Below are 65,225 nucleotides of genomic sequence, written 5' to 3' on the forward strand. Positions count from 1 at the left end.
ACTTCACATTTCATCATCTCCTTTTCTACCTTTGCTACGCCCTTCTCCGACAGCAAAAATGCTGGCTTTCAGTATCTTTAGTGTTTACGTATTTCATCCTCTCTATATAACCAATCTCCCATTGCCTAGGTTGCCTTAACCTCCCACATGGACATCACCCCCTCTAACCCCCCTTGATCTCTGACACTCCGATTCAGACCAATCCTCTACGTGGATGGAATGTTTCAGCACCAATTCTCTGACAGCCGGGTGTCCTACAATTCAATTCTGACATTACTACCCAGAGTTAGCACATACCCCATGAGTTAAGGCCTCAATTCCACAAGACTGCACCCACTTCAGACGTTAACAGCAGGTCTTGGATATCCCCAAACCACCCGCAACTCTGCCTGCCCAACTATAAATTTAGGGGTTTCTATGGAGCCCCCCCTTTGATAATTCACTAGAACAACTCACAGAGCTCACTTAAAGCGCTATAGTTACAATTACAATTTTATTATAAAGGATACAACTCAGGGATAGCCAAGTGGAAGAGACCCATAGGGCAACGTCTGGGAGGGAGGGGTGCTGGAGCTTCTGTTCCTGTGGAGTTGGAGTGTGCCACCCACCCAGTACATCAATATGCTCGCCAACCAGGAAGCTCTCTGAGCCTCTTCAAGTTTTTGTTGAAGTTGCATTATATACAGTGCATAATTGGGTAAATTAATGAATTAATGGCCATAGTGAGTGAACTCAGTCTTCAGCTTCTCTCCCCTCCCTTGGAGGTCAGGGGGTGGGGCAGAAAGTTTCAACCCTTTAATCACATGGTTGTTTTTTTTCTGGCAATAAGCCCCCATCGTGAAGCCATCTAGCCCACCATGTGAATCTCAGATTTTCACTGAGACTGGAAAAAGACAAAGATGGCAAACACAACAGTTATTTAATATTGTACTAGAAGTCCTTGCAGAGCGCTAAGTAATAAGACCAACAGTACTTGGCAAGCATGTGAAGCAACCAGCACTGCTGGGTGTAAAATGGCACAGTTTCTTCGGAAAATATTTTGATATTATCTGCTTAAGTTGAACATCCACAAATCCAAATGACTCAAATTCCACTCTTAGTTATGGACGCAACAGAAATGCATGTTCATATATATACCAAGAGGATAAAAATGGGCCTTGCAGCATTCTTCATAACCCCAAACTGAAAATAACCCAAACATCTAACAGTGGTAGAAAGGTAAAGTTGTGGTATATTCACAGAAAGTAATGTTTTTTGTAGAGCACACAGAACACAGTAAGAATTCAAATGAGCACAATAAATCCAATCAACAAGATAAGGAAAGAATGGAAAAGAGAGGCAGGAATAAGCACCTATGAAGAACTAAGTGGAAATGCTAGTATAAGAAATATAAATTTTAAAATGAATTCAATAGATAACTCAATTAAAAAAACAGTTAAAGATGAAGTTGAGCAACTCCCAGAAGGTTATCAGGAATGGAAAAAAAGGAGAGAATGAGACAGGTATTGAGGGTAGAAACAAAACCTTCTCTTAGAAATAAAGAAGTAACCAGAGGAGGAAAATATTTAAAGAAACGACACTATTTATCTTCCAGGATTTGGAAAATACTAAAATACCTATACATCTCTGCTAAAGCAAACTCCTTTGAAATCATAGTGGGACTTCCCTGGTGGTCCAGTGGTTAAGACTCCACGCTCCCAGTGCAGGGGGCCTGGGTTCAATCCCTGGTCAGGGAACTAGATCCTGCATGCATGCTGCAACTAAGAGCCCGCAGGCTGCAACCAAGACCTGGCGCAGCCAAATAAATAAAAACTAAAAAAAAAAAGAAAATCGTAGTACTAAGACTTTAAGAAATGGAATGTCCTAGGGTCCCCAAATCAGAGGAAACTGAGTTGAAACTGTAGTAGCCTTGTGATAGATGGGACTGCCAGTTTCAAAGGCACTGGCTTTTGAAAGCCCAAAGGTGACAAGAGATCAGGATTTAGGTCCACAGAGATCGGAACTAAGAATTCCACACAAAGCTGGGTTGGAACCGCTGAAGAGCTACACCTTCAGTGAAAGAACAAGCCAGAAAAAAACTCCATTCACCAACCCAGGCAAAGATATTTGTCTGTCCCAGACTGGGCACGAGGTGGGCAAACAGCCTCCCTTTAAGATTTAGAACAATGACCTTGTTCTCACACTGGTCTAAAGTTCAAATTTACACTTGCTGGTCTAGGAAACCAGAGTTTGAGAAATTAATATGAAAATAGTGCCTAGCCATTGATACTCTTGGAACAATCTAACAAAAGCAAACATAAAACTGATCTGGGAGGACCCTTTTTCAACGTAGGCAGGTGGCACAGGATTCCAAAGATAAGGCCCTACTGGAGATGCGCTTATACTCTAACATTTATAAAACTCTGGAGAAATCCAATAAACAGCAGTACTCAACTTCAAAACTTCAGATAATAGACTATAAGACTGGTATATTTAAAATAATTAAACAAGTTATCTTTGCATCTTTGCTCTAAGCCTTTACAAACTATAACTATAAATTTATAAGATCAGGGGAGACAAAGACTCTTTTTGTTTATTTTCCAAACAGATGTAAAACCCCTGTTTAGGAACCTCCATGAAGATTATAGGTTTAAATTTCCTGATTCAATTATGAGTGGGAAGCATCATGCAGTTTATATCAAAGCTATTTTTTTAAAAAAAGACAAGACACTGAAGGTCTGGATTAACTCTAAATTTACCAGTTTAGGTAACCTTGTGAAATTATGTAAACAGCCAATGGCTTTTAATAAAACAGCAGTAACAAGCAGATTTAATCAGGAAGTCATCTGACAACAACAAATCAATGTGTGCTTCTAAAAATGAATTATTATAAACTAAATAGAGAATTTTCCCCATGGAAATATAAAACTGAATTTTTGGAACCTTAACACTTATTTCTACACGTAATTTATGTAATTCTCTAAACACATTTAAATTATCCAAAGATGGCGGTTAATTGTACTACTTTTAATTTTGTGGTAAGATTAAGTGTAATAAGTCTTAATAGTATTATGTATTCTGTCAATGGTTATTTTTTAATGTGTTCAATTCTCCTCCCTTTTAAAAACGGATTAACTCGGACTTCCCTGGTGGCGCAGTGGTTGAGAGTCCGCCTGCCGATGCAGGGGACACGGGTTCGTGCCCCGGTCCGGGAAGATCCCACATGCCACAGAGCAGCTGGGCCCGTGAGCCATGGCCGCTGAGCCTGCGCGTCCGGAGCCTGTGCTCCACAACGGGAGAGGCCACAACAGTGAGAGGCCCACTTACCGCAAAACAAGCAAACAAACAAACGGATTAATTCAATAACATATCAAATAACAGCAACTGATTTATGAGCTGAAAATAGTGACAAGCTCAACTCCAAAGCTTATGCCTTAAACAAGATTCAACATCTTTTATTTACATATTTATGACATACATTAATGGGTCTTATACAATTAACTAGATCTAATAACAATGGTGACAAAGGAACATAAAGACACAATTCCAAATTTTTGTCAGGTTGAAATACATTTTCACTAACTGAAAGATAATGGTAAACAAGCAGCCATTATAAAGTTACAGACTGTATGTTAATCCACTTAAAATTGAAAGTCAGCCACACAGCTATCAAAACAATGGGAAATTTGCAAAAGCAAATATTACATATACAGGTACAATGCATGCATGGCATCACATTTATTCTTCATCTTTTAAGCCACTTTTAAAGTAAACTGGAGTACGCATCTTAATAATATATGTACATCAAGGCACATTCTTTTCTTGTGCTTTAGGAATGACTTACATGTGATCTGCTTGTATCTTAATTTTACAACTTATATTAGCTTCTAATACTTAGAAGTTTAATTTTAACAATTACAGCTTGAGTGGTAGTTTCCCAGGAGAGAAATGTGGCATCTCCCCGTGGCTATTTTGAAAAACGAGAAAACTGGATAGCTTAAAGAGGTGGGAATTTAAAAATCAAACACACAAGTTAATTTAACTTTCAGGCAACTTTTAAAAAGAATTTAATTTTAACAATTTGGTGGGCCATAATCAATTTCTTTAAGTAGTATACTGTAATGAGGGCTGAAGAATTTTCAATATTCTGAAATTACTTAACAATTACATGGTATCCACAGGACCGCTGTAGATGTCTATATTGCTATCCTACTTCTAAACTGCAGTTCAACAAAATTGAACAATTAAACATGATACAAAAGCTGCAAACATACCAAACCTAGTTTTAACTTTTTTCCCATTTATCATCTTATGTAATCAAGGAGAAATTTCCCATCAACAGTTTAATAACAATGTTCTTTGCTCATGGTCAATTTACTTGCCTTGAAGGATAGTAGAGTAAGGCTTTAATAGGCATTTCATGCATTTTAATGGCATTTAAAAAAATCAGCTATTCATTTAGGGGTTCCCCATATAGATTAAGTACACTGTGCAAACTTGATTACAACATGTAACTCATTAAGTGCTTTAAAATAAAGAATCCCTGACTTTATAAGGGGTTAAAATAAATAGTAAGTCAAGAATCACAGATCTGAAGCATTTTTAAAAATGTAATATACTTAAGCATCGCACTAAAACGTTTTATATTAGAATTTTTAAACCATAAACAAGGCAAATGAAATCACAGAACCTCTATATTTTGAGAATAAAAGAGAAGAAAAGCCAACTAGTACAGCCTTTTAAACTCAAAGTATATAATAATGTCAAAATGCAAATGAAACTGTACGGTTTTTAATTTATTTAGTACAGTTCTTTATAAACATTAATTCATAAAAAGTATACCATGATAATCCACTGCCATCAAACAGATTTGTTTTCAATTTCTTTACAGTAAATGGACTTTTCTACAGAACCCATTAGCCAGACAAACCGTTTAGAAATGTTAAAACACCACCAAAACAGCCCAGAGCCTTGACGTACAAACTCTAGGCAGACAGCCACATAGTACTGTAAACAAATGTTCTGTGAGTTCAGTTTATGTGAGATGTCCCTTCTGTTCATCTCCATTACTACATTCACTCTGTTTCTGAAATATGGGCCACCTCTACTTCAACAGTTTGAATAGCTTCTGCAACTTCAGACAGCTTCTGTCCTTGCTGTTGTGCTAACACATAGTTAACCACTTGCATAATACTTTGGTCAGAAAGTGTAGATACTGACGGACATTCTTCAGTAGCTGCAACAGCTTCGAGAGCTTCCATAGTTTCTCCTGTCACTACCACAGTTTCAAGTTCTTGAGGACCGCTGTTTTCTTGTTCCTGCATATCTGCTGTTAAGATGCTAACAGCATGCTCCACTTGAGTTCCTTGGTTATGAAACTGAAGGGTATCTTTTTCCAGCATAATTTTGCAAGGCACATAATCTCTGTGGAATTTAGTCATATGTTTACGGAGTGTTCGAGCATCTATGTAGGCTTCACTACATACCGGACAGACATAGGGCCGTTCACCTGTATGTGTTCTGACGTGGCGTTTTAGAGATCGGGCATCAGCCCAAGCTACTCCACATGTTAAGCACTCAAATGGCTTAACTCCTGTTAAAAAAAAAAGAAGAGAGGTGTATGTGTGGTGAGGTCCAAGTACCAAAATATATTACAGCTGCCTGATAAATAATGCTTTTTCTTTTAAGTACAGTAGCCCATAAATGTTTCTATCTTGACTATGGCGGTCTTTTATTTAGAACCAAATGGTTTCTCTTAGGATAAAGCAGATTCTGGATATAATCTCTCTGAAGATGTTCCTATTGATAGAAGTTGCTGAGAGACAATCCTGAGGTTCTGTGAATAGCCTCTTTTAGCCTTCACAGCAATCCTATAATCCTAGGATAAAAAACCAGAAACTTCAAGTAGTCCGTTCCAGCATAAAAATATTGATATACAATATTAAGCTCACTAAAACAGGAATCTATCTATCTCCACAACAATTAGGTAGTCAGGTTCAGGATCACCTCTATCACTTGAATAAATCTTCCACAACATGGGATTAATCTCTTATTAAGGAAAGCGAGATAATAGGCAAGAGGAATGGTAAAAGGAGAATCACTACTGGACTGGCTTTTATTCTACTGAAAGTTTATATATATATATATATAAAACTATATGAAGTATAGTTACCTCCATGGTTGTTCATGTGTCTCCTATACTCTCTCAGCTGAGTGAATTTTCTTCCACATTGTTCACACACCCGTTCCAGGTTTTGCTTTGCTCTTCCTTTTTTTCCATGGGTAGCTTTCTTTACATGCCTTCTGAACAATGCCTTTTCATAAAATTCTTTGCCACATATATTACACCTAAAATAAAGGAAAACCCCAAATTATTTTTTCCAAAGCACCAGAATCCATAATAATTAATCCAAGTACATTTATATCTCAAGTTTAGATCCTCCTCAGATTTACCCACCTGTAAGGCTCAGTGACAGAGTGAGACTTCACATGGGAATACCAATCTTTCTTCCAACTATAGCACTTATCACAAAATTGGCACTGGAATGGCTTCACACCAAGATGTTTGTTCATGTGCTGGCGAAGATCTCTAGCTTCAAAGAAACTTTTCTCACATCTGCAATAACAAAGTTCATTCACCCAACTGGATCATCTTATTCTTTTAAAAGAAGTTTCCAAGAACTCAGTATATTCTCGGGTTTCTAAAACTCCACAAGATGATCCCAATTTAAAACAAAAACAATTCTTACTATTCCAATCTTGCATCAAGGCTACAGGATCTTAAGTTCTTTTAGCTGCAGAGTACTAGGAACATTTTAGAAAGAATCCTGCACAGCTCCCAAGGGTTATCATAGGTGTTATTATTTTCTGTCTCCTCCTCAACCCCATCTGGTCTCCCCTTTTTACATCCCTTTTCACCCTCTCCCAGTCTCTGTCCATCTATTGGAAGTAGGCTGAACTCTCGACCATAAGGATGGAGCAACTGACCTAGGCCTAGGTCAATCAGAGCACAGCATTCCCTTAGCTATAGTGATCGATTCACAGAAAACCAAATGCCTTAACCAGATCCAATGGTAGCGAACCTCAGGGCTTTTATAGGAACTACGAGAAAAGCAGCTTGACAATCTGGGAGTTGAGAGGATGTAAGGCTGAAATCATTGCCACTGCCTTGTCCATACGGAGTCTCAGAGGCATCAAGTGCTAATGAATCTGAAACCAGTTTACATTAAACCATTCAGACTCCTAGATTCGACTTTCATTCAAGTCAGTTTATTTTATTTTTAAATCTTTAAAAATAAATTTATTTGTTTTTATTATTGCCTGTGTGGGTCTTTGCTGCTGTGCGCGGGCTTTCTCTTTGTTGAGGTGGGACTACTACTTTTTTGTGGTGCGCAGGCTTCTCATTGTGGTGGCTTTTTTTGTTGTGGAGCATGGGCTCTAGGCACACGGGCTTCAGTAGTTGTGGCACGTGGGCTGAGTAGTTGTGGCACACAGGCTTAGTTGCTCCGCGGCATGTGGGATCTTCCCGGACCAGGGCTCAAACCCATGTCCCCCGCATTGGCAAGTGGGTTCTCAACCACTAAGCCAGGGAAGCCCTCAAGTCAGTTTAAACTGGGTTTTCTTATACTTGCAACTAAAAATGTATGAATAATAAACTATCTTTGTTTTAAAATAAGACTGATTATAGAGTGACATCAGCATATAGGGCAGAGTAGGTAACTCCAAAAGCCCATCCCTACATGAAAGCAGTAAACAAATGGGCAAAAACTGTCAGAATCAATTTTATTGGACCTCTGGAAACTAATTAAAAGTTTACAGTGACCAGGTAAATATTTAATCAAGAAAGCAGTTGCTGAATCTTGGTAAGAGAGCTCTGTGGCATTTCAACTCACCCTGGCCCCATCTCCGGGCTCCTCAGCTCAGCAGACAGACTGCACTCCTGCTACGGGTCCCTAGTACCAGAGGAACTCATTCTCACAGAGCTGTAGTTGTTCTGAGCTATCTGATGACTCCTTGAGGTTACCCCTCCAAGGGTCTGCTTGTATTTACCCTAACTCTTCCAGGGCTGAGGACTCGGGGAGGGGTGGGGAGTAGAGAGGAGCAGATGGCTGGAAACAGAGGCAAATGTATTAGCCACAGCTGCTGGGGCAAGGAACAGCAGTTCGGTGCAAACAATATCCAAACCAAAAGCCTGTGAGGAAAAGGCTGGAGACCGAGATGTTTTGGGGAATGAGAGCTTTGAAAAACTCTCACATATTCCCAGGAATCTAGAAGTCCAAATATCTGCCCAGTGCTGGGCACATGCTCAGAAAAGACCTGAAAAGGCTCTATACTCTCACCAATGGCTGACTCTGCACAAACAGAAAGAGAAGACCGAGGCAGAACTGTAAACTGCCTGGCCTGAGTATTGAAGGCATTCTGGAATTAGTGGTGATGCTCACACAACACCGTGAATGTACTGAGAGCCACTAAACTGAACACTTTAAAATGATGAATGTTATGTTCTAGGACGTTTTACTTCAATTATAAAAAAGATTTCAGCAGGCTTTGGAAAATGAAAAGAGGGAAAAAGGAACCTGAAGAAAGGAGAAATGAGCAGAGGGCCCAGTACTTCTGAGGAACTGCCTAGGAAGAATCTCTGGCTGGCACCAAGGGACCCTTCTTTCCTACAGTCCCTACTGTAGGAAAGAACTGGTTGCACATTTGAACAACTTCTTTAAATCATTTAAAATGAGTGATTTGTATGGTATGAAATTTGTGTCTAAATAAAACTGTTACATAAATAAATAGGAACATCTAGAAAAAACAAACTGATAAAATCAAGAGTAAACAAATAACGGTTTAATATTATCTTCAAGTATTCTCCTTTTTCAGTTTTACTGAGGTGTAACTGACAAATAAAATTGTAAGATATTTAAAGTGTATAATGTGATGACTCAGTACAGGTATACACTGTGAAAGGAATCCTCCCACTTGTTAACACACCCATCACCTCAGATATATATACGTGTGTGTATAATTACATATGAATATTCAAGTTCCTACTCTCTTAGCAAAATTCAATCATATTATACAGTGTTATCAACTACAGTCACCTCAAATATTTTCTTTTGAAACAACTTTCAAATAAACTGAGTAAGAACACAAGGAAATTAATTGAATGGTTCACATATTAAATACTTACTGAGTACAATGATAGCCTCGAACTTCAGGCTTTGGTTGGTGTTTCTTTAGGTGCTTGCTGAGCCCAGAGCCCCTGTGAAAAGACTTTCCACAAACTGAGCAAAGGTACTTGGACTCTCCTATAAAAAATAAAAACCATGTCACAAATCCAGCAATCAGGTGCTCTTCCAACAGAATGCTTTACGTTGTATTTCAGAAGTTATTTTATCAAGTGGGCACGGAAGCTGTAACATTTGGCATCCACCTTCTAAGAATAACAAACTATGTCAAAATCCCTATTTTCTCTCAACCAGAGTACTAGAGAGGCTACTACTACTACCCACAGAATGTGATAGGCTTGCATGATCATCTGGATTATAACAGTGTAGAGTTGTATACAAGTTCTAGAGCAGATTACCTACCCTTCATCAGCCATTTTCCACACAACTGCTTTAAACACCTGAAAATAAGTATACGTGGACTAAAAGTTCTAATAAAATTATAAGCCACATACCATGCTGACAGTTACATCTGTCTACTGCTTAACTTTTTAAAAGCAAGACCATTTCTTTAGGTGCCTGGATTTAATACTCAGTACACATTTTTCTGCACTGACTGAAACAAAATTTTTACACAAATAAGATAGCTCTAAAACTAGATTATAAGAACAACTTTTAAACTTTACTCTAAAAAGAAAACACAAAAAAACAAAAAAAACCTTTACTCTCATTAATAAAAAACTGCACACATACAGTCATCTTACAGCATAATCAATATACTAGTAAATTAATAGTATATAACATGTAACTATGTCAATATAAGTTTCTCATTACCTGTGTGAATACTCATATGTTCCTGAAGACTCCGTTTGGTAACAAATGACTTAACGCACAGTTCACACTGGAACTGCTTTTGTGATTGATGGAGACTCTGGTGTAATTTTAGACCGTGCTTGTAGATGAAAGTCTTTCCACAGACCTAAGAGAGCACAGGTGTTTAAACCAGTAAAACAGAAAAAGAGATAAGGGCTGTTTCTGAAGAATGAGGACACAGAATCTACTATGCTATTTTAAATTAAAAACTTAAATTATAAACAAAATGACAAAGTTAAAGTTGATACAAGGGCCAAGGATTTTAGCTGGTTGATCATCTTCTGATTCAGTAGTTAACCAATATTGCTATTTTTCTTACACCCATGAGATCACTAGAAGAACTCAAAACAGTACCCAAAAAAACCTCATACTGTCCTTTGTGAGACTGGTAAACAATATATCTTATATTAAAAGAGACATGGGAGCTTAATCAAGAACAATATACTCAACTCCTGCTATACCAACTAGAACAGTGCTTCTTAAACTCTCTATGATGAAGAACCAGTTTTTTTCTTTCCCCAATCTATTAGGGAGAGATTTTTGTTAAACACAATGAAAATGTCACAGTATCAAATTGCCATGACAGTTTCTACATGCCTACTCTCCATCTTTGCACTTATCTTTTATGGACCACACATTTTGAGTAGTGCTACACCAGAAGACCAGAGGCCCAATTAACACTTAGTTTTTAAATATATGAATAAAATGATGCTTAGGACTTGGCTTCAAAATAACTGAAGGGAGAGGGAAGTAAGGGAGTGAGAGACAGTACATATAAAATACAACTGACCATAGATAACCAACAAGGACCTACTGTATAGCACAGGGAACTACACTCGATATCCTGTAACCACCTATAATGGAAAAGAATCTAAAAAAGAATGAATGGATGAATGAATAAATAAATAACTGAATCACTTTGCTGAACACCTGAAACTAACACAACATTGTAAATCAACTATATTTCTATAAAAATTTTTTAAAAATCCCACAATTGACCATGTGTTGATAACTATTAAAGCTGGGTGAAGAGTACATGAGGGTTTATTCTACTCTCTTACGTTCTTTTTTCTTATAATACGAAGCTTAAGAAATGAAACAGAGAGAGAAAGACATTAAAAAATTCACTGGTTCCAAAACTGTTTATTAATAAAAATAGTGGGTCATCCTTATATGCAAGGCTATAGGTGCTACTAGAAATTTTTCACCGTTGCAAATAGCCCAAAGCTGGCTTATCACAGGATTCTTTACCCAGGAATCACATTTTGGCATTTAGTCTTCAGCTCTAGAGAAGGACACATAGCTTAGGCAGAATTTCTACTAAGATGTGTTTAACTCACAGGTTCCTTCCCAAGCCAGGTTGGTCCTACTGAACGTTAAGGGATGACTGAGATGATGAATTGGTTATTCTCACCCAGTATCGCTCTGAATCCTAGCAAGTTTCCCGAACATCCTAAATAGATTAATTTCAAGTTACAACTTCAGCCAAATTAAAGAACAGAACTGGGAATCACCCTTGACCTAGGCAACAAACTGAAAAAGTTATGGACTTCCCGTGACATTTTACAAAAGTGATGTGACACCAGAATCAACCAGTCTTATCACCGGTTATGTTCCAATCTTCTTTAAATAACAAAATAAATATAATGGCTTTACCTGGCATGCATGTGGTTTTACCCCTGTGTGCTTTAACATATGTATTCGAAGAGAATATAATTTAGGTAATGTCCTTCCACATATCGAACATATAAATTCGCGTTTGGTTCTGCCCTTCTCAGATGATGATCCTGATGCCTCATTAGGTGCAGAACTGGAAGAGGATGAAGTAGGTGCATCTTTCCTGGTATGTCGAATAAGGTGTGCTCTCAAGGAGGCACTGTACTGAAACTGTTTCTTACACAACTAAAAGAAAAAGTAAATGAAATTCTGCCTGAATGTATTTCCATCACAGATGTTAACTTAACTTGTACTTCAACATTCCATATCTTTGTTACAATTATATCACTCAATAAACATATATACTATGTAAAAGACAATATGCTAGGTACCACACTATAGGAATGAAAGGGACAGACCCAGCCTCTATTCTGCAAAGATTTATAATCTAACCACAAAAACAGGATTTATATGTAAATAGGTGAAAGATCAATACTTAGGAAGAGGGAATAATCAGAGTATAAGGAAAGGCGTCATCACCGAGGCTGGGTCTTGAAGGAATGGTAAGACACAGACAAAGACAAGAATACTATTATTATATGAGTACTAACAGTTGTTAGAAAGAGCAAAAATAGGGGCTGGAAAAAGTAGGAAGATAAAACTGTGATAGTCTTTGGGTTTTACCCTGTACTTGTTGAGTATTCCTGAAAGCTTCTGTTCTTTATTTTAAAATCAGAGTTATTTATAGTCATGATCTACAAAACTTTTTTTTAATAAGTAAAACTGGCCTCTTGGTTCACTACTCTACTTTTTTGACTCTTTCTTAATGATTATCTCTGTAATTCTGAGTAATATGAATAATAGGAAGTGACTCTCTCCTTTACCTCTCCACTCTCTACATGTACATGATCCTTCCCATTACCATACACTTTCTCAATACAGCTTTATGATTATTTTGATGAGATCAATTTCAGTGCTTACATTATCTGGTTGACATACATGTTATTACAGCTGGACCATACAGACAGTATGAGTCTCTTTCCTTTCGTTTCCTTTTCTGTTTTATTTATCTTTGTATTTACTGCTAATTCATCATCAAACCTTTCTCTCAACTGTCTATTGGGAGGAGGTTTAAAACATCACCTTGTGGGAGATCGCTGTCAAAGCACTACGTTGGTGTTCCAGACTGGGGCGGTTGTTTCCCACGCTTGGACTCTACAGATTGGACCCCATGTTTCCCGTTTCCCATGTCTTGCTCATTTTAGAGGAATACCTCTGCCGACAGCTTCCTGAGAAAGGGAGTTTGGGAGGTAAAACTTTGCAGACCTTGCATGTCTGAAACTGTTCTTATTCTACCATCATAAATATAGTTTGAATACTGATTCCAAGTTAGAAATCATTTCCTTTTATAATACTAAAGATATTGTTGTGCCTTTGTCTTCTAACTTCCACTGTTGCTGCTGAAAGGCCTGAAGCTATTCTGACCCTTATCCTTTCTCTCTTGTAATTTATAAGATTTTCTTTGTACCTTGATTCTGAAATTTCATAATATATCTTGGTATAGATTTATTTTCACCCATGATTCTGGACATTCAACGCACCCTTTTAACAAGGAAACTTCTATTTTCAAGTTCTCAAATTTTTTTTCATTGCATTAATGATTTCTTTCTCTCCATGCTGTTTAGAATTATCTGGATATTAGAAGACAACCTAGACCAATCCTCTAAAATTTCTTTCACTCCCATTTTTACCTTGTCTTTTGCTTTATTTTCTGGGTGATTTAGTCAATTGTATTTCCTAACTTTTCTATTTTTATATGTGTTACTATGTATTTTATTCCTAAGAAAAACTCTTCTGTTCTCTTGATGTGTCCTTTTAAAAACACAGTACATGGTTATTGTTTTACTGATGTAATTGTTTTATTTATCCCTAATATAAATCATAGTCTGTGGTTTGGGTTGTGTGTGGGGGGTGTTTGAGTTTTCTTTTAACTGCATAGTATTGGATTCCTCAAAGTTGTTTTTTTGCTTGAAATATTTGTGAGTCTGTATACCAGATGTCTATTCACATTTAAAAATAAGACATTTAAAAACCGATTGGAACTTGTGTGTAAGCAGAGAAGTAAACTGTTAACCACAGGCTTTAATGAGCAGTATCTTTAGATCTTTTGTTATCAGACTTCGGATTTCTCACCTTTAAGAAATCCTTCTATTTTAAGATTAAGGGTTTGGTTGTTAATATTCTGGAACTTGAGTAGGGAAAGAGAGCTTGAAAGGATTCAATATTCAGTATATATGCTTTTATGTTCCCTTGTTTGATACATAGTACATTCATCCTCATTATTCACAGTGTTCCCTAGAGCAGTGGTGGGTTTTATCTTTTTCAGAGAGTAGAAGATGGATCTTTGGTGAAGGCATGGTGGTAGTGATTTACTTACTTCTTAGAAAGACTTTCTAGGGACTTCCCTGGTGGCAAAGTGGTTAAGAGTCCGCCTGCCAATGCAGGGGACTCGGGTTCGAGCCCTGGTCCAGGAAGATCCCACATGCTGTGGAGCAACTAAGTCTGTGTGCCACAACTACTAAGCCTGTGCTCTAGAGCCTGCATGCCACAACTACTGAAGCCCGTGCGCCACAACTACTGAAGTCTGCGCACCTAGAGCCCATGCTCTGCAACAAGAGAAGCCACCGCAGTGAGAAGCCGGTGCACCACAATGAAGAGTAGCTCCCGCTAGCTGCAACCAGAGAAGGCCCATGTATAGCAATGTAGACCCAACGCAGCCAGAAAAAAAACCAAAACAGACTTTCTAACAACCAGACTCATCTCTACTTTCAGGGTAGCTAGTACCATTAATTTCTGAGCCTTTTGGTAGTTCTGCAATACAATTTGGATCAATTCTTAGCTTTCCACACTGAAAGCCTGGGAATGAGCCCTTTCAAATCTGCTGAATCAATGACTCCATCTAGGGACTTCCCTGGCAGTCCAGTGGCTAAGACCCTGTGCTTCCACTGCAGGGGGGTAGAGGTTCTATCCCTGGTTGGGGAACTAAGCTACCGCATGCCGCATGGGGCAGCCAACAAACAAACAAAAAACACTCCATCTATTTATCAGAATCCAGAATTTAGTTGCTAAGGTCTCCTGTTCTTTTTGCCTTTCTATGAGCTTTTTAAAAAGATCGTTTTACTGTTGTCTTACTAGGGTATCAAGAAGAAGCAGAGGTAAATATTTTTTGCCAAGAACATGACATGTACAAACCAGAAGATAACTCTTACGGCAATATAAGGGAGACAGAGAGAAGAGAGAACACAAATGGCAGGATAATAATGAAGCAGTAAATTGGATTCTATTTATAATGAAGTTATAGCCATCTATAATTAGCTTTCCAGATACTTACTGGACACTTGTAATCTCTAGCTCTTTCATGTTTCAGTATGTGCTTTATAAGAGCATATCGTCTCTGAAAAACCATTCCACATTCCCCACATTTATGGGATGCTTCTTCTTCGGTATTCTCTTTAGCATCCCTTTTTGGTTGTTTCATCTTTTTTCCTCTTTGAACTAATTTCTGAGCCACCTAATTAAAGAACAGAAAACACAATCTAAATAAATTAACTATCTCAAATTCACATTATCTTAATATTGGTATTTAAAACATTAAATTGCTTTCCTGCATCCACTCCCCTTCCCCCCAAGATAATTATCACCATAAGTTTAACTGCAGAATGTTTTCAACTTAAAGCTAAAACTACAAAGGTAAACTCTTTTTTCATCATACCTGTTGAACTGCTGACTTGGAAATGGCTTTCCGTTTCTGCAGCTTCTTCTCCATTCCTTTGTGTAGTCGGATATATCCCCCTTCGTTAACAGAACGCTGCCGAAGCCTGCTTCTGTAAGTATCATCATCATCGGGACTATGGTCTGTCTGTGCTGTCGGTTCAACTAGATTTTCCTGATCTTTTAAAGACTGGCCACGGTTCTGCCTATGCTCTGAGATATCTTCAGCACAGATATCCTCTGTTGCTGTATCATTTCCCATATTACTGTTTTCTGGAGAGCTACTGATTACATTCTCTTTTGAAAGCTTAGGATGAGTATTAGAGACTGTGCCATCTTCTCTGCTGTTTAAAGTTTCCAGTTCTGTGTGGCTGTTTTTTGTTACTAAATCAACAGACTCCATTTCAGGATGGGAATCAGTTACACAGCCTACAGTTGACAGAGCAGCTTCGGTCTGTGAAGAAACCTGGGGCTCAGGCTGTTGTCCTAGCTCTCCATTCTGCTCTGGCAATTCTCCGTTCACCAGCAGTACAATTTCACAATCCCCAAGTTCAGTGGATAAAGTTGTTGTGGTTCCCTCGTTGTTAGCCACAGGAGGTGCTGTATCTCCATTTTGTTCTGGTAAGTCCTGTGTAGATGTAACTGTTTGTACCTCACCCTTCTTATATACTGTTAGCTGCTTCTCTTCCATTAGTTTATGTACACTTTCACAGATTTCTAAAACTTCTGACATGAAAAGATGACGAGCCAAGATGGCTACATCAGCCATGCTACAGAAGTCAAAACTTAGCACAGAAGTATAGGCAAATTCCAGTAAAGGAAGGAAGCTTGCCTTACAAAAGCCTATGCGAAACAAGAAAGATGAAAGACAAAAAAGTCAAATCACCACTAAAACACCTTGTAGAAACAATTACTGTATAATTATGACAATATAAAATAGAATATAAAGGCAAATATGACCAGTTATTCTGCAATTAAATATCCTGGATTTGTTTTGAGTTCTGGTTGCTTATTAAGCCTTGACTAACTAACTTCTATGAGCCGAGTCTCTCAATACCTAAAATAGAAAATAATATCACACTTACTGCCTCAAAGAGTTGTTGTAAGGCAGTCATTTTCAAAATGTACTCCTTAGAACCCCGGGGGTTCCTCAAATTCCCCTCAAGAATCATCTGCTGGAGAATGGAGGGTAAAAAAAGAGAGGGAGGCAGGTGAGTAGGCAGGGTTCAACCAACCTGTCCCCTAAACTCACTGCAGTTAAGTATAGCTGTATATTTTAATAATAGAAGTCCATATAAAAATTTGACTGTAAACAGAGGGTTCTACTATTAAAAACTTTAAAACAAGGTCTACAGCAGAGGGTCAGCAAAATTTTTCTGTATAGAATTAGATAATAAAGATTGCAGGCCATAAAGTGTCTGTTGCAACTATTTAATTCTGCCATTGTAGCTGGAAAGAGAAGCCATATATTATAATATGTATACAAATGGGCATGGCTATGGTACAATACAACTTTATTCAGAAAAAGGGAGGGAAAGGAGGACTGGCGGCCTTTGGGTTATAGTTTGCTTATCTTTGTTCTAAGGAATAAGACAATTACTATACACATGAGGTATTAGGTTCTCATTTTATGTGAGAAAATAAGATCAGTTTATTTCTAAGTTTTTAGTACTTCACTTTCAAAACCCATTTTTAAAATTCACATGATTCAAATATCAGAAGATTACACAGTGAAAAGTCCATCTCCATAACCAGAATGATTAAGAATTTGTACAGATTTTTAGGGTCTTTATACAGTCAAACAAATACTCTTACGCCTCCTTCTTATAGTAGGTGTTATAGTACACATACTTTTCTGTGCCTTGCTTTTCTCATATAATAATTTATCTTAAGAGATCTTTTATTAAAATACAGGGAGCCAAAGCAACCTTTTAAAAACTCATGTTTGGGAACTCCCTGCTGGCTCAGTGGTTAGGACTCTGCGCTTCTGCTGCAGGGGCAACGGGTTCAATCCCTGGTGAGGGAACTAAGACCCCGCAAGACATGCAGCATGGCCAGAAAACCCCCAAAACCAAAAAACTCATGTTTGCTGTGTTTTTCAGTTTTGACTCAAGATACATAAAATGTGGTCCTTTTATATAGGCAAATAGTGGATAAACAAGTAACAAGCATACAGGGAAACCTTAAACTGTGAGATCTATTAGGATTCAGGTTGAAAGCTGGGGAGACTACACATCAACATGACCATCATAGCTAATTCAGCCATTCCTAGGAAAGCTGATAATCAAGCAGGCTAAAGTCATATTAATACTGCTACAAATTATGAAACCGGGTTAAATAAGGTTGAGGTAAGAAAGAATATTTCTTAAAAAAAAAGCAACAGATATCAACAAAATAATGTATTTTGGTCTTTTACCTAGTACCTTTTTAATTTCTAAGTTGAAGTCATAAGAAAAATTTTCCATGAAAGAAATAACTCTGCTCCAAGTAACTTTAAATATCAAAAACCATTTTTTCCCAAAGATACAAGTCAAATGTTTACTGTAAAATGCTATAAAACACAAAAGAAAATAAGATAAAAAAACCACTCATAGGGGCTTCCCTGGTGGCGCAGTGGTTGAGAGTCCGCCTGCTGATGCAAGGGACACGGGTTCGTGCCCCAGTCCGGGAGGATCCCACGTGCCGCGGAGCGGCTGGGCCCGTGAGCCATGGCCGCTGAGCCTGTGCGTCCGGAGCCTGTGCTCCGCAACGGGAGGGGCCACACAGCAGTGAGAGGCCCGTGTACCGAAAAAAAAAAAAAAAAACACTCATAATCCTATTGCCACAAGATAATTTTGATATTTTGTTTTTACTCCTAGCCTTTTTATGTACACATACACACACTCTGGAAAACATTTTAATCAAAATAAAAGGGGCGGGACTTTCCTGGTGGCACAGTGGTTAAGAATCCGCCTGCCAATGCAGGGAACACAGGTTTGATCCCTGGTCCGGGAAGATCCCACACGCCGCGGAGCAACTAAGCCCATGCGCCACAACTACTGAGCCTACACCCGAGAAGCTGTGAGCCACAACTATTTGAGCCTGCGCGCCACAACTACTGAAGCCCGCGTGCCTAGAGCTTGTGCTCCACAACAAGAGAAGCCACTGCAATGAGAAGCCCGTGCACCGCAATGAAGGGTAGCCCCAACTCGCCACAACTCAAGAAAGCCCATACGTAGCAAAGATGACTCAATGCAGCCAAAAATAAATAAATTTATTAAAAAAAAAAAAAAGACATGACACCCTAAAATTCCTAGAAAAGAACATAGGCCAAACATACTCTGACATAAATTGTACCAATGTTTTCGCAGGTCAGTTGCCCAAGGCAATAGACATAAAAGCAAAAATAAACAAATGGGACTTAAATTTACAAGCTTTTGCATAGCAAAGCAAACCATAAACAAAATGAAAAGACAATCTATGGAATGGGAGAAAATATTTGCAAGAGATGTGACTGACAAGTGCTTAATCTCCAAAATATACAAACAGCTCATACAATTCAACAAAAACAAACAACCCAATCAAAAAATGGGCAGAAGAACTAAATAGACATTTCTGCAAAGAAAACACAAAGATGGCCAATAGGTTTATGAAAAAATGCTCAAGGGACTTCCCTGGTGGTCCAGGAGCTGGAACTCCACACTCCCAATGCAGAGGGCCTGGGTTTGACTCCTGGTTGGTCAACTAGATTCCACATGCTGCAACTAACAGTTTGCATGGCACAACTAAAAATCCTGCATGCTGCAACTAAGACCTGGCACAGCCAAATAAATAAATATTAAACAAACAAAAAAAAAGGATGCTCATCATTGCTAATTATTAGAAAGTGAAAATTAAAACTACATTGAGGTACCACCTCACACTGGTCAAAATGGCCATCATTAAAAGTTTACAAATGGGTGCTCGGAGGGGAAAGATGGCGGAAGAGTAAGACGCAGAGATCACCTTCCTACCCACAGATACATCAGAAATACATCTACACGTGGAACTCCTAAAAAACACCTACTGAACGCTGGCAGAAGACCTCAGACCTCCCAAAAGGCACGAAACTCCCCACGTACCTGGGTAGGGCAAAAGAAAAAAGAATAAACAGAGACAAAAGAATGGGGACGGGACCTGCACCAGTGGGAGGGAGCTGTGGAGGAGGAAAGGTTTCCACACACTAGAAGCTCCTTCACTGGCAGAGACTGTAGGGGGTGGAGCGGGGGGAGCTTTGGAGCCACTGAGGAGAGTGCAGCCACAGGGGTGCAAAAGGCAAAGCAGAGAGATTTCCACATAGAGGATCGTTGCCGACCAGCACTCACCAGCCCAGAGAGGCTTGTCAGCTCACCTGGGAGCTGAGGATCTGGCTTCAGTCGGAGCGGAGCGCAGGGAGAGGACTGGCAGCGTGAACACTGCCTGAAGGGGTTAGTGCACCACGGATAGCCGGGAGGGAGTCCGGGAAAAAGTTTGGACCTGCCGAAGAGGCAAGAGACTTTTTCTTCCCTCTTTGTTTCCTAGTGCGCGAGGAGAGGGGATTAAGAGCGCCGCTTATAGGAGCTCCACAGACGGGCGCGAGCCGTGGCTAAAAGCGCGGACCCCAGAGATGGGCATGAGACACTAAGGCTGCTGCTGCCGCCACCAAGAAGCCTGTGTGCGAGCACAGGTCACTCTCCACACCTCCCTTCCGGGGAGGCTGTGCAGCCTGCCACTGCCAGGTTCCCGGGATCCAGGGACAACTTCCCCAGGAGAACACACAGCGAGCCTCAGGCTGGTGCAACGTCACGTCGGCCTCTGCGGCCGCAGGCTCACCCCGCACTCCGTACCCCTCCCTCCCACTGGCCTGAGTGAGCCAGAGCCCCCGAAGCAGCGGCTCCTTTAACCCCGTCCTGTCTGAGCGAAGAGCAGTCGCCCTCCGGTGACCTACACACAGAGGTGGGGCCAAATCCAAAGCTGAGCCCCTGGGAGCTGTGAGAACAAAGAAGAGAAAGGGAAATCTCTCCCAACAGCCTCAGGAGCAGCGGATTAAAGCTCCACAATCAACTTGATGTACCCTGCATCAGTGCAATACCTGAATAGAAAACGAATCATCCCAAATTGAGGAGGTGGCCTTTGAGAGCAAGATTTATTATTTTTTCCCCTTTTCCTCTTCTTGTGAGTGTGTATGTGTATGCTTCTGTGTGAGATTTTGTCTGTATAGCTTTACTTTCACCATTTGTCCTAGGGTCCTATCGACCAGTTTTTTCTTTGTTTTTCTACTTAAAATATTTTTTTAAAATAATTTTTTATTTTAATAACTTTATTTTATTTTACCTTACTTTATTTTCTTTTATCCTTCCTTCCTTCCTTCCTCTCTTTCTCTTTCTTTCTTTCTACTTTTTCTCCCTTTTATTCTGAGCCATGTGGATGAAAGGCTCTTGGTGCTGCAGCCAGAAGTCAGTGCTGTGCCTCTGAGGTGGGAGAGCCAACTTCAGGACACTGGTCCACAAGGGACCTCCCAGCTCCATGTAATATCAAACGGCAAAGATCTCCCAGAGATCTTCATCTCAACACCAATACCCAGCTTCACTCAACGACCAGCAAACGACAGTGCTGGACACCCTATGCCAAACAACTAGCAAGACAGGAACACAACCACACCCATTAGTAGAGAGGCTGCCTAAAATCATAGTAAGTCCACAAACACCCCAAAACACACCACAAGTCGTGGACCTGCCCACCAGAGAGACAAGATCCAGCCTCATCCACCAAAACACAGGCACTAGTCACCTCCACCAGGAAGCCTACACAACCAACTGAACCAACCTTAGCCACTGTGGACAGACATCAAAAACAACGGGAACTACGAAACTGTAGCCTGCAAAAAGGAGACCGCACAGTAAGATAAGAAAATGAGAAGACAGAAAAACACACAGTAGATGAAGGAGCAAGATAAAAACGCACCAGACCTAACAAATGAAGACAAAATAGGCAGTCTACCTGAAAAAGAATTCAGAATAATGATAGTAAAGATGATCCAAAATCTTGGAAATAGAATAGAGAAAATACAAGAAACATATCACTTTGTTATAAAGTAGAAACGAACACACCATTGTAAAGCAATTATACTCCAATAAAGATGTAAAAAAAAAAAAAGTTTACAAATGGGAATTCCTCGGCGGTCCAGTGGTTATGACTCTGTGCTTTCACTGCTAAGGACCGCTGCTGGTTCAATCTCTGGTCAGGGAACTAAGATCCCGCAAGCCATGCTGTGCCACCACCCCGCCCACCACCAAAAAGTCTACAAACAACAATTGCTGAAGAGGTGTGGAGAAAAGGGAACCCTCTTACACTGGTGGTGAGAATGTAAATTGGTGCAGCCAGTATGGAAAATAGTATGGAGTTTCCTCAAAAAACTAAAAATAGAGTTGCCATATGATCCAGCAATCCCACTCCTGGGCATATATCCAGACAAAACTATAATTCAAAAAGATACATGCACCCCTATGATCACAGCAGCACTATTTACAATAGCCAAGACATGGAAACAATCTAAATGTTCACTGACAGATGAATGGATAAAGATGTGGTACATATATACACAATGGAATATTACTCAGCCATAAAAAAGAATGAAATAATGCCATTTGCTGCAACATGGATGGACCTAGAGATTATCATACTAAGTGAAGTAAGTCAAACAGAAAAAGACAATACCATATGATATCAGTTTTATGTGGAATCTAAAATATGACACAAATGAACTTGTGTATGAAACAGAAAGACTCACAGACATAGAGAACAGACTTGTAGTTGCCAACAGGGAGGGGGAGTGGTGGAGGGATGGAGTGGGAGTTTGGGGTTAGCGGATGCAAACTATTATATATAGAATGGATAACAGCAAAGTCCTACTGTATAGCACAGGGAACTATATTCAATATCCAGTAATAAACCATAATGGAAAAAATTAAGAAAGAATGTATAGGGGCCTTCTCTGGTGGCGCAGTGGTTGAGAGTCCGCCTGCCGATGCAGAGGACACAGGTTTGTGCCCCGGTCCGGGAAGATTCCACATGCTGTGGAGCGGCTGGGCCCATGAGCCATGGCCGCTGAGCCTGCGCGTCTGGAGCCTGTGCTCCGCAGCGGGAGAGGCCACAACAGTGAGAGACCCGCGTACAGAAAAAAAAAAGAAAGAATGTATGTATATGTATAACTGAATCACTTTGCTATACAGCAGAAATTAACACAACATTGTAAACCAACTCTACTTCAATAAAGAAAAATTCGGTTATCAGGCAAAAATATTGGGTTTTTGTTTATCAAGGTACAGTGTACATACAGTATTACATAACTTCCAGGTATACAACATAGTGTTCCACAATTTTTAAAGGTTATGCTCCATTTATAGTTACTGTAAAATATTGGCTATATTTTCTGTCCTGTATAATATATCCTTGTAGTCAGGTGTTCTTTAAGAGTAGTGTTGAGGGACTTCCCTGGTGGCACAGTGGTTAAGAACCCGCCTGCCAATGCAGGGGACACGGGTTCAAGCCCTGATCCAGGAAGATCCCAAATGCTGTGGAGCAACTAAGCCTGTGTGCCACAACTACTGAGCCTGTGCTCTAGAGCCCATGTGCCACAACTACTGAGCCCGCGTGCCAAAGCTACTGAAGACTGTGTGCCTAGAGCCTGTGCTCCACGACAAGAGAAGCCACTGCAATGAGAACCCGCGCACCGCAACAAAGAGTAGCCCCTGCTCGCTGCAACTAGAGAAAGCCCATGCGCAGCAACAGACCCAACACAGCCAAAATAGATAAATTAAATAAATAAAAATTTTAAAAAAGTAGTGTTGAGCAGGCACCACTGATTGACTGCTATTGACTAGATTATTTTATAACTCTAAAAATTAATTTACAGAAAAGTAATTGCAAATGCAAATGAAATGTGAAAGATTAAGAAGCTTTTTCTATCAGGGTAGGAAAGATAACTCCAAAACTTACAGTTCATTTCTCTATAGAGTATTAACCAATCTGTTAGCAAACTCATTTTGAGCAAATTCATTCCTCTGGTTGAAAGACAATATATACAATTCTTTTCTTCAGAATTCTATTAGAAACAGTTTTATCATCTTACTGGTTTCCTAAATTAATCATATAAAACCTTGTACTATAGTATTTGCATAAGTTAGGTTTTTAACATTTAAAAAATTATGCTTTGGCATAGGGCTTAGGAAAGTTTTTCTGTAAAGAGCAAGATAAGCACATATTTTAGGTTTTGTGGGTCACTAATTTATGTAGCAACTATTCAATTCTGCCCTTGTAAGCTCAAAAGCAGCCACAGACAATATATAAATACATGGGTGTGGCTGTCTCCCAATAAAACTTTATTTACAAAAGCAGGCAGTGGGCCACCCTACAAGCTATAGTCTGCCAACTTTTTTTTTAAAAAGTCAGTAAACCTCTAGTAAAAAAAATTCAGAAATGAGAGAGAAGGCAGAAGGAATGAAAGAGACAAATCTACAGTCACTGGAGGCATTTAGAAGAGAATATTAAAAATTTTGTGCTGGAATTCCTTGGCAGTCCAGTGGTTAGGACTCTGCGCTTTCACTGCCGAGGGTCCAGGTTCAGTCAGTGGTCGGGGAACTAAGATCCCACAGGCTGCGTGGCACCACCACCAACAACAACAAAAATTGTGCCAAGAAACTTGAAAATTTAGATGAAATGGACATATTATGGCAAAACTTTCTATAAATTACTCAAGATGAAATAGAAAACCTAAAGAATTCCCTAACCATTAAACTTGTCGAATTAGTACCTAAAAATCTTCCCCCAAAAGTCCAGTCAATTTTAGCCATCATTCTACCAAAAATTCAAGAAACAAATAATTCTAATCTCATAGTAACTACTTCAGTGCATGTAAAAAATTGGAGGGAATACACAATCTATAAGACTAAACCAACTCTGATATCAAAACATGACAGAAACAGTGTGAAAAAGGAAAATTACTCATGAATACACTTGGAAACAGTCTAACAATATTAGCATTCTAAACCAAACACAGCAGTTTGTACAAAAGATGATATATTATGACTAAACTGGATTTATCTCAGGAATGAAAAATTGAGTTAACATTAGTAAACCAATGTAATTTCCCACATTAATGAAAAAAATAAAGATGGTCTCAACGGATACAGAAAAAGTATGTGGTAAGTCCACACCTATTTCAGAGGGAATTTCCTTAATGTTAAAGGGGGTAAAGGGTTATCTACTTAAAACATTCACCAAATAATATACTTCATGGTTAAAAAAGAAAAAAAAGCATTCCCATGTCTTTCTTTACCATGGGAATAAATGAACCCTCTATCACTACCTCTATTTAACTGCTGGGGTTCTTTTGAAGTCCTAGACAGCACTGTAAAGCGAGAAGAAAAAAGTTCAAAATATAAGGACTGGAAAGGTAGGGAAAAAAAACATTACTATTAGCAGATAATATATTAATGTATTCAATATTTGTTTTATATGGAAAATCTCAAAGAGTATATAAATGTCTGAATGCCTAGTAGTCATTCAGACATTTATCTATAGATTCTTTGTTGATTCTATATACAGTACTACTGTATATAGAATCAAGTTACCAAAAATAAATCAGAAATAATTTTAAGAAAACAAATTATAATAGTATCAAAAAGTATAAACTACCTTAGAATAATCTAACAAAAGATGTGTGAGACTTTTATGAAAAAACCCCTAAAACTTTATTAATTCGATGTAATCCCTAACAAAATACATTTTTCTTCTTTTTATGGAAGCAGACAAGCTGCTTTAATAGTTTATATGGAATAGCAAAGAGTTATGAATAACTAAGACCCACCTGAATAATTAAGGTGGGAGACTTTCATTATTATAAAGCTAAGGTCATTAAGACCAAGCAATAATAGTGTGAGAAGAGACAACCAATAGACTGGAAAAAAGCTTATAATCAGTACCAAACATGTGAAAATGTGTTTTTTAAGAGAATTTGCATGGCTGATGGGTAGGAAGAGAAGGGAGTTTTCACTAAATGGTTCTGAAACAAAATGGGAAAAAATGAAATCAAACACCTATCTCACACCATCAAAAAAAAAATTCCAAATAGATTAAATGTTAAATATGAAAGGAAAACTATAAGGCAGTATATGAAAATATCTTTACGACTGAGTAGGGAAGAATTTTTTTTAAAGCATAAACAACATAAAGGAAAACACTGATGAATTCAACAACCATTAAACTAGGTAATTAGAAAACAGATGTCATTTATCATTGCTTTTTTATACATTACACATATTTTATAATTAGTCTACTAAATATTTAAAAATCAAACGAAATTTTTGACAATGTCTACTTCACCTGCTATTGGTTTACACCATATTTGCTGAACAATATATAAAAATAAGCATATGGAATGAAGAATAAATGAGATATTTTGTTGGAATAATAGAATGCTGTGCTGCAGTTATTTGGGGGCAGACATTTCATTTGCTATTATAAGCTGCTGAGAAACTGGAAAAGAGCAACACACTCTTCTTTCTGCTTCAGATGCATAAAAGATGCATGAGGGGGCTTCCCTGGTGGCGCAGTGGTTGAGAGTCCGCCTGCCGATGCAGGGGACACAGGTTCGTGCCCCAGTCCGGGAAGATCCCACGTGCTGCGGAGCGGCTGGGCCCGTGAGCCATGGCCGCTGAGCCTGCACGTCCGGAGCCTGTGCTCCGCAGTGGGAGAGGCCCGCATACAGACATTACACATATTTTATAATTAGTCTACTAAATATTTAAAAATCAAACGAAATTTTTGACAATGTCTACTTCACCTGCTATTGGTTTACACCATATTTGCTGAACAATATATAAAAATAAGCATATGGAATGAAGAATAAATGAGATATTTTGTTGGAATAATAGAATGCTGTGCTGCAGTTATTTGGGGGCAGACATTTCATTTGCTATTATAAGCTGCTGAGAAACTGGAAAAGAGCAACACACTCTTCTTTCTGCTTCAGATGCATAAAAGATGCATGAGGGGGCTTCCCTGGTGGCGCAGTGGTTGAGAGTCCGCCTGCCGATGCAGGGGACACAGGTTCGTGCCCCAGTCCGGGAAGATCCCACGTGCTGCGGAGCGGCTGGGCCCGTGAGCCATGGCCGCTGAGCCTGCACGTCCGGAGCCTGTGCTCCGCAGTGGGAGAGGCCCGCATACAGCAAAAAAAAAAAAAAAGATGGTGCAGTGGTTGAGAGTCCGCCTGCTGATGCAGGGGACGCGGGTTTGTGCCCGGTCTGGGAAGATCCCACCTGCCGCGGAGCGGCTGGGCCTGAGGCCACAACAGTGAGAGGCCCACATACCGCCAAAAAAAAAGATGCATGAAAGATAAGGAAAAAATTCCAAAGCTAACACATCAAGACTACACTTGTGATAGGTTTTATTATTCAGATGGCCCAGAATAAGATGTATTTTCTCCTCTGAGTCACCAAAGTAAATATCACGAATCTAGGATGTAATGCAACTCTGTGCTCTGTAAAAGTTTTTGTTCACCACTGTATTCCCATAGCCCAGGCCAGTTCCTTGCAAACAATGGATGCTTCAGAAATATTTTTTAGTAATTTAGTAATACAGCTACTGTTAAGGAAAAATATATGAATTTGTCTTTCCAGAAAAGGTGAGTTTTAACAAGTATAAGGTAGAAAAGGATCAGTGGTTAACTAGGTAAGTATTTATATATCTGGATAAAGTCATTTTTTTGTTTAAGAAAGGGGAAATGACATTTCACACAGTGGTGTCAGTAATTCAAGAATTACAGCAAATTAATATTATGAGGAAATGTATAAATAAGGTTACCTATTTTAATGCTTCCTAAATTGTCATTTGTTGACTCCTAAGCCAATACATAAATTCTAGTGAGGCCAAAAGAAAGTCAAATTCTTCATTTAATAATAATAACAACAACAGCAGCAGCCCCAAAGAAACGAAAAAACCACACCTGGAATTCTGATTATTCTATATTGACAATTTGATTATCGAATCTAATGAATGACGATTATTAATCTTAAAAAATGAAAAACAACAGACCTACATAAGTGCTCTACAATTTCATGTTGTACAACATAAGATTCAGGCAGTCAATTTTAAAGTAATATATTTACTTACTGTAATAACACTGGTGCAATTATGGATTTCTCTCAAACTGTTTTTAACAGTGTAAATCCCAGAAATTCTACTACGGCTACAATCACCTCCGCTAACGCACAGTGATAGGAAATGACAGCCTTTTCATAACTCTATCCTGGAAACCCTACTAAAAGGAAGGACCTTACAGTTCAGCTTAGTCTGTTTCTGTAAGTGGGCTTCTCTCACTTGAGCATAAAACCTGAGTTTGTAAGATATACACACCCCTCTTCCAGTATACTTATTAACAAAAAACAAGAATATCAGAAAATTCTTACCAGAAAGATCCACCACTGCCTCATGACTGGAAACAGCTCCTTTCTCAATAAAAAGATCTCGAAAATATTCACTATTAGCTGACAGAACAGATTTATGAGCTTTGTACTCTTCTCCTTCAATTAACAAAGTAACATCACAGAACTGGTTAGAGAGTCTCTGTTCATTCAGCTGTTTTAAGACAGCCTGACAATGTTTTGGAGAAGAACGTTTCACCACTCCTTTGGTGTCAACCTATCAAAATAAGTTTGAGACCAAGAGTTGCATTACATATCATCTGTATTTTTACCCTTAACAGAATTTAAAACAAGACACATTATTCCCTTGTAAAAGATTCCACTAATATGAAGAAATAACCTGATATTCTTTATTACCTATGTATTTCAATAAAAAGATACGTTGTTCTCACTATCTTCTGCTATGTTCATTCTACTTGACCCAATGAAAATCTGCATCTCACTTCTTGCTGCCTCCTCTTATTAGTCAGAAATTTATTTGATGATATAAGAAACTAATGCAGGCAAAAAACAAAGACCTAGTCAGCTTAATTTTACCTTGCTGCATGACCCAGAGACTGCTTCCAGAAATGTATTCTGTCTACCTGTACCAATATACTATTAAAAAGAAGAGAGGAGGAGTAATTAACAACAAACCAACAAGTTACATTCCGATGAGAAGAAACAACAGGAATACTTATGATTAAGGAAGAGGCAGTATTAGCAAACTTTTAGGGCACATAACAACATGACAATGACAGTGCCAAAAGGGAAGCAGTTTTAGTGGTTTAAGAAAAAATTCAGTTAAGACTATAAATACTAACACACTAGTTACCAATGTTAAGCTGAATGGAAAGTTCCACTTACAAATACAAGTTCATGTTTGGATACTGGCTTCTTTTTTGCAGGCTTGGAAGCTGTAGTTGGAGGTGAAGTAAAGTTGCTCAGGTCATCCTCTGATTCATTACTTTCTTCTCCAGATTCAAGGTCTAGTCCCAATTCTTCCAACATTTCTGAAGTATCTGATATAGGACGGGATCGATCTAGTTTCTCCTGGCATTTGCTACACTGTTTAATGTAATCTTTGACTTGCTTTAATATACCTACAATGAAACAAAAATTAACTAGTTAAATTTAATACTGCTCTCATGTGAAAACTGAAGATTATACTGTTCATTATTTAATCTGTGTATACTAATGGATATTCAAGTGCATGTATACAGACACACACATGCCCATAAAGTATGTAGAGTGAGTTATTTAGAATTTAAGATACATTTTTTTTCAAAGATATGTTATAATGACAATTTGTCTCCATGCCGAAGTAGACTGTTTTGTTGTTCACTCTTAGTTATTCATTTACTCACTGTACGATTATGTAGTACCATCCATCTCCATGTGAGTTTCAACTCACTCATGCAATAGGAACTATATGAAATTGCCAATATTCAACTGTTTTTGACCTTCATAAACAGTAATATAATAACGTGGTTCACGCTAATAAACTAGCATCAGGCTTCACCACGCAATTAGCTTTGACCAATGGAATATGAATGAATATGATGGATGCCATGTGTCACTAGAAGCTTTAAGAAGCAATGTTTCCCATCGGTTCCCTGACTTATGTCCCCTCTGTCAAAGAGCAGCATGTTCCAGGTGGATACTGCCCTTTAGCCTGAAATGTAGATGAAAACAACAGGTGGAGCCAATCTGCAACCTGAAAAGGACCACAACCAAAACTTGTAATGAGTGTAAAATATATCTCTTGTGTTTGAAAGCTATGAGCTTTTAGAGTTTTATTAAATAACAGTATATGCAATCTATCAAAAGTTGATTATACACGAGCCACTCATAAAACCCTACTTTGAATTTCAACTTTCTTTTTTTTTTTTCTTTTTTGGGGTACGCGGGCCTCTCACTGTTGCGCCCTCCCCCGTTGCGGAGCGCAGGCTCAGCGGCCATGGTTCACGGGCCCAGCCGCTCCGCGGCACGTGGGATCTTCCCGGACCGGGGCATGAACCTGTGTCCCCTGCATCGTCAGGCGGACTCTCAACCACTGCGCCACCAGGGAAGCCCCTTGACTTTCAACTCAACATGTTGGGATGGGGTAGGAAGCAGGGAGGAACACTTAACACACACTCCCCCCTCTCCATCATACTTGTAAGGGAGGACCAATTAATTCCCATTCTACAGACAAGGAGAATGAAGCCCTAAGAGGTAACCTGTCCAAAGTCACACCTAGTAAACTGCATAAGTGGGCCTCCAGAAGTCATGTGACTTTCAGGATACTATGCTACTTACCCAGGAACACATTTATCCATCCCTGTGACAGAAACTTCTTCCCCCACAATCCCCAAGTAAAATGCCAATGAAAAGGCTGTTAATTAGCTAAAATGATACAGACGTATATAGAAGATTCCTGAAAAGAGTTTCAAGATGATAAATTATACCAAATTACTTGCACTTCAACCTTCAGATAGTATTTAAGCAATATTTCTCAAATTGTATTATATCCCATACTTACTAAAAGAAGTACACACTGGACTAATAAATTCGGAAAATTATATTCTCGGGACTTCCCTGGTGGTGCAGTGGTTAAGAATCCGCCTGCCAATGCAGGGGACACAGGTTCAAGCCCTGGTCCGGGAAGATCCCACATGCCGCGGAGCAACTAAGCCCATGCGCCACAACTACTGAGCCCGTGTGCTGCAACTACTGAAGTCCGTGTGCCTACAGCCCTTGCTCCTCAACAAGAGAAGCCACTGCAATGAGAAGCCCACTCACCGCAACGAACAGTAGCCCCCGCTCGCTGCAACTAGAGAAAGCCCGTGCACAGCAACGAAGACCCAACGCAGCCAAAAATAAAAAAATAAATAAATTTATAGAAAAAAAGATATTAATGTATGACAGTCAATCAACTGTCTGAAAAAATCATCCTATCATATTTTAGGAGTCCTTTAACTCTAGTGTTAGTGTTTTGATGGGATGCATCTTAAATCTAGCTTTACAGATTCATGAACCTGACCTCTTTAGCTTGCCCAGAGCTGATTAAGCTGAAAGAATCTGACTCAAATTAATCACTGAAAAGACATAAATGTGTAAAGATAGTTAACTTACTATTTTAAGAGTGGGTAATTACCACAAGGGGTAGAAATTACTTTATGCAGGAAAATTTGAATCCACTGACTAGCTTTGTGACCATGTCCAAGTCACCTAACCTCTCTGTGCCAAAATGGGGATAAGAGCACTTACCTTCACAGCATGCTATAATGATAAAATGTTAATATTTATAAATCACTTTGAACAATGTCTGAGACAAGGTAACTACTACGTAAGCGTTAAATGATGCTCAATGGTCAACCTCCATAAAAACGTCCACATAGGTGACTTCTCTGGTGGCACAGTGGTTAAGAACCCACCTGCCAGTGCAGGGGACACAGGTTCAAGCCCTGGTCCAGGAAGATCCCACATGCTGCGGAGCAACTAAACCCATGTGCTACAACTACTGAGCCCACGTGCCACAACTACTGAAGCCTGCACGCCTAGAGCCTGTGCTCCGCAACAAGAGAAGCTACCACAATGAGAAGCCTGTGCACTGAAACCAAAAGAAGCCCCCACTCACCGCAACTAGAGAAAGCGCACCGCAGCAACGAAGACCCAATGCAGCCCCTCCCCCGAAAAAGAAAGTCCACATAAAATACCAAATTAGCATTAAGAGGTTCTTTACTGAGCATAGACTTAGTGGGTAAACAACCTCTGATAAAACAACTCGAGGAACAGATTCTCACTCTAGAGCAGCGTTTCCCAACCTCAGCAGTGTTGACATTTTGGGCCAGATGATTCTTTTTGTGGGGCAGGGAGGGGTGGGTAGGTTGTCCTGTCCTGTGCACTGTGGAATGTTTAGGAGCATTCCTGACTTCTACCTAACCAGACGTCAAGAGCAGCCCCTCAAACACCACCACCAGTTATGACAACCAGTATTGTCTCCAGACATAGTCAGATGTTCCCTGGGAGGCAAAACTGTCCGGGATTGAGAACCTCTACTCCGGAGATCTGCCAAACTGAACAATTTGCTCCTGTTAGCTGTTCAAGAACCTCCCTCCCTCCCTATCAGTGATGAGGCCCAGAGAACTGTGGCTCCTATTTCTATTTCTGCACACATATTAGTCATTCAGATTTTTTTTTTCAGAGGTTACAAAGTGATCAGTTATAGCTGTATTAACATAGATCCAGTTCTTGCTGGGTTTTCAGAAATTACACCCTCCTCTTCTAGATTAGATAATGTCAGCATCAATTTATCCCCATAAAACAAATCAGTTCTTAGGGTAGGAACCTCTGCAGGTGGCTAATTTAACCTATTACATAATTTTCGTAGTTTAATCTTTTTTCCTACTAATTTAATTTTCTCTTCACATTTTGCATTAATTGTAGATCCCCGTAAGTCAGCATTTGACTGAGGCAGGGGAGAGTCATTTATTTTGAAACTCCAGCATATAACTACAATACAGGATAAAATAAGGGGTTGAGAGGGTGAGACTATCTACTAACATTTTACGTTCTGAAATAAATTTGCTGTATGTCAACTTTAGGCACTGAGCCAGTTTTTCACTGTGCTCAAACAAGTGAAGTTGCTACAAACTTGCTTGATTACCAGGATATAATGGCATTGCTTATGATGGCAACATTCTAGAAAAAGCAGCATAAATAATAAATCCCAGTAAACTACCCCTGACTTTGGAATCGTTTTTTTCTTGGCATCTACACTGATTAGATCTTATTAATTCCCAGATAAACATCTACAGGGCTTTGGAGTATGTTTGTTATAAAAAGGGTCCATTTGTAGTGTATGACACATTAAAAACTGATAGTTAAAAATGTTTTATCAGCTATCAGTTCCAGGTCCAAGAATGTTTATTTTTCTGTCTATGCAGCGTTGTTAATTTTTTTTTTTCTCTTCCTTTTGGCGGTCCCAAGCAGCATGCGGGATCTTGGTTCCCCAACCAGGGATCGAACCTACGCCCCTTGCTGTGGAAGCGTGGAGTCCTAACCACTGAACCACCAGGGAAGTCCCCAGTGTTGATAATTTTAATAGGCCTATAACAAACAAGTAAAATGAGCAAAGTGTTAATGTAATAAACATCAAAATGAGTAGCTAATAATCAAGGGGAAACTTCTCTGATGCTTACTGACTATGAATTCTCATTTTAAATGAAAAAATATTAAAATAATAAAAATAATGATATAAAATAGTATCATAAACCCATTACATATTAACAAAAATAGCATTTATATGAAAAATACTATTTACCAAAACATAAAAAAATTAGTGAGAAAAGTGTGCTACTTTACATTTTTGCAAGTCTTTTTAATGCGTGGTTTAACAGAAGACAGATTATCATATATGCATTCAATCTATTGCCATATTATCACGTCATGTAGCCTCTGGAAAACGCCATTGTATACTTGTGATACAATAAGTAAAAAGGCAAATAATGCCTTAGTATTATTATGAATATAATTTTGACTTTGGGGATTCTCTGAAAGGATCTCAGGGCCTCCCTGTTCAGGGGTTTAGTACCAAATTTAGAGAACAGCTGTTCTGGACATTTAAGGACTTCAAAAGTCTACTTATCCACAAACGTATCTCTCATTAAAAAAAATAAACATCAACACAGTCTTTTTAAGACACTGCACACTAAAACAAAAATCAAACAAACAAAATACTGGATTAGATTATCACTCACAAATAATCAATTTAGGGAAGGAAAATTCTGAACACTAAGCCCATTTAGCACCATATAATAGTCATTAAGAAAAGTTTGAAATCCCAAAGGTCAGCTCCTGGTGCTTTTAGTTTTTCCATCTGTAAAACAGAGACATAAATGTTTCCATCTTACAAGGTTTGTTGAAGATTAAATACTATGTAAAAATAAATTAAGTGCTCAGCACTATGCCTGCATGTAAAAGCTTGATCCGTGTTATCTTTAACTATAACTATCGTTTTAACATGTCATAAAATATTAAACCTGAGACATTTGTTCAACAAAACTATGTCTGACCAAATCAATCCTAACAAAATGCAGCGATTACTCCATATTACCCTTCAGTCATGTCGCTATAGGAATTTAAGTCAGATATTGGTTTAAAATATAAAATAAGGAAAAGCTTTTAAGAAGAATACAGAGAGCTGGACTGTTTTTGAAAACACGAAATAATTATTTAAGATGCAAAAAGACCTGTCCAGAAATGTTCATATTCAGTACTCTAACTTCCTTACTCACAGATTAAGTTCCATAAGTTAATTTCTGCAGAACCATACGGAATCGTTCCTGACGAAACCTCTTCTATAGGCCTGCAAACTTTTACTAATTATAAACGAACGGTTTGAATATTCATCAACTTTTTGGAGAGTGAGGACGGTAAAAAACAAAAACAAAAACCCGAAGGACCCTTTCTCTCCTTCCCTAACCTGGTTCCCAAGGAGTCAAACTTTAAAGCCACACTCCCGGACCATAACAGTCCCAGAAACCTCATCTTTTCTGGGTATGCATAGTGCCTCACAGTGTCCAAATCGCTCTTCACTACAGCAAACGGAAGAATATTAAAATACCCAGAATTGAGAGTACCTGCTTTTAAAATTCTTGTCCTAAAAACTAGGCTCAAATGACTGTTTCCACACAGTCACTCGAAATCACTTCTGCACACAACCGTATGATTCCTTATTCACGCCGCAGTAGCACAAAGAGGAACCCCGGCAAGCGGATCAGCAAAAGCTCAAACCCGCTGGCCAACACCCTAGCGGAACGCACTGCAGAAAGCGGCCGGGCTCTGGCCGGACTGCTCCGCTCCCAAACCGTCCGCACAAACAGGATTTTTAAACGCACACACACAGCACCTGCAACGGCCGCCCAAGAGCGTCCGCAAAGGGAAGAAGCCACCACCTCCCGCGCCGCCGAAGGAGGCGGGCCCAGCGCACCCCGCGCGTCCCGGCCCCTCCCCGCGGCTGGGCCGGCCCCCGGGGAAGCCCCCTTCGCCCCACCCCGGGCCAGGGCCCGCCCCCAGCTTCCCCGGCCTCCTTCCTGTGGGAAGTGCGGCTCCTTTCGCGTCCCCCACCCTCTCGGCTCCACCTGGCAGCTGCTCCGCCGCCGGGCACGGGCTAGGCTGGGCCCGCGAGCGGCGTCCGGGAGGAGGGTTGCCGGACCCTCACACTCGCGGGTGCCCAGACAGGCCCGCCTCTGGTTGCGGGCCTTTTCTGGAAGCAAGCCGCCCGCCCTCCCCCTTACCGCGGGCGAGGTCTTACCTCGCCACCAGTACGTCTTGGACAAGTCGTGCCAGGTCTGATGCTGGGTGTGGTGAGTGCCGCCCGGGCCCAGGTGCGCAGCCTCGATAAGCCCCCGGCGCCGGTCGGGCTGCAGCACCACCTCCAGCTCGGCGAAGGTCTTGCGGTGCCGCTGCCTCCGCTGGTAATAGAGCGTTCCGTCGCGCACCACGTAGCAGGCGGCCGCCTTACGGATTTTACGCTTGACATTACCCTCGGTGCCCGGCGCGTACGGCTCGCACTCGTTCGTCAGGTAGCGCAGGATGGCCTGGTAGCTTTCCTCGCTTGACATCGCTGACGGCGGCTCCCCGAGGGCGCCTGTCAGTGGCAAGGGAGGAAGACAGCGCACTAGTTCCGGGCGGATGCAACAGCAGTGGCGGCACTGTAGGGAGGACTCGCTATGTCTGTGGTGAGTGCTCTTCGAGGGCGCCCGCACCGTGGAGGGAGAACTGACGAGTTGGTAACCAAGAGGAACTGCACTTCTCCAGCGCGCGGGATCCGCTGGCGACTGACAAAATGGCTGCTGCACCACCGGAAGTGACGCAAATCAAGGGCAGTGGGTGAGGGGGCTAAGCCCTGATTGGAGCGCAATGGCTTTCTGGCTTGATCTAGCCGACCAAGTGACGTTAGGACTGCGGACGGACATTTTGGTAGCGGGTAGGCCCTTCCTGGGAAATCGAAGTGGTTTTGAGCAGACATCTTAAGTCCTGGCAGTTTCCCTTTTTGTTTTTCCCTTCTTTCCCAGGATCTGAGCACGTGTAGGAGGCGGTGGTGGGCAGTTGTTAATCCCGTCGGAGATACCCCAAGGTGTAAAGGAGTCTTTTTGACCCCGCCTACGTTTTGAGACACCCGAGAACATAAAAGCAACAGCTTTTGAGGCCCCTACTATAATATTAGCCGCTGGATGTAGGACCAAAGAAAGCCCTTTCACATGGAAATGTAGCTTCCAGTTAAGTGTTATAAAATCTAAATCCCTCCGTGATAGGAGTTAATGTAATTTCTAAGCGACTGCTGGTTCCTAACTACCCATGGAATAGTCATTTTTCTGGAATGATCAGCTTATGTATTGACGATTTTTTACCTATGAAGGTAGTCATGTTGGCAAGGAGTGAGGAAGATCAGCTAGCAGTGTTTTCTTACAGCTTTATTTGCATATATTTTTACATAAACTTAGGGGAAAAAATTCTCCATTTTACACCCAACATATACTGAATGCACAAAAGGCCGAGGCGGCTCAGACTGCGCGGTGCTTTATTGGAGCCTGAAAACTCTGGGCCAACCCTCTCCTCTCCCAGCCTAGAGTCTGCAGTCACTGAGTGAGGTGACCCTTTGGAGATAGGTGTGGACAGATGGTGAAAACAGTGGGCTCAAAAAGCAGGATGCGGGACTTCCCTAGTGGTGCAGTGGTTAAGAATCCGTACTTCCAATGCAGGGGATCCGGGTTCTATCCCTGGCCAGGGAACTAGATCCCGCACGCAAACTAAGAGTTTGCATGCCACAACGGAGGAGCCCACGAACCGCAACTAAGACCCAGCGCAACCTAAATAAATGAAATAATTAAAACAACAAAAAAAAAGCGGGATGCACTCAGTCCCCCGGCACTTGGGGGTGGGGATTGCAGGAATTTCCAAACGGCCCGGTTGTTTGAGGCAGTTGAACATTCTAGCTGTAGGTACATGAGCTCCCAGGCCCTGAGGAAAGATAGAACTACCAGGCCTTAGGGCCACTCATTCCACAGACTACAGCTGGGTGAGGGAGGAATTAGAAGATGGAGACACACCCCTGCTCCCAAGGGGTGGGGCACCCAGAATGGATTTCCAAATCCACCCTCCAAGGGATGTATATGTGCTGGGCCAGCACCACCAGTTTTGCTGTGAAATAGACTTCCTTTAAAACTAAATGTAATGTGGGACTTTCCTGGTGGTCCAGTGGTAAGAATCCACTTTGCAGTGCAGGGGATGCGGATTCGATCCCTGGTCAGGGAACTAAGATCCCACATGCCGCAAGGCAACTAAGCCTGCATGCCACAACGACTGAGCTCGCCCACCTCAGCTAGAGCCTGCCTGCCCAAACTAGAGTCCATGCACTCTGGAGCCTGCGCATAACTAGATTAGAGAAAACCCACCACCACAACTAAGAGCCCACGTGCCGCAACTAAGACCCGATGCAGCCAAAAAATAATAAAAATTAAAAATAAACCTTTAAAGAAAACTAACACATTAAAAAAAAACTAAATGTAAGTAGATTAAAATTTTAAGTAAAGAAGTTGTGGACATGGCTAAGAGAAGCTAAGTTAGTCGAAATCCCTCCACACCCAAATCAGTTTCTATCAAAACACACCCCGTGAAAACACTGAGAAGCCCACTGAAACTTGGGATTCTCTTCTGTGCCTTTGGGCCAATAGAGAAATGTTTTAGTAAAATGTTTTTTACGCGTGGTCCAGTGGTCTTCCCGAGAAAAGCTAAACTTGCTGTCCTGTGAGAACAAGTATTTAGTGTTTATACTGTCCTGAGCTGCAAGCTGTTCAGGACTCAAAGGTAATCAGAATGGGCAGTTCCATTTTAAGGCATTTAGACGAAAAAAGCAGTGCTTTTAAGGGGACATTTTATTGTGTTCAGAAGAACGAACATGTAGCTCTGCATTCACGTTGGGTATTTTGACTGGCTTTTAAGCTTTCTCTGTTCACAGCTGCATGACCTCTTTTTTCATATATTTTTAAAAAATCACAATAAAAAGGGTTTTTTTCCAAACAAAATCTAAGCAAATGCCAGCCAACCAGCTTACCTTGTATATGTATATTTACTTTACACACCTTTTCAGTTTTCAAGTCCTCCAAAGACTGTTTTATCCCCAACACTAGACCAATGCCTGAATTTAACAAGCACCAGATATAATCATTAATTCCATCACCCTGGATAGAATGGAGGTGAGGGGCAGTGTTGATGTATTTTACCTTCACATACTATTCCTATGTATAAAAAGCATGTTTCTCAAGAGGATGTACCTTGTTTATCGTTTCCTTGCAACTTAGCACAGTGTGGTACGTAAGATGATCTGCTTTTTGAAGAAGTGCAAGCCAATTTTTTTTTTAATTTTTAATTTATTTATGGCTGTGTTGGGTCTTCATTTCTGTGCAAGGGCTTTCTCTAGTTGTGGCAAGTGGGGGCCACTCTTCATCGCAGTGCACAGGCCTCTCACTATCGCGGCCTCCCGTTGCGGAGCACAGGCCCCAGACACGCAGGCTCAGTAATTGTGGCTCACGGGCCCAGTTGCTCCGCAGCATGTAGGATCTTCCCAGACCAGGGCTCGAACCCGTGTCCCCTGCATTGGCAGGCAGATTCTCAACCACTGCGCCACCAGGGAAGCCCTGCAAGCCTATTCTTAACAACAATTACAATTACTATTTTCCTTACCACATTTATGTAAAAGAAATTGTACTCATTTAAGCTTATTTTCTGGAAGCAAGAGCAGATTATACAGGTGATAGTTCTAAGTAGTTTTAACTCAGCTATAAGCTAATCGTTAAAAGGTGAGCTACTAGTGAACCAAAAGGCATCCCCAATATGAAATAAATGTGTCTATCATGGAGAAGGGTAATTTAACAAGAAAATAACTCATTAAGAAGGCTTCCTTTCTGCAGACAGAAGAAAAAAATGCATCTTTTAGCTATCAACCTGGGTAAAATGTATGCAACATCCTAGTACTTGTAGCTATGTAACAAAAAAAGTTTAGACAATGCAGTCTGTAACTTGCCCTTATAGCCTCAGCTGAGCAAAGCTTGCATTTAACCATATAGATCTTATTTTATTTACATTATCTTGCTTAACATCTCTCCAAGAGGCTTACATTAGGAGGCACTATTCCCAAGAAATGTACTCTTTAAAAAATACCTAGCTCTTGGACTTCCCTGGTGGTGCAGTGGTTAAGAATCCGCCTGCCAATGCAGGGGACATGGGTTCGATCCCTGGTCTGTGAAGATCCCACATGCTGCGAAGCAACTAAGCCCGTGAGCCACTCTACTGAGCCCACATGCCACAACTATTGAAGCCCGCGCGCCTAGAGCCCATGCTCCACAACTTAGAGTAGCCCCTGCTCACTGCAACTAGAGAAAGCCCACACAGCAACGAAGACCCAATGCAGCCATAAATAAATAAATAATTTATTAAAACAAAAAAACCCACCTAGCTCTTAAATTCCTAACTGTGTAGTTTAGCTATTACTGTGTAGGCTGAACATGCCTAATTTAGGAGTAAAAATTCCACCACAATCTAGTTATAGTCAGATCTTTATTTAAAAATCCAAGCTGCCAACTTAGCGTTTTCCACCAACACGGGGAGCAGAAACTTTCACAGGCTTCACAATCTTTTGCTTAGGTGCCGCCTTTGTGGGAGCCTGTAAAAAGACAATGTTATGTGGCATTATTCCATGTGAGGTTTTGTTTTGGTTTTTTTCCCCCAATCACTGCTCTCTTATGCCCAGATTCTGTTTGTTTCCTAGACTGCTTTCCTAATTATCTGTGTTCCTAATATTATAAAGTCCACCTTTATATGAAATATAAACGAAAGACAAAGATATGAGATTGAAGGAGTTAAGAGACACAACTAGATGCAGTGTGGGATCCTGAACTGTATCCTAAGAACAGAAAAAGGACCAATGCTAACTTTTTGGTTTGAAATTTTTACTATGGTTATTGAAATTAACAGTGATAAAAGCTGGGTAAATTCTGTACAATTATAGAAAATTTTACTGAAAATCTAGAATTATTTCAAAATAAACTTTAAAACACCTTTATTTTCCCCCTTTCTATTTCTATATAGCACTAACACACGCATTTGGCTTTAGCAAAGGGACCTCTCTGGAGACCGGAATCACTCACTCAGAAATCAATTATGGACATCATTTCCATTAGAGCCTTGCACTAAATTCCTTAAAAAAACTGAAACTTTCATTTACCACAATTTGGATTAAAAATAAATCTTTCTGTTGCTTTAAATGAGAAATCCAAGATAATCCCACAATTACCTTTGCAGCAGCCATTGCTGTCTTTTTAGATGCTTGCTTAGCCTTTTTTGCTTCCTTGGCAGCCCTGTGGGGTTAAAAATAACTTAAGCAAAGCACTTTACTCCTTAAGGGTATAGTCTATTAACAAGAGGCTAGTGTTTGGGAAAAGTAGAATTAACATATTGCTTCCCCACCTGCAATTATTTGTACGATAAATCCAAAGGATTTATTAACAAATGTCATTAACCACCAAGTCAGCTTAACGTTTGTTAGAAATGGTACAGTATCTTTATAATTGCATATAGAATTTCAACAAATCATTTAGACTATAGTATAAACTTCTGTATTATTGAACATGAGTGTTTACAATTTCACAATTCCTATACAGATGCAAGTAACACAACACAAAATAACATGAGATTAAGATTTCTGTGCCTATAAACCCAAACATAACCTAAAATCCATTCCAACAGCTGAAATGCTCATAATGAAAGCTTCCTCACCTGATAGCTTGTTCTCGTTGAGCCTTCCTAACTTCAGGTTTCTGATTCCTCTTGGCCATTATATCAGCAAGAGATGCACCAGTTATGGCCCTCTGAAATTTGACTGCACGGCGCGTTCTTTTCTTTTGAATTTCTTCCTACAGAACAAAAAGATGGGGACCACACTTAGCAACCTTGCTTCATGAATGTCAGGAAGAAATGAAATATATCACATGTCAGAAGGGGGCAAATGAGCTCTCTCGGGCCTTTTTTATAAGGGCACTAATTCCATTCATGAGGGCTCTGCCCTCATGGCTGTATCACCTCCCAAATGTCCCACCTCCTAACCATCACCTTGGAGGCTCAGTTTCAACATATGAATTTGGGGGGGAAACACAATTCAGACCACAGAAATATTCAACCAGGGAGTTCCCTAGTGGCCTAGTCGTTATGACTCTGGGCTTTCACTGCCAGGTTCAATCCCTGGTTGGGGAAATGAGATCCCACATGCTGCACAGTGCAGCAAAAAAAAAAAAAAATCGACCAAAAATAATCCATGCAATTATTTGAAATGAAATATACATACAAATATATATATTTTAAAGTATCTATATGTAAAATACTGCAATACACAGATAAGTTTTCCGATTATGGATTGGTTAAACCATCTATTACAAATCCTGGCCATTATTTACTACTTTATTTAGAAAGACAGAAAGTTAAACTCTAAGGAAGTTAACTGAATAGTACTTTAAAAGTGATCTTAACAAGACTTTATCATAAAGAATGTGCTTTCGGAAAAAAATTATCAAACCCTCAACTCTATTTTGTTTTTACTCCAAGTACTGACACTGGGAGAAATAGTCAAGTTAGAAGATGATTTAAGACAGGAAAGCCACCAAATGTAGGGAATGTCTGGGAATCAAGACAGTACAATTCACACATCTGCTGCAGATTCTATACTGAAACCTATGCTACAGTGCTTGTGAGAAAAAAGACCTTGCGTGCATCTCTAAGTCCAAGAAAAAATAAAATGAACTATTTATTAAAGCAGGGATACATAAAATATCTTAAAATTTTTAAACAGGACATATGGAGAAAAGAGGGCACATTTGTGGTTAACCAAAATGCTCGTTTTACCAATACTTTAAACTTTGTACAGAGGTGAAATTTTATTGTAGAAAATGCCAGTATTTACCTGTTTATATTTTTCTTACCTCAAATCCATTTAAAAAATATTTTTCTTATTGTGGTAAAATATATATAACATTAAGTTGACCATTTTAAAGCATTTTTAAGTGTGTAATTCAGTGGCATTAAAAATGTTTGCAATATTGTGCAAACACCAACTTCCATCTCCAGAACTTTCTTCATAATTCAAAACGAACTCTGCACCCATTAAATAATAGCTCCCTATTCCACCTTCCCCCCTAGTCTTGCCTGGTAACCTCTACTTTGTCTTTATGAATTTGTCCACAACTAGGTACCCCATAAAAGTGGAATCATACAATATTTGTCTTCTTGTGTCTGGCTTATTTCACTTAGCATAATGTTAGGCTTATCAGCTTTTTAAGGCTGAATAATATTTCACTGTATGTATTTATCACATTTAATTATCCATTCATCCACTGATGGGACATTTGGTTGTTTCCACCTTTTGGCTATTGTGAATAACAGCACCGTGAACATCAGTGTACAAGTAATCTGTTTAAGTCCCCACTTACAATTCTTTTGCGTATATAGACTTAGAAATGGAATTGCTAGATCATGACGGTAATTCTCTTTAACTTTTTGAGAAACTGCCAAACCACTTTCCACAGTGCCTGCACCATCTTCATTCAACAATGCACAGGGTTCCAATTTCTCCACATCCCCACCAACATTTATAATTCCTCCCACCCCCACCCCCGTTTGGATAATGGCCACCCTACTGGGTATGTCACATCCCCGTTTAGCATTTTTCCTTCCTCTGAACTCCCGTAATACCTAGCCATGTCTTTCACCCAGGAGGTGCTCACTCACTAAATATTCACAAGCCTCCTGAATACCAATTCTCTTGCCATGACACTCAAACCTTTTCTCAAAAATCTGTTTCAACAACCTAAAAGACCACTTCAAAAAACAACCAGTTTTAAGAACTAATATGCTGGAAGACTCCACAATATGATACCTACATTGGGAATAATTCTATAAGCATTATAACCAATACCAAGTTTTCACAGAACTACTTAGTTGCCACCCACTTGAACATCTTAAACACTTTAATGGTGCACTATAACCCAAGTGAGCTTAATGTAATTTACCTAACTCTGGAAGGGGGAATGCTTTCAAATTTCAACTTGATATTTTTACTGTGAGCCTAAGATGTATAAGGAGGCACTCTTTATATCAATCATTTTCATTTCACTGTCTGATGCTTTTCAGTTAGGAGTACTTTCACATACTGTCTCATTTAATTTTAAAAAGCAGTAAATGATGCTCAGAGTTTCAACAACATGAAAGTGCATTTCACTTACCGACTGTCCCTTTTTGTGCTTTCTTCTGTAGAGGACAGTCCAGTTGATCTGACGAGGATTCCTCTTGGAAAGGAATGCCGACTCACATTTTGCATTAAGAAATTGGAAAACCTGTCGTGACAAGTTCAAAGTAGGAGTCTTGAGCTTGAAATTACTAGTGAATTAATATTCTAATTCTATCCTCTCATTTTACAAAACTGAGGCCCATACAGACCAAAAGGCTTGTATCACTGAACTGGCAGGAAACTGTCTCTGCGTTTCGCCCTGTCTTTTCTCGAGTAGACAAACCTAAGTTCATAACGCAGAGGAGAGTTGGGTGTCAAATTCTGGAAGGCATCTAACTCCTGTCCCTCCCGAGATTCCAAAAGGACTTGGTGCCCATAAAATAGCCAAATACCCCGGTGGCCCACTGCCCTTACACTGGAACATTAATGTTACACAAGCTCCTAACTTCCGACCTGATTTACATTCGATCAAAGCTCAAGACCGATTCACTTAGAGGCTTCTGATCCTAACAATCATTGCACACACGGTCCCCGGAACAAGCTTTTCAGGGACCAAGGGTGATGTGGTGAAGGATCCCGCCTAGACTGAATGAGACCGGTCTTTCCTTAGCAGCAAAAGTGCGTTTAGCCCACGCGGCCTTTCACCTTCCCGTCGGTCCTGGCGTAGCGCCTCCCGTGTCCTGGGTAGATCTTGTACCCGCTGAAACTGCATAGCTCGACCCAAAGGGTGATGTGGTGAAGGATCCCGCCTAGACTGAATGAGACCGGTCTTTCCTTAGCAGCAAAAGTGCGTTTAGCCCACGCGGCCTTTCACCTTCCCGTCGGTCCTGGCGTAGCGCCTCCCGTGTCCTGGGTAGATCTTGTACCCGCTGAAACTGCATAGCTCGACCCTGTAACGAAAAGCAAAAGCACATTAGGTGGGGTGGGGGATATCTTCGGAAAGGAGAAGCCATGCCTGGGATGCCGGAGAGGCCCTTTGCCCGAAGATGCAAGAGGATTGGGATATAAGGTTCCTGCTTACTTCATTGCTGCTAGCGCCGGCGAGAAGAAAAGATGGCGAAAAGAAGGAAAGGATCATGGGAAAAGCCCTTATAAGGTCGTGGGAAAACAATCTCCTCCCACAGTTCTCTTCCCTAACCCCGGCGTTCGGTGATGACGTCACCTCGCCGGGGCGACACGTCTAGAGTTCCCCGGTGGCTGTCCGCCCCTGGAGTAACTGCGCTAGAGGCCGTTAAGGCTCTACAGGCGGGGAGGGAGGGACAGGCTGGCAGTTGCTTTCTGAGTCATTTTGTCGTCTCAGAGCTTCGTCCTACTGCAGGGAACGTGAGGTAAAGAGAAGAGGCTCCTCTCTCCCCTCCCTCTTATAGTTTAGTGATGTATAGATGAATACCGCTTAGGTAAAACCTAAAATAATATTTTGCCTTCTGTGCTGGCCCATTTCCTTAACTAACAAAATTAAATTGTAATAGTTTCCACATTTGCAAAAAAATAAGGACATCTGAACTGTCTCTGAGGCCGTGCAAATGGAATTGTGCTTGATGGCGTTTTGCATTAATTATAATTAACGTTCGTTGAGTGTTCTCTTTCTGTGTGCCAGGACTCGTGCTAAATCATTTGCATACATTAATTCATTTAGTTTACAAAATCTCTATTAAGTAAGCGCCGAAGCATTGCAAAATGACGACTGCCGGTGGCGGTCGATTGCCAGGCTGCCGGCTGCTACCTAGTGGCGGGGGTGTGGGGGTAGCGGACGGTGGTTGCTCAGGAAACGGTAAAGCCCTTCTCTGGAAAAGGCAGCCCTGCCCGGGCCCGCCGGGAAGGCCGATGCCTGGATCGCTTGAACCCTTCTGTAATGCTCGGTACTTCAGCAAATAATGGGGAGTGGCAAAAGAGAATCCTTGAATTGTGTGCGAGGCTGGAGTACTTGACTAGGAAACAAATCTAATGATCGGTTTATGCTGTTGTTGGAGCCCATTGGCAGGCTGCTCCAAAGTATGCCTCAATGGCATAGTGGATATTTTGCATTCAGGTTACTTAAGAACCGGTAGGTGCAAGAAGGATACTTAGACCCTCCTCTGTGTCCCCTTGGAAGCAGGAAATAAATCTCTCACACTCTCTCGCTGTACTGTACCAGAAGATAGGAAGACATCATTATTACCAGAGATAGGGAATTCAAGGCACAGAAGCTTGTATAAACAAACTTTGATACTTCTTTACTAATTTACTACCCAAAGCCCAAACTTTGCTTAAATTCCTTACTAATTATTGTTCCTTTGTCTAAAAAATATAAAAGCTGCCTGCTTTTGCAACTTCTTACTTAGGACTTATTTCTGTGAGACCTCTGTGCACATGAATTAAATTTGTTTAATTTTCTTTTTCTCCTGTTCATCTGTTGTGTGTTGATTTTATTATTAGTCCAGCCGCAAGAACTCAAAATGGGTAGAGTAGGAAATTTCCCTCTTCTGGACACTCTCTATATAAGCAACTCACCCTAAAAAGTTCTGCAAGTAGGTGGTTGAAGAGATTTAAAAAGTCCAACAAGGTGGCTGACTGATATTAAGAAAGCTGCACATATGTTGGAAACAATCTCAAGAATGAATGAACAGAGATATGAATGGAGTTGAAAAACCAAAAAAGCAAAGGGAAGGAATTTGACAGCCTGACCAACTCTGACCAGCTGTTGAGAGTGTCTGGTATACTTAGAAGACTTTGTCTAAATAGACTACAGGCAGATGGATACCTCAGCTTCCATGGTTTTTGAACTTGACTCTGACATCCATCTAACTTTCTTTGTTTTAAATTACTGGTGATAAAATAGTTTGCTCACTTAAAAAAAAATCTTTCTGGAATAGTCCTGGCTTCTACAAGCTCCACAAGGCAGAGCTGGATGTGAGTAGAGGGTGGAGCCAAGATCTACCTGCAGGATTTTGGATCTGTTTACTTCACAGAACCCCAGAATTTATAGTCCCTTCCCAAGCATTTTAAGAAGATTTTGTTCTGTCGGTCCTCGAAATTATTTTTGGTCTGACTAGCTCTGTGGAGGAAAAGCAGGAAACTCGGTCTTACGGATTTTAGCTCTTTTACTCTTTCCTGGAGCTGGCATTTCAGGGTTCTTTATAACACTTTGTATGTATCACACCTTACATTGTGTTCAAGCACTCTTATAATAAGAAGAAATTATACAGAAACCCCTAAAAGCATTTTATATAGTGTCATAAAGCACAGTTTCCAACACCATCCATAAATTTTTGCAGACTTTATCCTTTCTCTTTCATAGGCAAAAGACAGCTTCACTCCAAAATTGGTGCTTTTCTGGGCGTCTATATACTTCCTGAGAACAGAGCATTCTCTTCACTGTTTCTTCACCTTTTATACATAGTCTCCTGCTGTATTAGTTTCCTGTGGTTGCTGTAACAAATAACCACAAACTTCATGGCTTAAAACATGACAAATGTATTCTCTTATGGGTCTGGAGGCTGGAAGTCTGAAATCAGTATCACTAGGCTGAAGTCAAGCGATCTGTGCTCCCTCCAGAGGCTCTGGGGTAGAACATGTTTCTTGCTCTTCCAGTTTCCGCCCAGATAAACCCTCTTGAATTCCTAACCCATAAAAACGGTGAGATCATAAATGTTTGTTGTTTTAAACTACTTTGTTTTAGGAATAATTTGTTAAGATAGCAATAGGTAATGCAGGAAGTAAGGAAAATTTGAAGATGGAGACTTAGTGAATAGCGGTATCATTTGTCAAAAGAAGACAGATAAGAGGAAGGAGCGTGTTTGTGAGGAAAGGGTCAGTTTGGGAAAGACCACGTTCACGATGCCCGTAGGATGTGAAGGTGGAATTGTGTAGTGGGAAGATAAACAAGTTTAGAGGAGTGTTTGGAATAGAATGTATTTTAGGAGTAATGGATCTATAGGTGATAGTAGAATATGTGGGATAGCATCACCTACTGTCACAGGCTGTCTTCTCTGGAAGCACTTACTGAGACTATGTTTAGAGTAAAAGGTATTTATTAGGGACCAGGTCCTATGAAAGGAAGGAGGAAGCAATGTTAGGCAGAAGAAGGCAAATGCATTACTGGCCCAACTAAACCCCAGTCAATCCTGCCAGGAGCTCTGGAACAATTATTGCCTGTCAGAGTATCCCTTTTTGAGTCAAATGATCAATTCTCTTTATACCCCCACCTTGCTTAGTCAGCAGATGTGGGTTGACCCAGGGAGTTCATGACCTAAGTGAGGTGGTGCTCAGCAGCTGAGCCAGACTCTGCTGACAGCTGGAGGACATTGCTAACTATGATGTCTTCAAGCTCTTGCTTGAAGAGGGATCTGGATAGGGCATCTCTGGGTCTGCCACCCCTAGAAAGAGTGACTAGAGTGAGTCAGCCAAAGGAATCAGGAAATACTAATATTTACGGGATAGGAGAAATGGAGAAAGAATCTACTGAAGGAGGCTGAGCAGATGAGGTCAAAGGAAATAGATATCCATGACAGTCATCTCACAGAAGCCTATGGAAGATTTTTGACAGCGTTAAGAGGCAGAAAAAGTTAAAATAAGACAACAACAGGAATGTGTAAACACGAATGCCTTCGGAATGACTTAGGCACCAATCTTAGTGTTTTCTTCCAATAGCATTCTCTCCTCAGCTGTGGGAGGGATCCTGCCTTTTTAGAATCCATCATCAGAGTTCCCAGTAGGCTGGTCAATCCCAAGACTCTCAGGCATTGGCCTCAGGGAAGGCTTTGAAAGGAATGCCTAGTAACTAGATTAGAAAATAACTAGGTTTAAAAATTACTCAGTGGGGCTTCCCTGGTGGCTCAGTGGTTGAGAGTCCACCTGCCGATGCAGGGGACAATCAAATTTTGCATTAAGAAATTGGAAAACCTGTCGTGACAAGTTCAAAGTAGGAGTCTTGAGCTTGAAATTACTAGTGAATTAATATTCTAATTCTATCCTCTCATTTTACAAAACTGAGGCCCATACAGACCAAAAGGCTTGTATCACTGAACTGGCAGGAAACTGTCTCTGCGTTTCGCCCTGTCTTTTCTCGAGTAGACAAACCTAAGTTCATAACGCAGAGGAGAGTTGGGTGTCAAATTCTGGAAGGCATCTAACTCCTGTCCCTCCCGAGATTCCAAAAGGACTTGGTGCCCATAAAATAGCCAAATACCCCGGTGGCCCACTGCCCTTACACTGGAACATTAATGTTACACAAGCTCCTAACTTCCGACCTGATTTACATTCGATCAAAGCTCAAGACCGATTCACTTAGAGGCTTCTGATCCTAACAATCATTGCACACACGGTCCCCGGAACAAGCTTTTCAGGGACCAAGGGTGATGTGGTGAAGGATCCCGCCTAGACTGAATGAGACCGGTCTTTCCTTAGCAGCAAAAGTGCGTTTAGCCCACGCGGCCTTTCACCTTCCCGTCGGTCCTGGCGTAGCGCCTCCCGTGTCCTGGGTAGATCTTGTACCCGCTGAAACTGCATAGCTCGACCCTGTAACGAAAAGCAAAAGCACATTAGGTGGGGTGGGGGATATCTTCGGAAAGGAGAAGCCATGCCTGGGATGCCGGAGAGGCCCTTTGCCCGAAGATGCAAGAGGATTGGGATATAAGGTTCCTGCTTACTTCATTGCTGCTAGCGCCGGCGAGAAGAAAAGATGGCGAAAAGAAGGAAAGGATCATGGGAAAAGCCCTTATAAGGTCGTGGGAAAACAATCTCCTCCCACAGTTCTCTTCCCTAACCCCGGCGTTCGGTGATGACGTCACCTCGCCGGGGCGACACGTCTAGAGTTCCCCGGTGGCTGTCCGCCCCTGGAGTAACTGCGCTAGAGGCCGTTAAGGCTCTACAGGCGGGGAGGGAGGGACAGGCTGGCAGTTGCTTTCTGAGTCATTTTGTCGTCTCAGAGCTTCGTCCTACTGCAGGGAACGTGAGGTAAAGAGAAGAGGCTCCTCTCTCCCCTCCCTCTTATAGTTTAGTGATGTATAGATGAATACCGCTTAGGTAAAACCTAAAATAATATTTTGCCTTCTGTGCTGGCCCATTTCCTTAACTAACAAAATTAAATTGTAATAGTTTCCACATTTGCAAAAAAATAAGGACATCTGAACTGTCTCTGAGGCCGTGCAAATGGAATTGTGCTTGATGGCGTTTTGCATTAATTATAATTAACGTTCGTTGAGTGTTCTCTTTCTGTGTGCCAGGACTCGTGCTAAATCATTTGCATACATTAATTCATTTAGTTTACAAAATCTCTATTAAGTAAGCGCCGAAGCATTGCAAAATGACGACTGCCGGTGGCGGTCGATTGCCAGGCTGCCGGCTGCTACCTAGTGGCGGGGGTGTGGGGGTAGCGGACGGTGGTTGCTCAGGAAACGGTAAAGCCCTTCTCTGGAAAAGGCAGCCCTGCCCGGGCCCGCCGGGAAGGCCGATGCCTGGATCGCTTGAACCCTTCTGTAATGCTCGGTACTTCAGCAAATAATGGGGAGTGGCAAAAGAGAATCCTTGAATTGTGTGCGAGGCTGGAGTACTTGACTAGGAAACAAATCTAATGATCGGTTTATGCTGTTGTTGGAGCCCATTGGCAGGCTGCTCCAAAGTATGCCTCAATGGCATAGTGGATATTTTGCATTCAGGTTACTTAAGAACCGGTAGGTGCAAGAAGGATACTTAGACCCTCCTCTGTGTCCCCTTGGAAGCAGGAAATAAATCTCTCACACTCTCTCGCTGTACTGTACCAGAAGATAGGAAGACATCATTATTACCAGAGATAGGGAATTCAAGGCACAGAAGCTTGTATAAACAAACTTTGATACTTCTTTACTAATTTACTACCCAAAGCCCAAACTTTGCTTAAATTCCTTACTAATTATTGTTCCTTTGTCTAAAAAATATAAAAGCTGCCTGCTTTTGCAACTTCTTACTTAGGACTTATTTCTGTGAGACCTCTGTGCACATGAATTAAATTTGTTTAATTTTCTTTTTCTCCTGTTCATCTGTTGTGTGTTGATTTTATTATTAGTCCAGCCGCAAGAACTCAAAATGGGTAGAGTAGGAAATTTCCCTCTTCTGGACACTCTCTATATAAGCAACTCACCCTAAAAAGTTCTGCAAGTAGGTGGTTGAAGAGATTTAAAAAGTCCAACAAGGTGGCTGACTGATATTAAGAAAGCTGCACATATGTTGGAAACAATCTCAAGAATGAATGAACAGAGATATGAATGGAGTTGAAAAACCAAAAAAGCAAAGGGAAGGAATTTGACAGCCTGACCAACTCTGACCAGCTGTTGAGAGTGTCTGGTATACTTAGAAGACTTTGTCTAAATAGACTACAGGCAGATGGATACCTCAGCTTCCATGGTTTTTGAACTTGACTCTGACATCCATCTAACTTTCTTTGTTTTAAATTACTGGTGATAAAATAGTTTGCTCACTTAAAAAAAAATCTTTCTGGAATAGTCCTGGCTTCTACAAGCTCCACAAGGCAGAGCTGGATGTGAGTAGAGGGTGGAGCCAAGATCTACCTGCAGGATTTTGGATCTGTTTACTTCACAGAACCCCAGAATTTATAGTCCCTTCCCAAGCATTTTAAGAAGATTTTGTTCTGTCGGTCCTCGAAATTATTTTTGGTCTGACTAGCTCTGTGGAGGAAAAGCAGGAAACTCGGTCTTACGGATTTTAGCTCTTTTACTCTTTCCTGGAGCTGGCATTTCAGGGTTCTTTATAACACTTTGTATGTATCACACCTTACATTGTGTTCAAGCACTCTTATAATAAGAAGAAATTATACAGAAACCCCTAAAAGCATTTTATATAGTGTCATAAAGCACAGTTTCCAACACCATCCATAAATTTTTGCAGACTTTATCCTTTCTCTTTCATAGGCAAAAGACAGCTTCACTCCAAAATTGGTGCTTTTCTGGGCGTCTATATACTTCCTGAGAACAGAGCATTCTCTTCACTGTTTCTTCACCTTTTATACATAGTCTCCTGCTGTATTAGTTTCCTGTGGTTGCTGTAACAAATAACCACAAACTTCATGGCTTAAAACATGACAAATGTATTCTCTTATGGGTCTGGAGGCTGGAAGTCTGAAATCAGTATCACTAGGCTGAAGTCAAGCGATCTGTGCTCCCTCCAGAGGCTCTGGGGTAGAACATGTTTCTTGCTCTTCCAGTTTCCGCCCAGATAAACCCTCTTGAATTCCTAACCCATAAAAACGGTGAGATCATAAATGTTTGTTGTTTTAAACTACTTTGTTTTAGGAATAATTTGTTAAGATAGCAATAGGTAATGCAGGAAGTAAGGAAAATTTGAAGATGGAGACTTAGTGAATAGCGGTATCATTTGTCAAAAGAAGACAGATAAGAGGAAGGAGCGTGTTTGTGAGGAAAGGGTCAGTTTGGGAAAGACCACGTTCACGATGCCCGTAGGATGTGAAGGTGGAATTGTGTAGTGGGAAGATAAACAAGTTTAGAGGAGTGTTTGGAATAGAATGTATTTTAGGAGTAATGGATCTATAGGTGATAGTAGAATATGTGGGATAGCATCACCTACTGTCACAGGCTGTCTTCTCTGGAAGCACTTACTGAGACTATGTTTAGAGTAAAAGGTATTTATTAGGGACCAGGTCCTATGAAAGGAAGGAGGAAGCAATGTTAGGCAGAAGAAGGCAAATGCATTACTGGCCCAACTAAACCCCAGTCAATCCTGCCAGGAGCTCTGGAACAATTATTGCCTGTCAGAGTATCCCTTTTTGAGTCAAATGATCAATTCTCTTTATACCCCCACCTTGCTTAGTCAGCAGATGTGGGTTGACCCAGGGAGTTCATGACCTAAGTGAGGTGGTGCTCAGCAGCTGAGCCAGACTCTGCTGACAGCTGGAGGACATTGCTAACTATGATGTCTTCAAGCTCTTGCTTGAAGAGGGATCTGGATAGGGCATCTCTGGGTCTGCCACCCCTAGAAAGAGTGACTAGAGTGAGTCAGCCAAAGGAATCAGGAAATACTAATATTTACGGGATAGGAGAAATGGAGAAAGAATCTACTGAAGGAGGCTGAGCAGATGAGGTCAAAGGAAATAGATATCCATGACAGTCATCTCACAGAAGCCTATGGAAGATTTTTGACAGCGTTAAGAGGCAGAAAAAGTTAAAATAAGACAACAACAGGAATGTGTAAACACGAATGCCTTCGGAATGACTTAGGCACCAATCTTAGTGTTTTCTTCCAATAGCATTCTCTCCTCAGCTGTGGGAGGGATCCTGCCTTTTTAGAATCCATCATCAGAGTTCCCAGTAGGCTGGTCAATCCCAAGACTCTCAGGCATTGGCCTCAGGGAAGGCTTTGAAAGGAATGCCTAGTAACTAGATTAGAAAATAACTAGGTTTAAAAATTACTCAGTGGGGCTTCCCTGGTGGCTCAGTGGTTGAGAGTCCACCTGCCGATGCAGGGGACACGGGTTTGTGCCCCAGTCCGGGAAGATCCCACATGCCGCGGAGCGGCTGGGCCCGTGAGCCATGGCCGCTGAGCCTGTGTGTCCGGGGGCTGTGCTCTGCAACAGGAGAGGCCACAACAGTGAGAGGCCCACGTACCGCAAAATAAATAAATAAATAACTCAGTGAACAATTATGAATCTTTCTTTAAAATTACGAAGCATTAATCAAGTTTTCATATCTACCCATTATATAAATTATAGGGGACAGAGGAACATGTGAAATGATTCCACATGCTTGCAACTGGCATCTACAGGATGACTTAATTTCTTCAACATCATGTAAAATTGAGAGAGAGAAAGAGAGAGAGAGAGAGAGAAGAACGAATGAACAGAACCAGCTATATAAATAATTTGCAGGGTCCAGTGTGAAATGAAAGTATGGGGTCCCTTTGTCAAAAAGCAGGAAAAAGATGTCCTTAAAGTACTAAAATAAGCTATTTCCTTTCTTCTGCAATCTATCTCTCGACCTTTCATGATATTTTTTCAATTGCTATTTTACTTCATGCTCTCTCAGGCAAGGACATTCGCTGGGCCAATGCAGCCCCTCATAGGTGCCCAGGGTCCTGCCCTGTGACTTGACATTGTGCATGAACATTCCAGGCCTACCTGCTCTCAGGTCCCCCTCCTTAGAGGCACCGGACCAACAAACTGCCTCAGTGCTGCAGGGAAGTTCAGCCAGCCATCTCCTTCCACCATCCTCCTGGGTAGATGTCAAACTGGCATAATGCATGATGGTGCTGCCTGCTTTGGAGAGAGCTGAGGGGGAGGGGAAGGAGTGAGTCAAGGGACTGTAGAACCAGCGGCCCTCTGGAACCCATCCCTAGAAAGAGAGGAGGCTGCAAGGAGTGGGCCCACAAGGGAGCTGAGGTGGCAAGCCCCAGGCACATGCTCTATCGTCCCATTATACTTCACTTAAAAAACACAAGTGCAAGGATACAATTATTAAGACTTTCAAGACAGCGACTGCAGAGCATTAAACTCCAAGCATGGGATACCCCTGAGCAAGGGACCCTGTGTGACTGCATAGGTTGCACAACTTGAAGCTGGCTCTGCCTATAGATTAAAAAAAATTTAAGAGCCTCCTCAACTAATTGCAACATATGGATTTTAACGGAGGCCTGATTTGAACAACCAAGCTGGATAGACCATAGGGGTAATTTGAATACTGACTGGATTTTTGATATTAAGATGTACTGTCAATTCTTTACCTATTGTAACTGTACTGTGTGTTTAATAAAAAAAAGAGTTCTTATATTGATATTTAGAGATACATACTAAATATTTACAGATGAAATAGCAGGATGGCTGGGATTTGCCTTAAAATAATCTGAGGGGGGCTTCCCTGGTGGCGCAGTGGTTAAGAATCTGCCTGCCAATGCAGGGGACACGGGTTCGAGCCGTGGTCTGGGAAGATCCCACATGCCGCGGAGCAGCTAAGCCAAAAAAAAAAAAAAAAAATTCTGAGGGAGGGACTAGTGGGTAAGGGCATGGATGAAAAAAATGATTGGCCAGAAGTGGATAATAGTTGAAGCTGGGTGTTGTGTAGGAGAGTTCATCACAATAGTCTCTATATAGTTATGTACTCTTTTTTTTAATTAAAAAAATTATTATTATTATTATCCTTTATTTTTGGCTGCATTGGGTCTTCATTGCGGTGCCCGGGCTTCTCATCATGGTGGCTTCTCTTTGTGGAGCACGGGCTCTATGCACGTGGGCTTTGGTAGCTGCAGCATGCGGGCTCAGTTGTTGTGGCTCACAGGCTCTAGAGTGCAGGCTCAGTAGTTGTGGTGCATGGGCTTAGTTGCTCCGCGGCATGTGGGATCCTCCCAGATCAGGGATCAAACCCATGTTCCTTGCATTGCCAGGTGAGCCAGGATTCTTAACTACTGTGCCACCAGGGAAGTCCTGTTACGTACTCTTTTAATTACTTTTCCATGATAAAAAGTTTCAAACAATTATAAAGTGTTTAGGGATTGAAAGATTTAAGCCCCGCAATTCAATCCTGAAAATAGGAGGAATAAGTACCACCTGTATTATTTTGTAATTTAAAAAATTTTAAAAACAAACAAAAACCTACTTTATACAAGAATGTTTATATCATCTTTATTCATAATACATACAAGAAACACTCTCGGTGCTGTATCAAATGTGAATATATAGACAAACTATAATATATATTCATATAATGGACTACTACTCAAATAAAATGGAATAAACTACTGACTTACTCATCAACATGAGTCCCCAAAACCTTATGCTAAATGAAAGAAGCCTTACCAAAAAAAAAAAGTACATATTGTATGATTCTGTGTGTATCAAGTTCTACACCATACAAATCTAACCTATGATGGAAAAAAATATCAGAACAGTGGTTGCTTCTGTGTGGGAGAGGAATTATTGAATGGGAAAGGGTATGAGAGAACTTTCTGTTTTAATGGTAATGTTCTATGTCTTTATGGATTTTGGGTTAATTAAACACAGTTGGTCAAAACTCAGTGAATGTTCATTTAAGATGTGAGTATTCATGTAAATTTTAGTTTATATCTTTTTTTTTTTTTTTTTTTGGCTGTACCACGCGGCATGCACCATCTTAGTTCCCGACCAGGGACTGAACCTGTGCCCCCTGAAGTGAAGCTCGGAATCCTAATAATTGGACCGCCAGGGAATTACCGTAAATATTATTTAAAAAAACAGGAAACTAAATAAATATTGAACACTAGTTAATGAAATACTTGTTGAAGTATATAGGGAGATACATCAAAAGACGAGATGGATGGAGGGGAGGGATAGATGGATATATATGTGATAAAATAAGTATAATAAAATGTTGATAAGAGAATCAAAGTGGTGGGTTTATGAGTGTTCCCTGTAAAGTTCTTTCAAATTTTCTGTATGTTGGAAATGTTTCATAATAAAATTTTGGCTAAATGAAGGGAGCCATCTTCTGGAAGAAACTGGTATTACCGATTGGCTCAAAAATGCAAGAGGAACGAAGCATGGTATTTATTATGATTCAGAATGCAATAACTGCTTAGTACTGTTCACATACTCTATTGGTTCTCACGCATGTGCCCAAGCTGTCTTCTTTGGCTGGAATCTTTCCTCCCTTTCACTGGCTAATTTCCTCCTCAGATTTTATTTCCTCCAGAACAGAGGTTTGGAAATATTAAGTGTTTTAGGCTTCATGGGCTAAGAGGCAAAATTGAGAATATTTATATAAGTATTTCTATAACAAGAGAGAAAACCAATTTCCACAATATATCCATTGACAAAATTTAAAATATAATAATATTGAGTACGTTTTTGTAAAACAGATCTACTAAAGAATGAAATTCTTTTTGGGGAGGGGGAGGATAACATTTCTCTTAACATTTCCCTATCATCAAAATCAATTGCAAGTATTAATCTGTTAATCCTGATCTCTAATGAGATTTTACAACTTTTGTCTTTGAAAAATGTCTTTTCACCCTGACAAATACTACCATCAATCCAAGGACATATGATTTAAATTGAACATATTAATCTCTTGGAAGGCAATTATAGAATTAGACTTTTCTTGATATTTTCCTTTTAGCATGTCAGATTAATTATTTCCAATTGAAAGTTAAGTGAAAGCTCCAAAATGCACAGTTAAATTGGTCTTGAAACATGGAAATTTTCTTTGCATTTGCATTGAGGTCTCAACAACACTACTAAAACTGTAATTTGAGCTCGAAAAATATAACCACTGCAAATTTGTTTGAGAATGGACAGCTTCCTTTTTAACTTATGAATCAACTAACGTTAGTGATTATTGAAATGACTTTACCACAGAATAAGTTTTGCATGTAAGTGCTGCATTGTCCTTAGCTTGAGTTTGTTAAGAAGCATCATCACATGATCAAAATTAGCAAAAAACGAATCCTAAAGCCATTCAATAAGTGTTCCATAATAGTGGTTAAGGGAGGTTCTTTTCATTTGAAAAAATTTCAATCTTGGCCCTGAGCTAAAAAAAATTAATAATAATAATAAAATGATACCACTGGTAAGTCATCAAACACTGTGTGGTAGGGCAAGTCAGGATATTCAGCTGCTATTTCTGACAAAAATTCATGGGCTGATGATGGTAAACCCATAAGAACAAATGAAGTTTATTGTTGACATCACTGGCTCAACACGTGGTGGATTCAAATGTTTTCCACAAAGAATCTGCTAATTAATAATACAATGATGTTATAACCATAGGCTTTACACCTTACATTTTCACAAGTGTTGTAAATCTGTCAAACTAAGGCTTTTTCTACTTTTTTAAACAGAAGATTCCACTTAGGTGTATTGAATTAGTGTTTTCTCAACTTCTTTAAAAATATTCTCACCTGTTCAATGCACCCTATTCATAAAGGCTAATTCTAAAGTCACTTGAAAAGTTGACTCCTTGAATAAACAGAACAAAGGAGCAGTTTCAATAACACCTGTCAACTCATTAAGAGCCAAGGAAAACGATTCAAAATAATTAGGCTTCACTAAATAATTTAAATTGACTATTGATGTTCCCAGTGTTCTCAACACTTGAAGCAGCTGTTCTTACCTAAAGGCTAATGATCTTAAACAAGTTTATTTTTTCTGGATACATTTCTTCAGCTGCTGCAGTCAAACATCATCTAATTAACACACCATAAGTAAATGACTTTCCTTGCTTGCCTAACAAATGAGCCACTTGGAAATTACTTTGGTTGCAGCCTAATTTTCTTTCTCTCTTTCTCTCTCTCTCTCTTTTTTTTTTGGTGAAGAAATTTTACTATGATGAGATATTCTATTTAATTTTTCTAACTTTTCTGTTTTCTGCGATTTGAATATTGTAATGACTGCTCAGTCTGGTAATGTCGACATATATTGTATTCTTTTAGCATATAGGTTCATTGCATAATAAACATAATGCTTTGCCATCTAATTTGTTAACAAAATAATCTGCAGGTCACAGTATCTTAAAGATGGAATATTTTAAGCTTACCATTTTCTTTTTTTTTTGTTTTGACATGATAAGTATATGCTGGTCATAAAACTAATAATAAAATGTCACAGTATGGCGATACACACGGCACATGAAATGCTGTCAAGTAAAAATGTGTTACTGTGGGCTTTCCTGGTGGCGCAGTGGTTGAGAGTCCGCCTGTCGATGCAGGGGACTTGTGCCCCGGTGCCCTGTCGTGCCCCGGTCCGGGAGCCCGGTCCGGGAGGATCCCCCATGCCACGGAGCAGCTGGGCCCGTGAGCCATGGCCGCTGAGCCTGCGCGTCCGGAGCCTGTGCTCCGTAGCGGGAGAGGCCACAGCAGTGAGAGGCCCGCGTACCGCAAAAAAAAAAAAAAAAAAAAAGAAAAAGTGTTACTGTGATTTGTAGTGTGTAGCAGCACTAATAAGAGCTAAGAATGCTGCATATGGTCTCAGTCATGAGGACCCCGTTATTGTAGTGTAAAAGCAGCTCTAGACAATAGGTAAATAAATATGACTGTATTCCAATGAAATTTTATTTATGGACACTGAAATATGAATTTCATATAATTTTGTGTCATAAAATATTACTATTATTTTTTCCCCAGTCACTTAAAATGTAAAAACCATATTAGCTGTAGGCTGTACAAAATTAGGCACCAGGCTGGATTCAGCCCATAGTCTGTAGTTTGCCAACATTTGCTAGAGAATATCTATGTAAAGTAGACGTTTGAGTTGATTATTTCATTTGAGTTTATTATTTCATGGAAGGAAATTTATATTTTATTTTTTAAAAATGTTATTGGAGTATAGTTGATTTATAATGTTGTATTAGTTTCAGGTGTACAACAAAGTGAATCACTTGTACATATACATATATCCATTCTTTTTTAGATTCTTTTCCCATATAGGTCATTACAGAATAGAGTTCCCTGTGCTATACAGTAGGTCATTATTGGTTATCTATTTTATATGTAGTAGTGAAACAGGAGGGAAGGGGGTAGGGCATAACCTTTAAAACAATGATACAGCCATAGGACATGACAAAGACTGGTTAGAACCAACTGGGTCCAAGATGGCAGAAGATTTGACTTCCAGTAGACCTTGAGCCTCATTATATGCTCATTGTAATACATTAGCATGCTAAATGACACACCCACCGGCGCCATGACAGTTCTGAGGCCAACCATAAAAGGTCAAAAAGTGGGCGGTGGCCCAATTCCTGGAAATTCCCACCCCTTCCCCGAAATAATTGGAATAATCCTCCCACTCATTAGCCTATGAAATTACCCAGCCCATAAAAACTAACCAGAGCATATTTGGAGGCTCATTCACCTTCTGAGATGGTCCACACTGTCTGTGGAGTGTGTTTCTTTCTAAATAAATCCATTTCTTACCTATCACTTCATCTCTGAATTCTTTTGTGCTGAGGCAAGAACAGTAGTGTGTATATGTCCATCCCAAGGGAATTTGTATTTTAGCTTAAAGAGATTATTAATATTCCTTCTGTATTATAGACTGTGTTGTAGTTAAATGTGAAAATCTTAGTGATTTCAAAGTTTTGAAAGTACAATTTCAGAAGAGAAAAAGTTAACACATATACTTGAATTCCTCAGTGTAGTAATATACTTTATATATTTCTGTTCGATAATATCCTCTCTTAACTGGAAAGGAAGAAAAGGTAAATTTCTTAAAAGTGCATGAGCTAACCAAAAATAGGTCACAGGGAAATTAACAAACATATTACCTGAAAATAGCAGTCTCAAATCTATGTGCAGTATACATCCATTTTTGTTAAAAAAAAAATACGGGAGGCAGGGAATCTAGATATCGTCCCATAGATAAAAATAGATTAAAAGGAAACACAACATGTTAACAGTGACTATCTCTGCGTAGGGGAATTATGGAAGATTATTATTTTTACTTTTTTGCTTGCCTGTATTTTCTAAGATTTTTACAGTAACATGTTTTTAAAGTTGGCGCATGCTACATTATTTTAAAATAGAAAATATATCCTGAAGGACAAAGAGAACATCTAAAGATATACTTAGACTCCTTTAGAGATTATTATTATTTTAAAATTTTATTTTATTTTTGGCTGAGTTGGGTCTTTGTTGCTGCGTTCAGGCTTTCTCTAGCTGCGGAGAGCGGGGGCTACTCTGTTGCCATGCGAGGGCTTATTGTGGTGGCTTTTCTTGTTGCGGAGCATGGGCTCTAGGCGCTTGGGCTTCAGTAGATGCAGCACGTGGGCTCAATAGTTGCGGCACATGGGACCTAGAGCATGTGGGCCTCAGTAGTTGTGGCTCATGGGCTTAGTTGCTCTGAAGCATGTGGGATCTTCCTGGACCAGAGATCGAACCTGTGTCCCCTGAATTGGCAGGTGGATCCTTAACCACTGCACCACCAGGGCAGTCCCTGGAGATTATTTTTTGCAAATTAAATTAGGTTTGAAAACTTGTGTAACATTCTGTGTGCAAGCAACTGTGTAGGAAAGCTATTCTGATAATTACTGTAGCTAGATCACTTATATCAGCTACACTGGTGTATGCCATATATGAGAGACACAAAATTCACTGATACTCTGAATTTTCTTTCTCTTCAGAGAAATTTTTTTCAGAACTGACTAAAGTTTTCATACCTCTATCTGATGTCAATGGAGCCCCAAATGAGGTGGACCATCACATATAATTACAAAATGAAGGCTTTAGTATTTAAAAGCTACTTGGAAGTTGGTTACTTCTCTGCCTCCTGTATTAGCCAGGGTTCTCCAGAGAAACAGAACCAATAGTATAGATAGATAGATAGATAGATAGATAGATAGATATAGATTTGGATATAGATAGATATATAGATGAAGAGATTTATTTTAAGGAACTGGCTGACATGATTGTGAAGGCTGCGGTTTCCAAAATCTGCAGGGTGGACTGGCAGGTTGGAAACTCAGCAAGGAGCCAGTGTTGCGGTTCAAGTCCAAAGACTGCCTGAGAATTCCACGCTGTTCCAGGGAGGTCAGTCTATTGTTATATCTAGATCCTCAGCTGATTGGATGAGGCTGACCCACATTATGGAGGGCAATCTGCTTTACTCAAAGTCTACCAATTTAAATGTAAATCTTATCCGAAACACCCTCACAGAAGGCATTCAAAATAATGTTTGATGATATATCTGGGCACTGTGGCCCAGCCAAGTTGACACATGAAAATAACCATTATACCATTTTTTTCTCTTTTTTTTTTTGGCTGCATTGGGTCTTAGTTGCAACACGTGGAATCTTCATTGAGGTGTGCGGGATCTTTCATTTCGGTGCGCGGGCTTCTCCAGTTGTGGTGCACGGGCTTCTCTGTAGCTGTGGCGTGTGGGTTTTCTCTCTAGTTGTGGTGTGCAGGCTCCAGGGCATGTGGGCTCTGTAGTTTGCAGCACGCGGGCTCTCTCGTTGAGGTGCATGAGCTCAGTAGTAGTGGCGTGCGGGCATAGTTGCCCTGCGGCATATGGAATCTTAGTTCCCCAACCAGGGATCAAACCCAAGTCCCCTGCATTGGAAGGCAGATTCTTTACCACTGGACCACCAGAGAAGTCCCTACACCACTTATTTTTTAAAAATGAATCATGTTGGGGGGGTGGGGTAGAGAGTAAAACTACCACTCTTATAAAAATGAACTTTTTGAGCTTTTAAGTACTCATAGTGTTCCAAATATAAATTAAAATTACAATTTTTTATTTAAACATTCACTTAATTTTCAATTGGAAATATGATGAATCACTTATATAGTTTTCACTGCCTTTTAGAAGCACTTCAAAAGAGATGATGAAATAAAGCTGTCAAGGATTCCTTTATTATTTTTTAAAAAATATATTTATTTATTTATTTGGTTGCACCGGGTCTTAGTTGTGGCTCCAGGGCTCCTTAGTTGCAGCACGTGGGCTCCTTAGTTGTGACGTGCGAACTCTTAGTTGCGGCATGCATGTGGGATCTAGTTCCCTGACCAGGGGTCGAACACCGGCCCCCCTGCACTCTCCACTACGCCACCACGTAAGTCCCTCCTTTATTATTCTTTTAAACAAAAGTCATCTTCTTCCCAGTTAGTTAGGCAAAGTCACCTGAAAAGTATTTCACAGTGCCTTTATTCCCTTTTATTTTAAAAAATATCTTTACTGGAGTATAATTGCTTTACAATGGTGTGTTAGTTTTTGCTTTATAACAAAGTGAATCAGCTATACATATTCATATATCCCCATATCTCTTCCCTCTTGCATCTCCCTCCCTCCCACCCTCACTATCCCACCCCTCTAGGCGGTCACAAACCACTGAGCTGATCTCCCTGTGCTATGTGGCTGCTTCCCACTAGCTATCAGTTTTACATTTGGTAGTGTATATATGTCCATGCCACTCTCTCAATTTGTCCCCGCTTACCCTTCCCCCTCCCCGTGTCCTCAAGTCCATTCTCTAGTAGGTCTACGTCTTTATTCCTGTCCTGCCCCTAGGTTCTTCGTGACCATTTTTTATTTTAGATTCCATATATATGTGTTAGCATATGGTATTTGTTTTTCTCTTTGACTTACTTCACTCCGTATGACAGACTCTAGGTCCATCCACCCCACTACAAATAACTCAATTTCGTTTCTTTTTATGGCTGAGTAATATTCCATTGTATATATGTTACAGTGGCTTTATTCTTGAAATTTATTTTTACTTTTACCTCTTCTTTTTCTCAGATATTAGCTGATATGTTATATGGGGGAAAATAAAATAAAATATTTAGTATCTCATCTTGAGATGGCTAACTCTTCTAAATTATTTTGGCCCTGACGTTTCATGCTATTTGGGATCAATTCTTTAAGACTGTTCTGTTGGCCTTCCTGAAATCTCACTACTTTGGAGAATGGCGGGCTGGCAGTTTACATCCAGAGGGGTGGTGGAGACAATCATTCACTGGTTCCCCCAAACTATTTTATTTTCCTCTCCCAGAGAGAGCTTCCTATTTGTTCAGCACTAATCTCTAGACAGAAGCCCAGCTAGAACCTCCTTATAATAATAAAGCAGGGGCTTCCCTGGTGGTGCAGTGGTTAAGAATCTGCCTGCCAATGCAGGGGACAGGGGTTTGAGCCCTGGTCCGGGAAGATCCCACATGCCGCAGAGCAACTAAGCCCCTGTGCCACAACTACTGAGCCTGCACTCTAGAGCCTGCGAGCCACAACTACTGAAGCCGGCGCGCCTAGAGCCCATGCTCCGCAAAAAGAGAAGCCACCGCGATGAGAAGCCTGTGCACCTCAATGAAGAGTAGCCCCCTCTCGCTGCAAGTAGAGAAAGCCCACGTGCAGCAACAAAGACCCAATGCAGCCAGAAATAAAAATAAAATAAAATAAAAAATAATAAGGCAGAGTAGTTAGCCCCTCCGTCCAAATATTATTGTAGAATTTTATTACTGAAATTCTTTCACTGTGGTTCTGAACTTCTTTTTGATTTACAGACCACTTCGATAATTTGAAAGAGCTGCATCTCCTCTTCTAGATGAGTGCGCAACAAAACACTTGAAACTATGTGTATAACCTTGTGCGCTGTTTGGTTTTTATTATTGTGTGTGTAACACCTATTAAATAATGATAGCTAATAATGAGGAAAGTTAGTGCTCATTTGGAGCTTCTAGATAACCCGTGATGAAATAAAATTCATATTTTATGGCATGACAAGAAATTTTAAACATAAAATTTTCACTGCCCTTTTGGGCCTCCTTTAGTGTGTATTGTGTATCTGCATTAACCAGACCTCCTTAGGAGATAACCTTCCTTCTTAATCTCACACAAGGTCACAACTCCTCAGAAGATAACCTTCCCTCTTAATCTTGTAAGGGGCCACGATGGCCCCCTGTGAGTACAAAGTACTTGCTTTGTACTGTAGATATGGACAGTGTAAACTGTCAATAATACCTAATTTGTCTCAAAAACTTATATAACTTTAGGGGAAACACTGGCTGACACCATCCACCCTGGCTAGGCACCACAGTAACCATTTGAATGAATTATCTTAAACAGGATGACCTGGTAAGGAACATGGAATTAACAAGCCACCACCAACTGGAAGAATTTGGGAAAGGTCAAAAGGAGACACAAGTCCACGTGTCCTACCGACCTCCCAGAATCCTCCTCGCTGGAATCCATCTTGGCTGAGCGATGCGTGCACCACCAGGAAGGACCCTGAGTCAGAATGATTGGCCAGAGACAACCTGGAAACTAATTCTATCACCATAAAACCCGAGATTAGGAGCCACATGGCAGAGTAGTTCTCCTGGGTTCCGTTACCCTCCTGCTCTCCACCTGGGTGCCCCTTCCCAATAAAGTCTCCTGCTTTGTCAACATGTGTGTCTCCTCGGACAATTCATTTCCAAGTGTTAGACAAGAGCCCTCTCTCAGGCCCTGGAAGAGGTCCCCCTTCCTGCAACATAACCATGCTTTGACCTCTAATGGACAGAAGAGTCCTCAGAGCTTTTTGGGTTACAATCATCAGGTTGACTGGATTAAAATTTTCCACTTCTTTCTTAGATCGACTGTTGATTAAGTTTTTCATTGACACCCATGAACTGTTTTTTCACAGTTGGTAGTCTCTCCTTCCATGTCACAGGTCATATAGATAAGAGAGCAGGACCATAAAAGTCTACCAATGAATACTAACCAGAGAAGAAAACTTTTGATTTTGTACACCTAAACCTTCATATAAATCACAAAAAAATCGTGTAAAATACTTTTATTGTAAAAATAAGGCACATTTTCAAAATCTTTAGTGTCAAAACTCTTTAGATTAATAACTTCTTAGTTTTAAAACTTTAAAACTTCAAAGTTATTATTATATTTACTTCTTTCAAACATAAGATGTCATCCTAATTAGAAAAACTCCTTTGTCAAGATAAATTGCACTATCCAAAATGTTGTTCCAGTTTTCTGTCTACCTAGTCTCTTAACTTCATGTTACATAAACTTGTACATAATACTCTCCTGAAACTGCTCTGTTTGTTAAAGGTTACCATCCACTATTACAACAGTCTCCTTCCTGCCACTATTCTGCTTTTCAATTCACCCTTGTTTCATGAGCAGTTTAACCTTTCTAAAACACAAGTATCATTTTGTCATTCCCTCAATCAAAAGCACCAAGTGAAAACTAGTGGAATGAATGGTGGGAAGTAGGGTGAGGCCAGATTATGGTTGCCCTGGAAAGTTGAATTTCAAGAGGGAAGTTTTTGAGGAGGGGATTAATATGATAAAAGGTGTTGTTTTACTTAGATCATGCCAGTAGCAGTGAGCAGATGAATTAGAGATGGGAAAGATGAGTCGGGGGGATCAGCTGTTGCAGAGATCAAGTACACTGTGCTGATAGGAGGGAAAGTCTTTCTTGTGGGGCCTAAGCCTGCCAAAAAATGCTACCTTGTTGAGAAGTTCATGGTGTTGGTTAGTAGACTGATTGGAAATTGATCAGAGTGTGCAGTGCAGGGTTTAACATATGCACAAAATAAAGCAATTTAGTTAAAGTGTAGCAATTTGATTTTAGATGC

General features: G+C 40.3%; 2 protein-coding genes and 1 long non-coding RNA gene across 4 annotated transcripts; all 3 read right to left on the reverse strand.

Annotated features, from left to right (window-relative positions):
• Positions 1–3,414: 3,414 nt before the first annotated feature.
• On the reverse strand, positions 3,415–36,102 carry ZBTB11 (zinc finger and BTB domain containing 11). Of its 2 annotated transcripts, none has more exons than XM_024759220.1 (11): positions 35,199–36,102; positions 28,766–29,001; positions 27,905–28,136; positions 15,442–16,283; positions 15,061–15,240; positions 11,670–11,915; positions 9,975–10,119; positions 9,164–9,281; positions 6,437–6,595; positions 6,152–6,327; positions 3,415–5,572 (listed from the first exon to the last, which is right to left on the reverse strand). In XM_024759220.1, exons 1-11 carry the CDS (start codon positions 35,506–35,508, stop codon positions 5,055–5,057), a joined length of 3,162 nt encoding a protein of 1,053 aa, XP_024614988.1. In that variant the 5' UTR covers positions 35,509–36,102; the 3' UTR covers positions 3,415–5,054. The 2 variants fall into 2 exon arrangements, with proteins under 2 accessions (XP_024614988.1, XP_024614989.1); XM_024759221.1 differs by lacking the exon at positions 35,199–36,102 and adding an exon at positions 34,794–34,876.
• A 3,381-nt stretch (positions 36,103–39,483) lies between these two features.
• RPL24 (ribosomal protein L24) lies at positions 39,484–44,380 on the reverse strand. The gene is made up of 6 exons (XM_024759184.1): positions 44,242–44,380; positions 44,035–44,110; positions 43,216–43,326; positions 40,721–40,857; positions 40,239–40,302; positions 39,484–39,608 (listed from the first exon to the last, which is right to left on the reverse strand). The coding sequence occupies exons 1-6, from the start codon at positions 44,244–44,246 to the stop codon at positions 39,528–39,530; spliced, it is 474 nt and encodes a 157-aa protein (XP_024614952.1). The 5' UTR covers positions 44,247–44,380; the 3' UTR covers positions 39,484–39,527.
• Positions 44,381–48,068: 3,688 nt separating this feature from the next.
• On the reverse strand, positions 48,069–48,991 carry LOC112409274 (uncharacterized). Its single transcript, XR_003005132.1, has 3 exons — positions 48,848–48,991; positions 48,641–48,716; positions 48,069–48,101 (listed from the first exon to the last, which is right to left on the reverse strand). It is a non-coding gene; the product is annotated as an uncharacterized LOC112409274 (long non-coding RNA).
• Between the last annotated feature and the right edge of the window lie 16,234 nt (positions 48,992–65,225).

Source organism: Neophocaena asiaeorientalis, unplaced genomic scaffold (assembly GCF_003031525.2).
Source record: "Neophocaena asiaeorientalis asiaeorientalis breed wild unplaced genomic scaffold, Neophocaena_asiaeorientalis_V1.1 scaffold197, whole genome shotgun sequence".
NCBI classification, from domain to species: domain Eukaryota; kingdom Metazoa; phylum Chordata; class Mammalia; order Artiodactyla; family Phocoenidae; genus Neophocaena; species Neophocaena asiaeorientalis.

What these genes read in the sequence shown, in the direction of transcription:
- ZBTB11 (XM_024759220.1), bottom strand. Translation starts at nt 35,508, where the DNA reads ATGTCAAGCGAGGAAAGCTACCAGGCCATCCTGCGCTACCTGACGAAC. An exon ending in CCAAGTCAGCAGTTCAACAG is followed by an intron (nt 15,241 to 15,441) that starts GTATGATGAAAA and finishes TTCTTTAATTAG; the next exon opens with GTGGCTCAGAAATTAGTTCA. An exon ending in ACACATGAACAACCATGGAG is followed by an intron (nt 5,573 to 6,151) that starts GTAACTATACTT and finishes TTTTTTTAACAG; the next exon opens with GAGTTAAGCCATTTGAGTGC.
- RPL24 (XM_024759184.1), bottom strand. An exon ending in ACGCCAGGACCGACGGGAAG is followed by an intron (nt 43,327 to 44,034) that starts GTGAAAGGCCGC and finishes TTGTCACGACAG; the next exon opens with GTTTTCCAATTTCTTAATGC. An exon ending in CAGCAATGGCTGCTGCAAAG is followed by an intron (nt 39,609 to 40,238) that starts GTAATTGTGGGA and finishes GTCTTTTTACAG; the next exon opens with GCTCCCACAAAGGCGGCACC.